At 40.5% G+C, this 71,222-nt stretch overlaps 4 protein-coding genes across 4 annotated transcripts in view; all 4 read right to left on the bottom strand.

Annotated features, from left to right (window-relative positions):
* The window catches only part of LOC123728766 (uncharacterized), a 13,320-nt gene extending 604 nt beyond the window's left edge, over positions 1-12,716 (bottom strand). The window contains exons 1-3 of the mRNA XM_045701628.2: positions 12,446-12,716; positions 4,851-5,288; positions 1-2,159 (exon numbers count right to left, since the gene is read on the bottom strand). The exon at positions 1-2,159 is cut by the window's left edge and continues 604 nt beyond it. Of these exons, the coding sequence (XP_045557584.2) occupies positions 373-2,159; positions 4,851-5,288; positions 12,446-12,611 (2,391 nt within the window). The 5' untranslated portion in view covers positions 12,612-12,716 and the 3' untranslated portion in view covers positions 1-372. The remainder of the gene's footprint in view (positions 2,160-4,850; positions 5,289-12,445) is intronic.
* A 3,923-nt stretch (positions 12,717-16,639) lies between these two features.
* LOC145850376 (uncharacterized) lies at positions 16,640-29,474 on the bottom strand. The gene is made up of 3 exons (XM_082964597.1): positions 29,227-29,474; positions 21,799-22,236; positions 16,640-19,113 (listed from the first exon to the last, which is right to left on the bottom strand). The coding sequence occupies exons 1-3, from the start codon at positions 29,390-29,392 to the stop codon at positions 17,588-17,590; spliced, it is 2,130 nt and encodes a 709-aa protein (XP_082820723.1). The 5' UTR covers positions 29,393-29,474; the 3' UTR covers positions 16,640-17,587.
* Positions 29,475-34,288: 4,814 nt separating this feature from the next.
* On the bottom strand, positions 34,289-44,584 carry LOC106560484 (uncharacterized). Its single transcript, XM_082965343.1, has 3 exons — positions 44,343-44,584; positions 37,646-38,083; positions 34,289-36,353 (listed from the first exon to the last, which is right to left on the bottom strand). The coding sequence occupies exons 1-3, from the start codon at positions 44,506-44,508 to the stop codon at positions 35,356-35,358; spliced, it is 1,602 nt and encodes a 533-aa protein (XP_082821469.1). The 5' UTR covers positions 44,509-44,584; the 3' UTR covers positions 34,289-35,355.
* A 5,142-nt stretch (positions 44,585-49,726) lies between these two features.
* LOC106560466 (uncharacterized) lies at positions 49,727-63,359 on the bottom strand. The gene is made up of 3 exons (XM_082965342.1): positions 63,104-63,359; positions 53,809-54,246; positions 49,727-52,472 (listed from the first exon to the last, which is right to left on the bottom strand). The coding sequence occupies exons 1-3, from the start codon at positions 63,267-63,269 to the stop codon at positions 50,704-50,706; spliced, it is 2,373 nt and encodes a 790-aa protein (XP_082821468.1). The 5' UTR covers positions 63,270-63,359; the 3' UTR covers positions 49,727-50,703.
* Between the last annotated feature and the right edge of the window lie 7,863 nt (positions 63,360-71,222).

Genomic DNA, 71,222 nt, shown 5'->3' with positions numbered 1-71,222 from the left:
GTGTCTGAGATATGTTGTATTGTAAATAAATGATTCTAATTCAAAAAATAAAAATACAAAAATGCTAAGATTGTTTTACTCCATGGTTTGTAAGCAATGTAATTACGAACACACTTTATGCTATAGCCTCAAAACATGGTAAAACTATCCCATTCTGACTGAAGCTTTTCCCACAGTCACCACAGCTAAAGGGTTTCTCTCCCATTTGAGTCAGTTGTGCGTGGTTAAGGTCTCCCCGCGATTGAAGCTCTTCCCACAGCAACCACAACTAAATGATTTCTCTCCTGTGTGAGTCATTATATGAATAGTTAGGTTATTTTGGAAGCAGGAAGTTTTTCCACTCTGTCCTTGTTTTCTTTCGTCTACCCGTTTTCATCCGTTCTTTCCTTTGTGGACGGAATCTACATGCCTCAGCAGATGAGTCTTACGAGTGAATCTTTTCTCACAGACTGAGCAGCCATGTTGTTTCTCTCCCGTGTGAGTCAGTTTATGAGCTGTTAGGTTGCGCTTGACAAGGAAGCTTTTCCCACAGTCACCACAGCTAAATGATTTCTCTCCCGTGTGAGTCAGTTGATGCCTGGTTAGGTAGCTCTTGACACTGAAGCTTTTCCCACAGTCACCACAGTTAAATGATTTCTCTCCCGTGTGAGTCAGTTTATGAGTGGTTAGGTTGTGCTTGACACGGAAACTTTTCCCACAGTCACCACAGCTAAATGGTTTCTCTTTGCTGTGAGTCAGTTTGTGCGTAGTTAAGGCCTCCTTGCGATTGAAACTTTTCCCACAGTCACCACACATAAATGGTTTCTCTCCTGTGTGAATCAGTTTATGCTTCTGTAGGTCCCCCTTCTGAGTGAAGCTTTTCCCACAGTCACCACAACTAAAAGATTTCTCTCCTGTGTGAATCAGTTTATGCTTCTGTAGGTCCCCCTTCTGAGTGAAGCTTTTCCCACAGTCACTACAACTAAATGGTTTCTCTCCTGTGTGAGTCAATATGTGGAAGGTTAGGTTCGCTCTGCGACTAAAGCTATTCCCACAGTCGCCACAGCTAAATGATTTCTCTCCTGTGTGAGTCAGTTTATGCCTGGTTAGGTGCTGCTTGACACTGAAGCTTTTCCCACAGTCACCACAGTTAAATGATTTCTCTCCTGTGTGAGTCAGTTTATGCCTGGCTAGGTTCTGCTTGACACTGAAGCTTTTCCCACAGTCACCACAGCTAAAAGGTTTCTCACCTGTGTGAATCAGTTTATGAACAGTAAGGGATCCCTTCTGACTGAAGCTTTTCCCACAGTCACCACAGCTAAATGGTTTCTCTCCTGTGTGAATCAGTAAATGTTCAGTTAGGCTCATCTTCTGATTGAAGCTTTTCCCACAGTCACCACAGCTAAAAGGTTTCTCTCCTTTGTGAATCCTCATGTGCCTGGGGAGACCACCTTTGTGTTTGAAGGTCTTGCTACAAACAGGGCAGGTATAGGGTTTCCCACCGTGACAGAGTCGGACATGGGCCTTCAGTTTACAGGTGGAATTGTAGCGTTGTTTGCAGAATCTACATTCACTGGGTCTCTTCTTGCTGAGAGTCACATGTCTCTGCAGATCAGCTTTCAGAGCAAACGTTTCTCCACAGTCACGGCAGTGATGAGTTTTTCTAGCTGTGGTGCTGGGTTTGGAACAGTGTTTCTCCAATGGTGGGCTTGGATCCAATGGTGGGCTTGGATCCAATGGTGGGCTGCTGTCAAGTCCTACTGTGTCGCTGCTTACAGCTGAGCTGTGGCTGGAGGCATTGTTTTGATTATCTGGAGGGTCACAGGGAATGTTGAGACCCTTAATGTGGGTCACAGTGACAAAAGGTTTCAGATCCACTGGTTTAGAGTCACTCTCTCCGTTCTCCACAGTCCGGGTTTGGGGAAGAGTCAAGGACCAAAGTGGGTCCTCCAGATCACATTCACTTTTCACACAGGAAGGAGTGAATATGGAGTCTTTGGTATCAAAGAGCCCTTGAAGCTGCTCTTCCTCCTGACTGGTCCTGACTTCCTCCTGTTCCTCTTTAATCTGTGTGGGCTCTGGGTCCTCCTGCCCCAGACTGGGGCTCCACTCCAGCTCACAGTGCTGCTGCTCAGGGGGAACTTCCTCTTCAGAGAGAGAAAGAGAGAACTGCAGGGAGTCTGGAGGGAAGGAGAGGAGGAACAGATGTTATTTATATACTACAGAATTAAATAGAACACTTGAATCACAAATGTGAATTATATATATTTTTTAATTGAAAACGTCTTTATTGGCATTGATCCAACATAATAACAGGAGCTAAAATAATGTGCAAAACAGATAAAACATTTTTTACTGCTCCCAAACTTGATATTTTAATAAAGCTTGTACACGTCCTAATAATTTGAGATATTTCTCAGAAAACTAGATGTTTTGATCACCGTATGCTTACTTCTATTATGACCTCACGGCGTTTAAGATGAGCAGAGTCAGGGGTCTACAGGACTGAAGCCGTACTCTGCCTACTGCCATCATCAATATAATATTGAATTACTAGTGTGAACGTAAACGTACTCACAGTCTCTAATGAAATGCATTGGAGTCAGAAAGGCTGTGCTATATAAGCTATTTTAAATAATCTTTTCCTGACAAATAACTTTTTAATTATGCCCGGTGAATCTTAGCTATATTATAAACTGTTCTTTAAAAATGGATGCAATGGAGATCCCTGTTACCGGTGTCATGACGTTGGCCTGTGGGTAAGTTTTATGACACCCCCCCCCCCCCAATAAATACATTTCTCCCTTCCCCTCTCTGAATCTACTGAAGGACTTGAATAGCCTGTGTTAAATATAGAGAGTCTGGGAACATCAAACACATGGGGAAAGGAACCATATTTTGTTAATAAAACCAGTTGGAAATATGCTTGATAACGTAATGAGTATGGATTTCATATCAGTTGTCATCTGAGACATTATGATTGATGACAGGACGACATAAACTGTACCTGAGAAAGTATACGCCCTCTAGTTATCAGAGTCACATGGAATTGTTATGCAATTGAAATGTTTGATATTGAAAATGTTTGTTAGGAGATGAAATGTAATTTTAGCTTCCAAATGAGAGAATTGGGTTTTCATAAGGAAAGTGCCCTGCTTGATCAGTGGCCCACCCCTGTGAAGAGTCAGGGGTTATAAACGATGAAACACCTCCCTCCCCCTCTCCACTATATAAGCCTTTGATGAAAAGATAACCACGTTGTTCCAGTACAGGAGGTCTGCAGCCTCTACGTTAGAAGGACACACATGTCAAGGACAGAACTAAGCCAACCTCGGCGTGAGCTATGGTATGAACTGGTATGAACTTTGAGCTTATTCACTACAGAAGTGCTACTTCCTAGCCGCTGTAACGTGGGCTAGGAAAGGACGGACGACGGATCCAGTCTAACAGACGGACGAAGATACCACCACGTATCCAATTTACCACCAGAGACATTCTTGCGAGGACAGGAAGGTCTGTTGGCCAACCCGGCCAGCATCTACGACCAATCTACCGAAGCGCAGCTCAGAGTAAATATTTATTGCATTTTCCTTTTCCAAATGGGCGGTAATTTAGAATGCATAAGATAATGTATTTACGATAGCATAGCTGCTGTTTCTGTGTTCCTAAATCTTCCCGCTCTTTCATTCAAGCCCATCCCCCTTTCCTTTGTGTAACCAGCTTTCATACAGGTTCCGTCCACCAGGACGTTTTCTGTATGACATCATTGTATTCTGTGTATTTGTAATTCTGTGTGATTAGTTAGGTATTTAGTAAATAAATAATTAAACCCAATTTTGTATTGCTGATTCAACTTGTTAGCCAGGGTTCGTGAAGATAACCAAGAATTTACAACTTTCATTATGAGACTGAAAATAAAACAAGGGTTAATATTGACTGCTATCGATGTAAAATATTACAAAGTATTTTAAGAGTTTATTCGGAAGATAACGGCTCTGTAAACGTTCTTCCGTGGTGCCCCGACTTTCTAGTTAATTACATTTACATGATTAGCTTAATCAGGTAATATTAATTACAGAGAAATCATTTTATAAGTTAGCATGTCATATCACTTAATCCGGCATAGCCAAAGACACGACACCGGAAACAATTTATTAACTAAGTAGAACCGTAGCTAGCTAGGTATTACCGTAAATTTTGGACTATAAGCCGCAACTTTTTTCCCACGCTTTGAACCTCGCGGCTTAAACAATGACGCGGCTAATATATGGATTTTTCCCGCTTTCAAAAAAAATTTTCTACAAAAAACGCACATTCTGTGACGTGCTCAGTTTTTTGGCGGCATGAAGCTTTCATTAGACCAATGAAATTGCCGAACGGGTTAAGGTCAAACAACTTTTTTTGTTTACTGTTTAGATTAAATTGAGCGCTCTCAAATTTCCCATCATTCTGATTACGGTAGTCATTTTGTCACCCTCATCATGTCAAAGACACAGAGAAATGCATATGATGCAGCTTTCAAGTTGAAGGCGATTGATCTGGCTGTTGGAAAAGGAAATAGAGCTGCTGCACGGGAGCTTGGTCTTAATGAGTCGATGATAAGACGTTGGAAACAGCAGCGTGAGGAATTGACTCAGTGCAAAAAGACAACTAAAGCTTACTGCTAATTTTTTATTTTTTGTTACAAGCCGTGTTTCGTTAAAGCCTGTGTAAAGTTAATTTGTTTCAATGTACTGGTAGGCACCTGCGGCTTATAGACATGTGCGGCTTATTTATATTCCAAATAATATATATTTTTTAAATTCAGTGGGTGCGGCTTATATTCAGGTGGGCTTAATAGTCCGGAAATTACGGTAGATCTACGTACAAACCTATTCTATATAGTTTTATCTCTGGTGTCCTCCCCAGCAGTCTCCGTAGCAGATCATTCTCTTCCTGGTACTCTGCTACAGTTTCCTCAACCGCACCAAGAATCTCCACAGCAGCAGATTCCGTTAAACATTCATTTAACAACACACGAAACAACTGTAGTTTAGACGTTTTCAGTGGACTGAGAGTTGGGTGTTCAGCTAGTATGGCTTCTTGATGTGGGTCCATCTGATCACATTCACTTTTCACACAGGAAGGAGTGAATGTGGAGTCTTTGGTATCAAAGAACCCTTGAAGCTGCTCTTCCTGCTGACTGGTCCTGACTTCCTCTTGTTCCTCTTTCATCTTTCTGGTCTCTGGGTCCTTCTGTCCCAGACTGGGGCTCCACTCCTGCTGCTCAGGGGGAACCTCCTCTTCAGAGACAGAGAGCTGCAGGGAGTCTGGAGGGAAGGAGAGGAATAGCAGAGGTTTACACTCCCCTATGTATTTATTTAGACAGTGAAACTAACATTTACAAATGTGGCTCTATACTCCAGAATTTGGGATTTGAGATCAAATGTTTTATATGTGGTGACAATACAGAATGTCACCTTTTATTTGAGGGAATTTTCATAAGATCTGTTTTAACCATTTAGAAATCAAAGCACTTTATGCATCTAGTCCCCCAACGTGAAGAAGTCAAAAGCGTTTGGATAAATTAACTTAGTGTATTACAGTAGTCAGAAGTGTAGTATTTGATCCCATATTCCTTACACACATTAAGCTTGTGAAACCACATACTTGTTGAATACATTAGCAGGGGTGGGTATAACTTGGGGAACGTTCCAACAGGAATCTGTTCTCAAAACTACGTAAATAACAAGGATGTCAACAAACAATGCATACAACGTAGCCTGATCAACTCACCACCTAGCTAACTAGCTGCCGAATAGGCATCAACTCACCACCTAGCTAGCTGCCGAATAGGCATCAACTCACCACCTAGCTAACTAGCTGCCGAATAGGCATCTGCTCACCACCTAGCTAACTAGCTGCCGAATAGGCATCTGCTCACCACCTAGCTAACTAGCTGCCGAATAGGCATCTGCTCACCACCTAGCTAACTAGCTGCCGAATAGGCATCTACTCACCACCTAGCTAACTAGCTGCCGAATAGGCATCTACTCACCACCTAGCTAACTAGCTGCCGAATAGGCATCTACTCACCACCTAGCTAACTAGCTGCCGAATAGGCATCTACTCACCACCTATCTAACTAGCTGCCGAAAAGGCATCAACTCACCACCCAGCTAACTAGCTGCCGAATAGGCTTCAACCCACCACCCAGCTAACTAGCTGCCGAGTAGGCATCAACTCACCACCTAGCTAACTAGCTGCCGAGTAGGCATCAACTCACCACCTAGCTAACTAGCTGACGAATAGGCATCAACTCACCACCCAGCTAACTAGCTGCCGAATAGGCATCAACTCACCACCCAGCTAACTAGCTGCCGAATAGGCATCAACTCACCACCCAGCTAACTAGCTGCCGAATAGGCATCAGCTAACTAGCTGCCGGATAGGCATCAACTCACCACCTAGCTAACTAGCTGCCGGATAGGCATCAACTCACCACCTAGCTAACTAGCTGCCGAATAGACATCAACTCACCACCCAGCTAACTAGCTGCCGAATAGGCATCAACTCACCACCTAGCTAACTAGCTGCCGAAAAGGCATCAACTCACCACCTAGCTAACTAGCTGCCGAATAGGCTTCAACCCACCACCCAGCTAACTAGCTGCCGAATAGGCATCAACCCACCACCCAGCTAACTAGCTGCCGAATAGGCATCAACTCACCACCTAGCTAACTAGCTGCCGAGTAGGCATCAACTCACCACCTAGCTAACTAGCTGCCGAATAGGCATCAACTCACCACCTAGCTAACTAGCTGCCGAATAGGCATCAACTCACCACCTAGCTAACTAGCTGCCGAATAGGCATCAACTCACCACCTAGCTAACTAGCTGCCGGATAGGCATCAACTCACCACCTAGCTAACTAGCTGCCGAATAGGCATCAACTCACCACCTAGCTAACTAGCTGCCGAATAGACATCAACTCACCACCCAGCTAACTAGCTGCCGAATAGGCATCAACTCACCACCCAGCTAACTAGCTGCCGAATAGGCATCAACTCACCACGTTGCTTATTCTTTTTATTCTTTTTTCCTCTTAGAGTTTAACCATTTATGTTCTTTAATACAAGGCCGACATACAAGTTCCTTACTTTTTTCCCCTTCTACTTGCCTCTTCCATTTTTGTGGTAATGCTGCAATTAATTGGTTGTAATTTTGGGTAGAGCAGACATTTCAATATGTCTGTGTTAGCTGCATGTGTGACATAACTCCACCGGTCCTATTTATAATATCATTCACTAAAATTATACCTGTTCTAAACATTTATTTGAAAAATACATTTTTTTTAATCAGTTAGTATATTTGAATTTAACCACAATATTTGTTGTATTATTTGTTCTGTCTTTTCAGGTGGATTAAACTGAAATTGAAACCAACCTTCTAAGGCTTGTTTAAAAAATAAAGATATTTTGGAGATTATTTCTTTTTCAAACAACCGAAAGTGGGCAGGTGTAATCTGAATAAAGGGGAAAAAGACCATTCTTGAACATAGGATGAGACATTGCAACCAATTTACTAGAGAACCAGTTTGGATTTAAGTATAACTTTTGTATGACTGATGCCTTTAGTGAGAGGTCTAATGCTTCAATATTTAATAATTTCTGCCGTCCGAATTCATATATTCATTATATAAATAGGCCCTTTTAATTTTGTCTGGCTTGCCGTTCCAAATGAAAATGAATATTTTTTGTTCATATAATTTAAAAACAGGTCACTAGGTGTAGGCAAAACCATAAGCAAATAGGTAAACTGTGATATGACTAAAGAGTTAATCAGGGTGATTTTTCCACATATAGACAGGTATTTTCCTTTCCATCGTAGCAAGATCTTATCTATTTTTGCTAACTTTCTATAAAAATGTATTGGAGTGAGATCATTTCTTTCTTTTGGGATTTGTATACAGAGTATGTCCACATCTCCGTCAGACCATTTAATTGGTAAACTACATGATAATGTATAATTAGCATTTTTTTGTGATCCAATATAATATAGTACACTTATCATAATTTGGTTTTAATCCAGAGAGGACAGTAAAAGTATCTAGATCCTTTATGAGGCTGTGGATGGATTCTAATTGTGATTTTAAAAGAAAACATAAATCATCAGCGTACAATGACAGCTTAGTTTTTAAGCCACAGATTTCTAATCCCTTAATGGTATTGTTTGATCTAATCTTAACAGCTAACATTTCGATGGCAATAATAAATAAATATGCCGACAGTGGACAACCTTGTTTTACTCCTCTAGATAGTTTAAAACTTTCTGAGATGTAGCCATTATTTACTATTTTACACCTAGGGTTACTATACATAACTTTAACCCATTTTATAAGAGATTCCCCAAAATTGAAATATTCTAGGCATTTATATATAAACTCCAGTCGTACTTCATCAAAAGCCTTTTCAAAATCAGCTATGAAAACCAGGCCTGGTGTCCCCGATATTTCATAGTGTTCTATTGCTTCCATTAACTGTTGTATATTATCTCCAATGTATCGCCCATGTAAAAAACCTGTCTGATTAGGATGAATAATATCTGACAATACTTTTTTAATTCCATGCGCCAAGCATTTTGCTAGGATTTTTGCATCACAACACTGAAGTGTAAGAGGTCTCCAATTTTTTTAATGGACTGGATCTTTATATATACCACTTGGATCCTGTTTCAGTAATAATGAAATCAGAACTTCTTGTTGCGTGTCTGATAATCTACCGTTTATATAGGAGTGGTAAAACATGCTAATAATGGTCCTCTGATTATATCAAAAAAAGTTTTGTATACTTCCACTGGTATGCCATCCAGCCCTGGAGATTTCCCAGCCTTAAAGGCCCCAATTGCATCAAGAAGTTCCTCCTCTGTAATTTGGCCTTCACATGAGTCTTTCTGTACAGATGTTAATTTTACATTATTATTAGGAAAAAAATCCATAAAATTTGTTTCAGTTAGTGGAGATGTAGGAGACTAAAACTAAAACATATTCTTAAAAAGTACTTTACTTCCTCTTTCAAAATATAATTTGGTGAATCATGCGTGACTCCATTTGTAACAAGTTTTAATACATTTTTTTGGAAGCATTTCTATATTGAAGATTGAAAAATAATTTGGTGCATTTTTTCCCAGATTCCATCCAGTTCGCTTTAATTTTCTAATATATAACACTGGATCTTTCTTGAATAAGTTCCTTCATTTATTTTTATTTTCCTCTAACTTATTCTGTGCCTCTATGGAACCGTTTTTATTGCTATCTAACTGTACATTTAGTCCTTCAATTTCCTTTGTTAATATGGACTCTTATGATCTAAATTGCTTTTGTTTTATAGATGAGTACTGAATTGCATGGCCTCTAAAGGCACATTTAAAAGTGTCCCATACAATAAGGGGATCTGCTGTACCTATGTTATGTCTGAAAAAGTCAGTTATAAATTCTTCTGTCCTAGTTCTAAACAATTTATCATCTAGTAAGCTTTGATTAAATTTCCAATACCCTCGACCACGTGGAAATTCTGTAAGAGTAATATATATGCCAATTATGTGATGATCCGACCGCATTCTGTATTTTCACGGCTGGATAAAAAAACGTACCCGATTTAATCTGCTTACTACTCCTGCCCAGTAACTAGAATATGCATATAATTATTGGCTTTGGATAGAAAACACTCCAAAGTTTCTAAAACTGTTTGAATGGTGTCTGTGAGTATAACAGAACTCAAATGGCAGGTCAAAACCTGAGAGATTCCTTTACAGGAAGTGGTCTGTCTGACCATTTCTTGAACTTCTTTGCCATCTCTATCTTTTACAAAGGATCTCTGCTCTAACGTGACACTTCCTACGTCTTCCATGGGCGCTCAGAGCCCGGAAAAAACCTGAATGTCGTCATCCCAGCCCCAGGCTGAAACACATTATCGCCTTTCTCAAGTGGCCGATCAAGGGACTGCGGGCTTAGGCGTGTGCCCTGGCTGCCCCCGTCTTTGTGATTTTTCCTCTGTTTGCCGAAAAGGAGATTCCCGGTCGGAATATTATCGCTTTTTTACAAGATAAATTGCATAAAAATTGATTTTAAACAGCGGTTGACATGCTTCGAAGTACGGTAATGGAATATTTAGATTTTTTTTGTCACGAATTGCGCCATGCGCACGACCCTGATTTACCATTTCGGATAGTGTCTGGGACGCACGAACAAAACGCCGCTATTCGGATATAACGATGGATTATTTTGGACCAAACCAACATTTGTTATTGAAGTAGCAGTCCTGGGAGTGCATTCTGACGAAGACAACAAAAGGTAATCAAACTTTTATAATAGTAAATCTGATTTTGGTGAAGGCTAAACTTGCCGGGTGTCTAAATAGCTAGCCCGTGATGGCTGGGCTATGTACTTAGAATATTGCAAAATGTGCTTTCACCAAAAAGCTATTTTAAAATCGGACATATCGAGTGCATAGAGGAGTTCTGTATCTATAATTCTTAAAATAATTGTTATGCTTTTTGTGAACGTTTATCGTGAGTAATTTAGTAAATTGTTAGCAAATTCCCGGAAGTTTGCGGGGGGTATGCTAGTTCTGAACGTCACATGCTAATGTAAAAAGCTGTTTTTTTAATATAAATATGAACTTGATTGAACAAAACATGCATGTATTGTATAACATAATGTCCTAGGTGTGTCATCTGATGAAGATCATCAAAGGTTAGTGCTGCATTTAGCTGTCTTCTGGGTTTTTGTGACATTATATGCTAGCTTGAAAAATGGGTGTCTGATTATTTCTGGCTTGGTACTCTGCTGACATAATCTAATGTTTTGCTTTCGCTGTAAAGCCTTTTTGAAATCGGACAGTGTGGTTAGATAAAGGAGAGTCTTGTCTTTAAAATGCTGTGAAATAGTCATATGTTTGAAAAATTGAAGTTTTTGTATTTTTGAGGAATTTGTAATTCGCGCCACGCCTATCATTGGATATTGGAGCAGGTGTTCCGCTAGCGGAACGTCTAGATGTAAGAGGTTAAATGCATGCTCTTCAACCGATCGCTGCCAGCACCTGCCCGCCCGTCCTGCATCACTACTCTGGACGGTTCTGACTTAGAATATGTGGACAATTACAAATACCTAGGTGTCTGGTTTGACTGTAAACTCTCCTTCCAGACTCACATTAAGCATCTCCAATCCAAAATGAAATCTAGAATCGGCTTCCTATATCGCAACAAAGCATGCTTCACTCATACTGCCAAACATTCCCTCGTAAAACTGACTATCCTGCCGATCCTTGACTTCGGTGATGTCATTTACAAAATAGCATCCAACACTCTACTCAACAAACTGGATGCAGTCTATCACAGTGCCATCCATTTTGTCACCAAAGCCCAATATACTACCCACCACTGCGTCCTGTACGTTCTCATTGGCTGGCCCTCGCTTCATATTCGTCGCCAAGCCCACTGGCTCCAGGTCATCTATAAGTCTTTGTTAGGTAAAGCCCCGCCTTATCTCAGCTCACTGGTCACCATAGCAGCACCCACCCATAGCACGCGCTCCAGTAGGTACATTTCACTGGTCATCCCCAAAGCCAATTCCTAATTTGGCCGCCTTTCCTTCCAGTTCTCTGCTGCCAATGACTGGAACGAATTGCAAAACATTTTTTTATGAATGTTTTTTTTATATAAAAAATTTATAAAATTTGCTGGAGACTGATAATTCCCTCACTAACTTTAAGCATCAGCTGTCATAGCAGCTCACAGATCACTGCACCTGTACATAGCCCATCTGTAAATAGCCCATCCTACTACCTCATCCCCATATTGTTATTTTTTTTCTCCTTTGCACCCCAGTATCTCTACTAGCACATTCATCTTCTGCACATCTATCACTCCAGTGTTTATTGCTAAATTGTAATTGTAATCTTACTGCATATAGATTTATTTTTCTATTGTGTTATTGACTGTAAGTTTGTTCATTCCATGTGTAACTCTGTGTTGTTGCTTGTGTCCCACTGCTTTGCACTATCTTGGCCAGGTCAAAGTTGTAAATGAGAACGTATTCTCAACTGGCCTACCTGGTTAAATAAAGGTGAAATAAAAAATAAATAAACATCCATCCCAAAATGCTGACCTCCCCTGTTATTGGGGAGGGGGTGTATGATCTTCATTATTCACGATTTATTCGTGATTATCCGTAATCATAGTAGCAGCCACATGAATGTAGTAGTGTTCAGAAACATTATATTCTTATTTACAATAAAAAACAATGACTGCAAAAGTACAATACGTTACACTTGAAATGTGTGTCATTTAGCAGACGCTCTTATCTGCAGCAATTACAGGATACATCAGGGTTAAGTGCTTTGCTCAAGTGCACATGGACAGATTTTTAACCTAATGTGGAAATAGTGAAGGGGTCTGAATACTTTCCGAATGCACTGTACATACGTACCTGTTCTACATAGCTGAACCTCTGATGTGATCTCCAGCAGTCTCCGTAGCCGATCATTCTCCTCCTGGTATTTCACTACCGTTTTCTCAACTTCCCCGAAAATCTCCACAGCAGCCGAAGTTAAGCGCTCATTTAAAAACACACGAAACGACTGTTGTTTCGACATTTTAAGTTGACTGGTAGCTAGTTAGCTATTCAGCTGCTAGCTTCTTCCACGAGGAAAGAACGATGTTCACAAGAAAGAAAAGTCCACTCGCAAGCTCACTTCCGCCTGTATCAGCGGGTGGCAAGACAATACCACAGCGCATCTATGTGGATGGAGAGTTAACTACAAGGTACAGACCATTTTTTAAATGAAACCTTTATTTGACTAGGCAAGTCAATTAAGAACTAATTATTATTTACAACGACGGCATCCTGGGGAACAGTGGGTTAATTGGCTTGTTCAGAATGACAGATTTTTATCTTGTCAGCTCTGGGATTTGATCCAGCAACCTTTTGATTACTGGCCCAACATTCTAACCACAAGGCTACTTGACACCCAAGACTAGCAGTGATAATAGAAATAGATAACTACATGTGGGGAAAACGTTATAATATGTTATATAACTTATTGTATGAACTGAATTGAAAGACAACTCATTGTAACACAGGCAACTCCTGAAAGCTGCAACGGCTTGGGACTTCATTCTATAGCTGGAGGACTCCTGATATCTCCAGGAGTGAGAAGTATCATTTTTTGTTGTCTTTACTGTTGTGGTATAGTACTGTCTTTTTGCTAACTAGGGCCTGTCTTCCCAGCAGCCTACTTGGTGTGTGAGAGCTGCTGACTGCTCAGTATTTGCAGATAGTTGTTGACACATCATCCAGGATCAAGGGGCAGGGAAATTTGTGACTAGTTTTGGTAATGAGTGGCTGTATTGGAGAGGAAGTGGTTTCACCTCTCCAAGGCAATCAGTAATTAGTACAGGAAGGTGTGCTCTCCACCTCTGTGAGGCAATTATCAATTAGTGTTAGTACTTCAGTCTCCCCTGGTTTCTCAGCAGCAGCTGTAAGCAGCAGCGGTCGTGTCAGTGGTGGTGTCAGTGGTGGTTTTGTGGCAAAACTAAGACCGTCACCGAAACAACGACGGTTCTGCCGAGTTATTTGAGGAACTCTCCACACCACTCAATCACTTGATTATCTTACCTAGTTATTTACAGATTCCCATTTTGCTCTTTTGTAGCTTTGTCAAATGTGTTTAAAAAAAATATTTCTTTCTCCTCAATTCCTGATATCCAATTACGATCTTGTCTCATCGCTGCCACACCCCAAAGGGCTCGGAAGGTGCGAAGGTTGAGTCATGCGTCCTCTGAAACAAGACCCGCCAAACCGTGCTTCTTAACACCCACCTGATTAACCCAGAAGCCAGCTGCACCAATGTGTCCGAGGAAACACTGTTCAACTGAAGTCAGCCTGCAGGCGCCCGGCCCGCCTCAAGGAGTCGCTAGAGCGTGATGAGCCAATTAAAGCCCCCCGGCCAAACCCTTTATATTTGAAGGAGCAGGCTGGTGATTGTGACCCTGTTACTTTCTGAGGAAAGTTGGTGCCTGCAGCTGATGTCCCTGGTGGTGCCTCCTGTTCTCAAGAAACTGCCACTATACATCTTGACCAGTCCAGTGTATTTCAGTCCAGTATAGTTCAGTCCAGTATAGTCCAGTTCCGTCCAGTAGAGTTAAGTATAGTCCAGTATAGTCCAGTACAGAATAGTCCAGTCCAGTATAGTCCAGTCCAGTATAGTTCAGTGTAGTTCAGTGTAGTCCAGTATAGTTCAGTCCAGTATAGTTCAGTCCAGTATAGTCCAGTCCAGTATAGTCCAGCATAGTTCAGTCCAGCATAGTTCAGTCCAGTATAGTCCAGTATAGTTCAGTGTAGTTCAGTATAGTCCAGTCCAGTATAGTCCAGTCCAGCATAGTTCCGTCCGGTATAGTCCAGTATAGTTCAGTCTAGTATAGTCCTGTCCAGTAGAGTTCAGTTTATTCCAGTATAGTCTAGTATAGTCCAGTCCAGTTTCGTTCAATCCAGTATAGTCCAGTATAGTTCAGCCTAGTATAGTCCTGTCCAGTAGAGTTCAGTTTATTCCAGTATAGTCTAGTATAGTCCAGTCCAGTATAGTTCAGTCCAGTATAGTTCAGTATAGTCCAGTATAGTTCAGTCCAGTCCGGTCCAGAATAGTTCAGTATAGTCCAGTCCAGTATAGTCCAGTATAGTCCAGTCCAATATAGTTCAGTCCAGTATAGTTCAGTATAGTTCAGTCCAGTATAGTTCAGTCCAGTCCAGTATAGTTTAGTTCAGTCCAGTACAGTTTAGTCCAGTATAGTCCATTCCAGTATAGTCCACTATAGTCCAGTCCAGTCTAGTATAGTTTATTTTAGTCCAGTATAGTCCAGTATAGTTTAGTCCAGTATAGTCCAGTTTAGTCCAGTATAGTTTAGTCCAGTATAGTTTAATCCAGTCCAGTATAGTTTAATCCAGTCCAGTATAGTTCAGACCAGTATAGTTCAGTTCAGTATAGTTTAGTTCAGTCTAGTATAGTTTAGTTTTGTCCAGTATAGTCCAGTATAGTCCAGTCCAGTATAGTCCAGTATAGTTTAGTTTAGTCCAGTATAGTCCAGGCCAGTATAGTTCAGTATAGTCCAGTCCAGAAAAGTTTAGTTCAGTATAGTCCACTATAGTCCAGTCTAGTATAGTTTATTTTAGTCCAGTATAGTTTAGTCCAGTATAGTTAAGTATAGTCCAGTATAGTCCAGTATAGTTTATTTTAGTCCAGTATAGTTCAGTCCAGTATAGTTCAGTTCAGTGTAGTTCAGTCCAGTATAGTCCAGTATAGTCCAGTATAGTTTATTTTAGTCCAGTCCAGTATAGTTTAGTTCAGTCTAGTATAGTTCAGTATAGTCCAGTATAGTTCAGTATAGTCCAGAAAAGTTTAGTTCAGTAGAGTTTAGTCCAGTCCAGTATAGTCCAGTCCAGTATAGTTTAGTTCAGTCCAGTATAGTTTAGTTTAGTCCAGTATAGTCCAGTCCAGTATAGTCCAGTCCAGTATAGTTTAGTCCAGTCCAGTATAGCTTAGTCCAGTATAGTCCAGTCCAGTATAGTTTAGTCCAGTATAGTCCAGTCCAGTATAGTCCAGTTCAGTTCAGTCCAGTATAGTTTAGTCCAGTATAGATGCTCGACGTGCGCGAGCAGTGTGGGTGCAACGATTGAATAACTTGTTGATGTGATGTAGCTAATTCGTTAGCTAAGCTAGCCACTGTAGCTAGTCAGTAACTCCTCCAGTATGTGATGATGTGATGTAGCTAGTTTGTTAGCTAAGCTAGCCACTGTAGCTAGTCAGTATCTCCTCCAGTATGTGTTGATGTGATGTAGCTAGTTCGTTAGCTAAGCTAGCCACTGTAGCTAGTCAGTATCTCCTCCAGTATGTGTTGATGTGATGTAGCTAGTTCGTTAGCTAAGCTAGCCACTGTAGCTAGTCAGTAACTCCTCCAGTATGTGTTGATGTGATGTAGCTAGTTCGTTAGCTAAGCTAGCCACTGTAGCTAGTCAGTAACTCCTCCAGTATGTGTTGATGTGATGTAGCTAGTTTGTTAGCTAAGCTAGCCACTGTAGCTAGTCAGTAACTCCTCCAGTATGTGTTGATGTGATGTAGCTAGTTCGTTAGCTAGGCTAGCCACTGTAGCTAGTCAGTAACTCCTCCAGTATGTGTTGATGTGATGTAGCTAGTTCGTTAGCTAAGCTAGCCACTGTAGCTAGTCAGTAACTCCTCCAGTATGTGTTGACATCATTTCACAGGATTTATTTTTAAACAAAAGCTGTAGAGATCAGTAATAAATACCACTTCTGTAGCCAAATATCATATTCATCTCTTTGGGGGGGGGGGGGTTAAGCATTACATGACCTGGTATAATGGTGCGTTGATCAGTTATACAGTTAATACGTTATTTTTGTGTTTTGATGAGATGTTGGCTTGTAATGCAGAGTTGACTTGTAAAGCTCCTCTGTGGCTGCAGAAGCCTAGTTGTGGGTAGACTGTTACTATACTACACAGTACAGTACACTGCACTTCCTTATGTAGTGGTCCTACACCCCCATCTAGTGGTCGCTTGGTGCTATTACTGCACTGGTACTGTAAGTTGAGCAATAGTTCAGAACGAGGAAGCAGGTCAACACAAGTTTAATTAGGGAAATGTTAAATATTTACATTTTAGTCATTTAGCAGACACTCTTATCCAGCGCGACTTACAGTAGTGAATGCATGCATTTGTTTTTGTACTGGCCCCCGTGGGAATCGAACCCACAACCCTGGCGTTGCACACACCATGCTGGCGTTGCAAACACCATGCTCTACCAACTGAGCCACAGGGAAGGCCGTTATGCATTTGCCACATCCATTTAAAAAAAAAAACTTTATAATGAATTATACACGGAGTGGACAAAACATTAAGAACACCTTCCTAATATTGAGTTGAATCCCTTTATGCCCTCAGAACAGCCTCAATTCGTCTGGACATGGACTCTACAAGGTGCTGAAAGCTTTCCACAGGGATGCTGGCCCATGTTGACTCTAATGCTTCCCACAGTTGTGGCAAGTTGGCTGGATGTCCTTTGGTATACTCAGTGTAGACTACACACAAATACAGCCTTCACCTTGTAGAGTCCATTCTTACATAAAAAAAAATAGTATTTATCCCTTAAACTATTTTCACCAGGATGAGCGACAAACAATGTTGTAATGTGTCTGAGATATGTTGTATTGTAAATAAATGATTCTAATTCAAAAAATAAAAATACGAAAATGCTAAGATTGCTTACAAACCATGGAGTAAAACAATGTAATTACGAACACACTTTATGATATAGCCTCAAAACATGGTAAAACTATCCCATTCTGACTGAAGCTTTTCCCACAGTCACCATAGCGAAAGGGTTTCTCTCCCATTTGAGTCAGTTGTGCGTGGTTAAGGTCTCCCCGCGATTGAAGCTCTTCCCACAGCAACCATAACTAAATGATTTCTCTCCTGTGTGAGTCATTATATGAATAGTTAGGTTATTTTGGAAGCAGGAAGCTTTTCCACTCTGTCCTTGTTTTCTTTCTTCTACCCGTTTTCATCCTTCCTTTCCTTTGTGGACTGAATCTACATGCCTCAGCAGATGAGTCTTACGAGTGAATCTTTTCTCACAGACTGAGCAGCCATGTTGTTTCTCTCCCGTGTGAGTCAGTTTATGAGCTGTTAGGTTGGGTTTGGCACGGAAGCTTTTCCCACAGTCACCACAGCTAAATGATTTCTCTACCATGTGAGTCAGTTTATGCCTGGTTAGGTAGCTCTTGACACTGAAGCTTTTCCCACAGTCACCACAGTTAAATGATTTCTCTCCTGTGTGAGTCAGTTTATGCCTGGTTAGGTGCTGCTTGACACGGAAGCTTTTCCCACAGTCACTACAACTAAATGGTTTCTCTCCTGTGTGAGTCAATATGTGAAAGGTTAGGTAAGCTTTGCGACTAAAGCTATTCCCACAGTCGCCACAGATAAATGATTTCTCTCCTGTGTGAGTCAGTTTATGCCTGGTTAGGTGCTGCTTGACACGGAAGCTTTTCCCACAGTCACCACAGTTAAATGATTTCTCTCCTGTGTGAGTCAGTTTATGCCTGGCTAGGTTCTGCTTGACACTGAAGCTTTTCCCACAGTCACCAAAGCTAAAAGATTTCTCACCTGTGTGAATCAGTTTATGAACAGTAAGGGATCCCTTCTGACTGAAGCTTTTCCCACAGTCACCACAGCTATATAGTTTCTCTCCTGTGTGAATCAGTAAATGTTCAGTTAGGCTCATCTTCAGATTGAAGCTTTTCCCACAGTCACCACAGCTAAAAGGTTTCTCTCCTTTGTGAATCCTCATGTGCCTGGGGAGACCACCTTTGTGTTTGAAGGTCTTGCTACAAACAGGGCAGATATAGGGTTTCCCACCGTGACAGAGTCGGACATGGGCCTTCAGTTTACAGGTGGAATTGTAGCGTTTCTTGCAGAATCTACATTCACTGGGTCTCTTCTTGCTGAGAGTCACATGTCTCTGCAGATCAGCTTTCAGAGCAAACGTTTCTCCACAGTCACGGCAGTGATGAGTTTTTCTAGCTGTGGTGCTGGGTTTGGAACAGTGTTTCTCCAATGGTGGCGGCCTGGTGGGCGGATCCAATGGTGGGCTGCTGTCAAGTCCTACTGTGTCGCTGCTTACAGCTGAGCTGTGGCTGGAGGCATTGTTTTGATTATCTGGAGGGTCACAGGGAATGTTGAGACCCTTAATGTGGGTCACAGTGACAAAAGGTTTCAGATCCATTGGTTTAGAGTCACTCTCTCCGTTCTCCACAGTCCGGGTTTGGGGAAGAGTCAAGGACCAAAGTGGGTCCTCCAGATCACATTCACTTTTCACACAGGAAGGAGTGAATATGGAGTCTTTGGTATCAAAGAGCCCTTGAAGCTGCTCTTCCTCCTGACTGGTCCTGACTTCCTCCTGTTCCTCTTTAATCTGTGTGGGCTCTGGGTCCTCCTGCCCCAGACTGGGGCTCCACTCCTGCTCACAGTGCTGCTGCTCAGGGGGAACTTCCTCTTCAGAGAGAGAAAGAGAGAACTGCAGGGAGTCTGGAGGGAAGGAGAGGAGGAACAGATGTTATTTATATACTACAGAATTAAATAGAACACTTGAATCACAAATGTGAATTATATATTTTTTTTAATTGAAAACGTCTTTATTGGCATTGATCCAACATAATAACAGGAGCTAAAATAATGTGCAAAACATATAAAACATTTTTTACTGCTTCCAAACTTGATATTTTAATAAAGCTTGTACACGTCCTAATAATTTGAGATATCTCAGAAAACTAGATGTTTTGATCACCGTATGCTTACTTGTATTATGACCTCACGGCGTTTAAGATGAGCAGAGTCAGGGGTCTACAGGACTGAAGCCGTACTCTGCCTACTGCCATCATCAATATAATATTGAATTACTAGTGTGAACGTAAACGTACTCACAGTCTCTAATGAAATGCATTGGAGTCAGAAAGGCTGTGCTATATAAGCTATTTTAAATAATCTTTTCCTGACAAATAACTTTTTAATTATGCCCGGTGAATCTTAGCTATATTATAAACTGTTCTTTAAAAATGGATGCAATGGAGATCCCTGTTACCGGTGTCATGACGTTGGCCTGTGGGTAAGTTTTATGACACCCCCCCCCAATAAATACATTTCTCCCTTCCCCTCTCTGAATCTACTGAAGGACTTGAATAGCCTGTGTTAAATATAGAGAGTCTGGGAACATCAAACACATGGGGAAAGGAACCATATTTTGTTAATAAAACCAGTTGGAAATATGCTTGATAACGTAATGAGTATGGATTTCATATCAGTTGTCATCTGAGACATTATGATTGATGACAGGACGACATAAACTGTACCTGAGAAAGTATACGCCCTCTAGTTATCAGAGTCACATGGAATTGTTATGCAATTGAAATGTTTGATATTGAAAATGTTTGTTAGGAGATGAAATGTAATTTTAGCTTCCAAATGAGAGAATTGGGTTTTCATAAGGAAAGTGCCCTGCTTGATCAGTGGCCCACCCCTGTGAAGAGACAGGGGTTATAAACGATGAAACACCTCCCTCCCCCTCTCCACTATATAAGCCTTTGATGAAAAGATAACCACGTTGTTCCAGTACAGGAGGTCTGCAGCCTCTACGTTAGAAGGACACACATGTCAAGGACAGAACTAAGCCAACCTCGGCGTGAGCTATGGTATGAACTGGTATGAACTTTGAGCTTATTCACTACAGAAGTGCTACTTCCTAGCCGCTGTAACGTGGGCTAGGAAAGGACGGACGACGGATCCAGTCTAACAGACGGACGAAGATACCACCACGTATCCAATTTACCACCAGAGACATTCTTGCGAGGACAGGAAGGTCTGTTGGCCAACCCGGCCAGCATCTACGACCAATCTACCGAAGCGCAGCTCAGAGTAAATATTTATTGCATTTTCCTTTTCCAAATGGGCGGTAATTTAGAATGCATAAGATAATGTATTTACGATAGCATAGCTGCTGTTTCTGTGTTCCTAAATCTTCCCGCTCTTTCATTCAAGCCCATCCCCCTTTCCTTTGTGTAACCAGCTTTCATACAGGTTCCGTCCACCAGGACGTTTTCTGTATGACATCATTGTATTCTGTGTATTTGTAATTCTGTGTGATTAGTTAGGTATTTAGTAAATAAATAATTAAACCCAATTTTGTATTGCTGATTCAACTTGTTAGCCAGGGTTCGTGAAGATAACCAAGAATTTACAACTTTCATTATGAGACTGAAAATAAAACAAGGGTTAATATTGACTGCTATCGATGTAAAATATTACAAAGTATTTTAAGAGTTTATTCGGAAGATAACGGCTCTGTAAACGTTCTTCCGTGGTGCCCCGACTTTCTAGTTAATTACATTTACATGATTAGCTTAATCAGGTAATATTAATTACAGAGAAATCATTTTATAAGTTAGCATGTCATATCACTTAATCCGGCATAGCCAAAGACACGACACCGGAAACAATTTATTAACTAAGTAGAACCGTAGCTAGCTAGGTATTACCGTAAATTTTGGACTATAAGCCGCAACTTTTTTCCCACGCTTTGAACCTCGCGGCTTAAACAATGACGCGGCTAATATATGGATTTTTCCCGCTTTCAAAAAAAAAATTCTAAAAAAAACGCACATTCTGTGACGTGCTCAGTTTTTTGGCTGCATGAAGCTTTCATTAGACCAATGAAATTGCCGAACGGGTTAAGGTCAAAGAACTTTTTTTGTTTACTGTTTAGATTAAATTGAGCGCTCTCAAATTTCCCATCATTCTGATTACGGTAGTCATTTTGTCACCCTCATCATGTCAAAGACACAGAGAAATGCATATGATGCAGCTTTCAAGTTGAAGGCGATTGATCTGGCTGTTGGAAAAGGAAATAGAGCTGCTGCACGGGAGCTTGGTCTTAATGAGTCGATGATAAGACGTTGGAAACAGCAGCATGAGGAATTGACTCAGTGCAAAAAGACAACTAAAGCTTACTGCTAATTTTGTATTTTTTGTTACAAGCCGTGTTTCGTTAAAGCCTGTGTAAAGTTAATTTGTTTCAATGTACTGGTAGGCACCTGCGGCTTATAGACATGTGCGGCTTATTTATATTCCAAATAATATATATTTTTTAAATTCAGTGGGTGCGGCTTATATTCAGGTGGGCTTAATAGTCCGGAAATTACGGTAGATCTACGTACAAACCTATTCTATATAGTTTTATCTCTGGTGTCCTCCCCAGCAGTCTCCGTAGCAGATCATTCTCTTCCTGGTACTCTGCTACAGTTTCCTCAACCGCACCAAGAATCTCCACAGCAGCAGATTCCGTTAAACATTCATTTAACAACACACGAAACAACTGTAGTTTAGACGTTTTCAGTGGACTGAGAGTTGGGTGTTCAGCTAGTATGGCTTCTTGATGTGGGTCCATCTGATCACATTCACTTTTCACACAGGAAGGAGTGAATGTGGAGTCTTTGGTATCAAAGAACCCTTGAAGCTGCTCTTCCTGCTGACTGGTCCTGACTTCCTCTTGTTCCTCTTTCATCTTTCTGGTCTCTGGGTCCTTCTGTCCCAGACTGGGGCTCCACTCCTGCTGCTCAGGGGGAACCTCCTCTTCAGAGACAGAGAGCTGCAGGGAGTCTGGAGGGAAGGAGAGGAATAGCAGAGGTTTACACTCCCCTATGTATTTATTTAGACAGTGAAACTAACATTTACAAATGTGGCTCTATACTCCAGAATTTGGGATTTGAGATCAAATGTTTTATATGTGGTGACAATACAGAATGTCACCTTTTATTTGAGGGAATTTTCATAAGATCTGTTTTAACCATTTAGAAATCAAAGCACTTTATGCATCTAGTCCCCCAACGTGAAGAAGTCAAAAGCGTTTGGATAAATTAACTTAGTGTATTACAGAAGTCAGAAGTGTAGTATTTGATCCCATATTCCTTACACACATTAAGCTTGTGAAACCACATACTTGTTGAATACATTAGCAGGGGTGGGTATAACTTGGGGAACGTTCCAACAGGAATCTGTTCTCAAAACTACGTAAATAACAAGGATGTCAACAAACAATGCATACAACGTAGCCTGATCAACTCACCACCTAGCTAACTAGCTGCCGAATAGGCATCAACTCACCACCTAGCTAGCTGCCGAATAGGCATCAACTCACCATCAACTCACCACCTAGCTAACTAGCTGCCGAATAGGCATCTGCTCACCACCTAGCTAACTAGCTGCCGAAAAGGCATCAACTCACCACCCAGCTAACTAGCTGCCGAATAGGCTTCAACCCACCACCCAGCTAACTAGCTGCCGAGTAGGCATCAACTCACCACCTAGCTAACTAGCTGCCGAGTAGGCATCAACTCACCACCTAGCTAACTAGCTGACGAATAGGCATCAACTCACCACCCAGCTAACTAGCTGCCGAATAGGCATCAACTCACCACCCAGCTAACTAGCTGCCGAATAGGCATCAACTCACCACCCAGCTAACTAGCTGCCGAATAGGCATCAACTCACCACCCAGCTAACTAGCTGCCGGATAGGCATCAACTCACCACCTAGCTAACTAGCTGCCGGATAGGCATCAACTCACCACCTAGCTAACTAGCTGCCGAATAGACATCAACTCACCACCCAGCTAACTAGCTGCCGAATAGGCATCAACTCACCACCTAGCTAACTAGCTGCCGAAAAGGCATCAACTCACCACCTAGCTAACTAGCTGCCGAATAGGCTTCAACCCACCACCCAGCTAACTAGCTGCCGAATAGGCATCAACCCACCACCCAGCTAACTAGCTGCCGAATAGGCATCAACTCACCACCTAGCTAACTAGCTGCCGAGTAGGCATCAACTCACCACCTAGCTAACTAGCTGCCGAGTAGGCATCAACTCACCACCTAGCTAACTAGCTGCCGAATAGGCATCAACTCACCACCTAGCTAACTAGCTGCCGAATAGGCATCAACTCACCACCTAGCTAACTAGCTGCCGAATAGGCATCAACTCACCACCTAGCTAACTAGCTGCCGGATAGGCATCAACTCACCACCTAGCTAACTAGCTGCCGAATAGGCATCAACTCACCACCCAGCTAACTAGCTGCCGAATAGACATCAACTCACCACCCAGCTAACTAGCTGCCGAATAGGCATCAACTCACCACCCAGCTAACTAGCTGCCGAATAGGCATCAACTCACCACGTTGCTTATTCTTTTTATTCTTTTTTCCTCTTAGAGTTTAACCATTTATGTTCTTTAATACAAGGCCGACATACAAGTTCCTTACTTTTTTCCCCTTCTACTTGCCTCTTCCATTTTTGTGGTAATGCTGCAATTAATTGGTTGTAATTTTGGGTAGAGCAGACATTTCAATATGTCTGTGTTAGCTGCATGTGTGACATAACTCCACCGGTCCTATTTATAATATCATTCACTAAAATTATACCTGTTCTAAACATTTATTTGAAAAATACATTTTTTTTAATCAGTTAGTATATTTGAATTTAACCACAATATTTGTTGTATTATTTGTTCTGTCTTTTCAGGTGGATTAAACTGAAATTGAAACCAACCTTCTAAGGCTTGTTTAAAAAATAAAGATATTTTGGAGATTATTTCTTTTTCAAACAACCGAAAGTGGGCAGGTGTAATCTGAATAAAGGGGAAAAAGACCATTCTTGAACATAGGATGAGACATTGCAACCAATTTACTAGAGAACCAGTTTGGATTTAAGTATAACTTTTGTATGACTGATGCCTTTAGTGAGAGGTCTAATGCTTCAATATTTAATAATTTCTGCCGTCCGAATTCATATATTCATTATATAAATAGGCCCTTTTAATTTTGTCTGGCTTGCCGTTCCAAATGAAAATGAATATTTTTTGTTCATATAATTTAAAAACAGGTCACTAGGTGTAGGCAAAACCATAAGCAAATAGGTAAACTGTGATATGACTAAAGAGTTAATCAGGGTGATTTTTCCACATATAGACAGGTATTTTCCTTTCCATCGTAGCAAGATCTTATCTATTTTTGCTAACTTTCTATAAAAATGTATTGGAGTGAGATCATTTCTTTCTTTTGGGATTTGTATACAGAGTATGTCCACATCTCCGTCAGACCATTTAATTGGTAAACTACATGATAATGTATAATTAGCATTTTTTTGTGATCCAATATAATATAGTACACTTATCATAATTTGGTTTTAATCCAGAGAGGATAGTAAAAGTATCTAGATCCTTTATGAGGCTGTGGATGGATTCTAATTGTGATTTTAAAAGAAAACATAAATCATCAGCGTACAATGACAGCTTAGTTTTTAAGCCACAGATTTCTAATCCCTTAATGGTATTGTTTGATCTAATCTTAACAGCTAACATTTCGATGGCAATAATAAATAAATATGCCGACAGTGGACAACCTTGTTTTACTCCTCTAGATAGTTTAAAACTTTCTGAGATGTAGCCATTATTTACTATTTTACACCTAGGGTTACTATACATAACTTTAACCCATTTTATAAGAGATTCCCCAAAATTGAAATATTCTAGGCATTTATATATAAACTCCAGTCGTACTTCATCAAAAGCCTTTTCAAAATCAGTTATGAAAACCAGGCCTGGTGTCCCCGATATTTCATAGTGTTCTATTGCTTCCATTAACTGTTGTATATTATCTCCAATGTATCGCCCATGTAAAAAACCTGTCTGATTAGGATGAATAATATCTGACAATACTTTTTTAATTCCATGCGCCAAGCATTTTGCTAGGATTTTTGCATCACAACACTGAAGTGTAAGAGGTCTCCAATTTTTTTAATGGACTGGATCTTTATATATACCACTTGGATCCTGTTTCAGTAATAATGAAATCAGAACTTCTTGTTGCGTGTCTGATAATCTACCGTTTATATAGGAGTGGTAAAACATGCTAATAATGGTCCTCTGATTATATCAACAAAAGTTTTGTATACTTCCACTGGTATGCCATCCAGCCCTGGAGATTTCCCAGCCTTAAAGGCCCCAATTGCATCAAGAAGTTCCTCCTCTGTAATTTGGCCTTCACATGAGTCTTTCTGTACAGATGTTAATTTTACATTATTATTAGGAAAAAAATCCATAAAATTTGTTTCAGTTAGTGGAGATGTAGGAGACTAAAACTAAAACATATTCTTAAAAAGTACTTTACTTCCTCTTTCAAAATATAATTTGGTGAATCATGCGTGACTCCATTTGTAACAAGTTTTAATACATTTTTTTGGAAGCATTTCTATATTGAAGATTGAAAAATAATTTGGTGCATTTTTTCCCAGATTCCATCCAGTTCGCTTTATTTTTCTAATATATAACACTGGATCTTTCTTGAATAAGTTCCTTCATTTATTTTTATTTTCCTCTAACTTATTCTGTGCCTCTATGGAACCGTTTTTATTGCTATCTAACTGTACATTTAGTCCTTCAATTTCCTTTGTTAATATGGACTCTTATGATCTAAATTGCTTTTGTTTTATAGATGAGTACTGAATTGCATGGCCTCTAAAGGCACATTTAAAAGTGTCCCATACAATAAGGGGATCTGCTGTACCTATGTTATGTCTGAAAAAGTCAGTTATAAATTCTTCTGTCCTAGTTCTAAACAATTTATCATCTAGTAAGCTTTGATTAAATTTCCAATACCCTCGACCACGTGGAAATTCTGTAAGAGTAATATATATGCCAATTATGTGATGATCCGACCGCATTCTGTATTTTCACGGCTGGATAAAAAAACGTACCCGATTTAATCTGCTTACTACTCCTACACAGTAACTAGAATATGCATATAATTATTGGCTTTGGATAGAAAACACTCCAAAGTTTCTAAAACTGTTTGAATGGTGTCTGTGAGTATAACAGAACTCAAATGGCAGGTCAAAACCTGAGAGATTCCTTTACAGGAAGTGGTCTGTCTGACCATTTCTTGAACTTCTTTGCCATCTCTATCTTTTACAAAGGATCTCTGCTCTAACGTGACACTTCCTACGTCTTCCATGGGCGCTCAGAGCCCGGAAAAAACCTGAATGTCGTCATCCCAGCCCCAGGCTGAAACACATTATCGCCTTTCTCAAGTGGCCGATCAAGGGACTGCGGGCTTAGGCGCGTGCCCTGGCTGCCCCCGTCTTTGTGATTTTTCCTCTGTTTGCCGAAAAGGAGATTCCCGGTCGGAATATTATCGCTTTTTTACAAGATAAATTGCATAAAAATTGATTTTAAACAGCGGTTGACATGCTTCGAAGTACGGTAATGGAATATTTAGATTTTTTTTGTCACGAATTGCGCCATGCGCACGACCCTGATTTACCATTTCGGATAGTGTCTGGGACGCACGAACAAAACGCCGCTATTCGGATATAACGATGGATTATTTTGGACCAAACCAACATTTGTTATTGAAGTAGCAGTCCTGGGAGTGCATTCTGACGAAGACAACAAAAGGTAATCAAACTTTTATAATAGTAAATCTGATTTTGGTGAAGGCTAAACTTGCCGGGTGTCTAAATAGCTAGCCCGTGATGGCTGGGCTATGTACTTAGAATATTGCAAAATGTGCTTTCACCAAAAAGCTATTTTAAAATCGGACATATCGAGTGCATAGAGGAGTTCTGTATCTATAATTCTTAAAATAATTGTTATGCTTTTTGTGAACGTTTATCGTGAGTAATTTAGTAAATTGTTAGCAAATTCCCGGAAGTTTGCGGGGGGTATGCTAGTTCTGAACGTCACATGCTAATGTAAAAAGCTGTTTTTTTAATATAAATATGAACTTGATTGAACAAAACATGCATGTATTGCATAACATAATGTCCTAGGTGTGTCATCTGATGAAGATCATCAAAGGTTAGTGCTGCATTTAGCTGTCTTCTGGGTTTTTGTGACATTATATGCTAGCTTGAAAAATGGGTGTCTGATTATTTCTGGCTTGGTACTCTGCTGACATAATCTAATGTTTTGCTTTCGCTGTAAAGCCTTTTTGAAATCGGACAGTGTGGTTAGATAAAGGAGAGTCTTGTCTTTAAAATGCTGTGAAATAGTCATATGTTTGAAAAATTGAAGTTTTTGTATTTTTGAGGAATTTGTAATTCGCGCCACGCCTATCATTGGATATTGGAGCAGGTGTTCCGCTAGCGGAACGTCTAGATGTAAGAGGTTAAATGCATGCTCTTCAACCGATCGCTGCCAGCACCTGCCCGCCCGTCCTGCATCACTACTCTGGACGGTTCTGACTTAGAATATGTGGACAATTACAAATACCTAGGTGTCTGGTTTGACTGTAAACTCTCCTTCCAGACTCACATTAAGCATCTCCAATCCAAAATTAAATCTAGAATCGGCTTCCTATATCGCAACAAAGCATGCTTCACTCATACTGCCAAACATTCCCTCGTAAAACTGACTATCCTGCCGATCCTTGACTTCGGTGATGTCATTTACAAAATAGCATCCAACACTCTACTCAACAAACTGGATGCAGTCTATCACAGTGCCATCCATTTTGTCACCAAAGCCCAATATACTACCCACCACTGCGTCCTGTACGTTCTCATTGGCTGGCCCTCGCTTCATATTCGTCGCCAAGCCCACTGGCTCCAGGTCATCTATAAGTCTTTGTTAGGTAAAGCCCCGCCTTATCTCAGCTCACTGGTCACCATAGCAGCACCCACCCATAGCACGCGCTCCAGTAGGTACATTTCACTGGTCATCCCCAAAGCCAATTCCTAATTTGGCCGCCTTTCCTTCCAGTTCTCTGCTGCCAATGACTGGAACGAATTGCAAAACATTTTTTTATGAATGTTTTTTTTATATAAAAAATTTATACAATTTGCTGGAGACTGATAATTCCCTCACTAACTTTAAGCATCAGCTGTCATAGCAGCTCACAGATCACTGCACCTGTACATAGCCCATCTGTAAATAGCCCATCCTACTACCTCATCCCCATATTGTTATTTTTTTTCTCCTTTGCACCCCAGTATCTCTACTAGCACATTCATCTTCTGCACATCTATCACTCCAGTGTTTATTGCTAAATTGTAATTGTAATCTTACTGCATATAGATGTATTTTTCTATTGTGTTATTGACTGTAAGTTTGTTCATTCCATGTGTAACTCTGTGTTGTTGCTTGTGTCCCACTGCTTTGCACTATCTTGGCCAGGTCAAAGTTGTAAATGAGAACGTATTCTCAACTGGCCTACCTGGTTAAATAAAGGTGAAATAAAAAATAAATAAACATCCATCCCAAAATGCTGACCTCCCCTGTTATTGGGGAGGGGGTGTATGATCTTCATTATTCACGATTTATTCGTGATTATCCGTAATCATAGTAGCAGCCACATGAATGTAGTAGTGTTCAGAAACATTATATTCTTATTTACAATAAAAAACAATGACTGCAAAAGTACAATACGTTACACTTGAAATGTGTGTCATTTAGCAGACGCTCTTATCTGCAGCAATTACAGGATACATCAGGGTTAAGTGCTTTGCTCAAGTGCACATGGACAGATTTTTAACCTAATGTGGAAATAGTGAAGGGGTCTGAATACTTTCCGAATGCACTGTACATACGTACCTGTTCTACATAGTTGAACCTCTGATGTGATCTCCAGCAGTCTCCGTAGCCGATCATTCTCCTCCTGGTATTTCACTACCGTTTTCTCAACTTCCCCGAAAATCTCCACAGCAGCCGAAGTTAAGCGCTCATTTAAAAACACACGAAACGACTGTTGTTTCGACATTTTAAGTTGACTGGTAGCTAGTTAGCTATTCAGCTGCTAGCTTCTTCCACGAGGAAACAACGATGTTCACAAGAAAGAAAAGTCCACTGGCAAGCTCACTTCCGCCTGTATCAGCGGGTGGCAAGACAATACCACAGCGCCTCTATGTGGATGGAGAGTTAACTACAAGATACAGACCATTTTTTTAAATGAAACCTTTATTTAACTTGGCAAGTCAATTAAGAACAAATTATTATTTACAATGACGGCATCCTGGGGAACAATGGGTTAATTGGCTTGTTCAGAATGACAGATTTTTATCTTGTCAGCTCTGGGATTTGATCCAGCAACCTTTTGATTACTGGCCCAACATTCTAACCACGAGGCTACTTGCCACCCAAGACTAGCAGTGATAATAGAAATAGATAACTACATGTGGGGAAAACGTTATAATATGTTATATAACTTATTGTATGAACTGAATTGAAAGACAACTCATTGTAACACAGGCAACTCCTGAAAGCTGCAACGGCTTGGGACTTCATTCTATAGCTAGAGGACTCCTGATATCTCCAGGAGTGAGAAGTATCATTTTTTGTTGTCTTTACTGTTGTGGTATAGTACTCTCTTTTTGCTAACTAGGGCCTGTCTTCCCAGCAGCCTACTTGGTGTGTGAGAGCTGCTGACTGCTCAGTATTTGCAGATAGTTGTTGACACATCATCCAGGATCAAGGGGCAGGGAAATTTGTGACTAGTTTTGGTAATCAGTGGCTGTATTGGAGAGGAAGTGGTTTCACCTCTCCAAGGCAATCAGTAATTAGTACAGGAAGGTGTGCTCTCCACCTCTGTGAGGCAATTATCAATTAGTGTTAGTACTTCAGTCTCCCCTGGTTTCTCAGCAGCAGCTGTAAGCAGCAGCGGTCGTGTCAGTGGTGGTGTCAGTGGTGGTTTTGTGGCAAAACTAAGACCGTCACCGAAACAACGACGGTTCTGCCGAGTTATTTGAGGAACTCTCCACACCACTCAATCACTTGATTATCTTATCTAGTTATTTACAGATTCCCATTTTGCTCTTTTGTATTTTTTTCAAATGTGTTTAAAAAAAATATTTCTTTCTCCTCAATTCCTGATATCCAATTACGATCTTGTCTCATCGCTGCCACTCCCCAAAGGGCTCGGAAGGTGCGAAGGTTGAGTCATGCGTCCTCTGAAACAAGACCCGCCAAACCGCGCTTCTTAACACCCACCTGATTAACCCAGAAGCCAGCTGCACCAATGTGTCGGAGGAAACACTGTTCAACTGAAGTCAGCCTGCAGGCCCCCGGCCCGCCTCAAGGAGTCGCTAGAGCGTGATGAGCCAATTAAAGCCCCCCGGCCAAACCCTTTATATTTGAAGGAGCAGGCTGGTGATTGTGACCCTGTTACTTTCTGAGGAAAGTTGGTGCCTGCAGGTGATGTCCCTGGTGGTGCCTCCTGTTCTCAAGAAACTGCCACTATACATCTTGACCAGTCCAGTGTATTTCAGTCCAGTATAGTTCAGTCCAGTGTAGTTCAGTGTAGTCCAGTCCAGTTCAGTCCAGTATAGTTCAGTCCAGTATAGTCCAGTTCCGTCCAGTAGAGTTAAGTATAGTCCAGTATAGTCCAGTACAGAATAGTCCAGTCCAGTATAGTCCAGTCCAGTATAGTTCAGTGTAGTCCAGTCCAGTTCAGTCCAGTATAGTTCAGTCCAGTATAGTACAGTCCAGTATAGTCCAGTCCAGTATAGTTCAGTGTAGTCCAGCATAGTTCAGTTCAGTATAGTTCAGTCCAGTATAGTCCAGTATAGTTCAGTGTAGTTCAGTATAGTCCAGTCCAGTATAGTCCAGTCCAGCATAGTTCCGTCCGGTATAGTCCAGTCCAGTATAGTCCAGTATAGTCCAGTATAGTTCAGTGTAGTCCAGTCCAGTATAGTCCAGTATAGTTCAGTCCAGTATTGTTTAGTCCAGTATAGTTTAGTCCAGTCTGGTCCAGGAGAGTTCAGTCCAGTATAGTCCAGTCCAGTATAGTTTAGTTCAGTCCAGTATAGTCCAGTATAGTCCAGTCCAGTTTAGTTCAGTCAAGAATAGTTCAGTTCAGTATAGTCCAGTCCAGTTTAGTTCAGTCCAGTATAGTCCAGTATAGTTCAGTCCAGTATAGTTCAGTCCAGTATAGTCCAGTCCAGTATAGTTTAGTCCAGTCCGGTCCAGTATAGTTCAGTCCAGTACAGTTCGGTCCAGTATAGATTAGTTCAATCCAGTATTGTCCAGTCCAGTCCAGTATAGTCCATTCCAGTATAGTTCAGTCCAATTCAGTCAAGTATAGTTTAGTTCAGTAAAGTATAGTTTAGTTCAGTATAGTTCAGTATAGTTCAGTCCAGTATAGTTCAGCATAGTCCAGTCCAGTATAGTTCAGTCCAGTCCGGTCCAGTATAGTCCGGTCCAGTATAGTTCAGTATAGTTTAGTCCAGTATAGTTTAGTTCCGTCCAGTATAGTCCATTCCAGTATAGTTTAGTCCAGTATAGTCCAGTCCAGTATAGTCCAGTCCAGTATAGTCCAGTCCAGTATAGTTCAGTTTAGTCCAGTCCAGTATAGTTCAGTTCAGTTTAGTTCAGTATAGTCCAGTATAGTTCAGTCCAGTATAGTTCAGTGTAGTCCAGTCCAGTATAGTTCAGTCCAGTATAGTTCAGTGTAGTTCAGTCCAGTATAGTTCAGTCCAGTATACTTCAGTGTAGTCCAGTCCAGTATAGTCCAGTCCAGTATAGTTCAGTTCAGTTTAGTTCAGTATAGTCCAGTATAGTTCAGTCCAGTATAGTCCAGTCCAGTATAGTTCAGTTCAGTATAGTTCAGTTCAGTATAGTTCAGTATAGTTCAGTATAGTTCAGTTCAGTATAGTTCAGTCCAGTACAGTTTAGTTCAGTATAGTCCAGTCCAGTATAGTTCAGTCCAGTATAGTTCAGTATAGTTCAGTATAGTCCAGTCCAGTATAGTCCAGTCCAGATGTGTCCAGTATAGTTCAGTCCAGTATAGTTCAGTCCAGTATAGTCCAGTCCAGTATAGTTTAGTCCAGTCTGGTCCAGTAGAGTTTAGTCCAGTATAGTTCAGTCCAGTATAGTCCAGTATAGTTCAGTCTAGTATAGTCCTGTCCAGTAGAGTTCAGTTTATTCCAGTATAGTCCAGTCCAGTTTCGTTCAATCCAGTATAGTCCAGTATAGTTCTGTCTAGTATAGTCCTGTCCAGTAGAGTTCAGTTTATTCCAGTATAGTCTAGTATAGTCCAGTCCAGTATAGTTCAGTCCAGTATAGTTCAGTATAGTCCAGTATAGTTCAGTCATGTCCGGTCCAGTATAGTTCAGTATAGTCCAGTATAGTCCAGTATAGTCCAGTCCAATATAGTTCAGTCCAGTATAGTTCAGTATAGTCCAGTCCAGTATAGTTCAGTATAGTTCAGTCCAGTACAGTTTAGTCCAGTATAGTCCAGTCCAGTATAGTCCACTATAGTCCAGTCCAGTCTAGTATAGTTTATTTTAGTATAGTTTAGTCCAGTATAGTCCAGTTTAGTCCAGTATAGTTTAGTCCAGTATAGGTTAATCCAGTCCAGTATAGTTCAGTTCAGTATAGTTTAGTTCAGTCTAGTATAGTTTAGTTTTGTCCAGTATAGTCCAGTCCAGTATAGTCCAGTATAGTTTAGTTTAGTCCAGTATAGTCCAAGCCAGTATAGTTCAGTATAGTCCAGTCCAGAAAAGTTTAGTTCAGTATAGTCCACTATAGTCCAGTCTAGTATAGTTTATTTTAGTCCAGTATAGTCCAGTATAGTTTAGTCCAGTATAGTTCAGTATAGTCCAGTATAGTCCAGTATAGTTTATTTTAGTCCAGTATAGTTCAGTCCAGTATAGTTCAGTTCAGTGTAGTTCAGTCCAGTATAGTCCAGTATAGTTTATTTTAGTCCAGTCCAGTATAGTTTAGTTCAGTCTAGTATAGTTTAGTTTTGTCCAGTATAGTTCAGTATAGTCCAGTATAGTCCAGTATAGTTCAGTATAGTCCAGAAAAGTTTAGTTCAGTAGAGTTTAATTCAGTCCAGTATAGTCCAGTCCAGTATAGTCCAGTCCAGTATAGTCCAGTCCAGTTTAGTTCAGTCCAGTATAGTTTAGTCCAGTCCAGTATAGCTTAGTCCAGTATAGTCCAGTATAGTCCAGTCCAGTATAGTCCAGTCAGTATAGTCCAGTCCAGTATAGTTTAGTCCAGTATAGTCCAGTCCAGTATAGTCCAGTTCAGTCCAGTATAGTTTAGTCCAGTATAGATGCTCGACGTGCGCGAGCAGTGTGGGTGCAACGATTGAATAACTTGTTGATGTGATGTAGCTAATTCGTTAGCTAAGCTAGCCACTGTAGCTAGTCAGTAACTCCTCCAGTATGTGTTGATGTGATGTAGCTAGTTTGTTAGCTAAGCTAGCCACTGTAGCTAGTCAGTAACTCCTCCAGTATGTGTTGATGTGATGTAGCTAGTTCGTTAGCTAAGCTAGCCACTGTAGCTAGTCAGTATCTCCTCCAGTATGTGTTGATGTGATGTAGCTAGTTCGTTAGCTAAGCTAGCCACTGTAGCTAGTCAGTAACTCCTCCAGTATGTGTTGATGTGATGTAGCTAGTTCGTTAGCTAAGCTAGCCACTGTAGCTAGTCAGTAACTCCACCAGTATGTGTTGATGTGATGTAGCTAGTTTGTTAGCTAAGCTAGCCACTGTAGCTAGTCAGTAACTCCTCCAGTATGTGTTGATGTGATGTAGCTAGTTCGTTAGCTAGGCTAGCCACTGTAGCTAGTCAGTAACTCCTCCAGTATGTGTTGATGTGATGTAGCTAGTTCGTTAGCTAAGCTAGCCACTGTAGCTAGTCAGTAACTCCTCCAGTATGTGTTGACATCATTTCACAGGATTTATTTTTAAACAAAAGCTGTAGAGATCAGTAATAAATACCACTTCTGTAGCCAAATATCATATTCATCTCTTTGGGGGGGGGTTAAGCATTACATGACCTGGTATAATGGTGCGTTGATCAGTTATACAGTTAATAAGTTATTTTTGTGTTTTGATGAGATGTTGGCTTGTAATGCAGAGTTGACTTGTAAAGCTCCTCTGTGGCTGCAGAAGCCTAGTTGTGGGTAGACTGTTACTATACTACACAGTACAGTACACTGCACATCCTTATGTAGTGGTCCTACACCCCCATCTAGTGGTCGCTTGGTGCTATTACTGCACTGGTACTGTAAGTTGAGCAATAGTTCAGAACGAGGAAGCAGGTCAACACAAGGTTAATTAGGGAAATGTTAAATATTTACATTTTAGTCATTTAGCAGACACTCTTATCCAGAGCGACTTACAGTAGTGAATGCATACATTTCATTTCATGCATTTGTTTTTGTACTGGCCCCCGTGGGAATCGAACCCACAACCCTGGCGTTGCACACACCATGCTCTACCAACTGAGCCACAGGGAAGGCCGTTATGCATTTGCCACATCCATTTAAAAAAAAAAACTTTATAATGAATTATACACGGAGTGGACAAAACATTAAGAACACCTTCCTAATATTGAGTTGAATCCCTTTATGCCCTCAGAACAGCCTCAATTCGTCTGGACATGGACTCTACAAGGTGCTGAAAGCTTTCCACAGGGATGCTGGCCCATGTTGACTCTAATGCTTCCCACAGTTGTGGCAAGTTGGCTGGATGTCCTTTGGTATACTCAGTGTAGACTACACACAAATACAGCCTTCACCTTGTAGAGTCCATTCTTACATAAAAAAAATAGTATTTATCCCTTAAACTATTTTCACCAGGATGAGCGACAAACAATGTTGTAATGTGTCTGAGATATGTTGTATTGTAAATAAATGATTCTAATTCAAAAAATAAAAATACGAAAATGCTAAGATTGTTTTACTCCATGGTTTGTAAGCAATGTAATTAAGAACACACTTTATGCTATAGCCTCAAAACATGGTAAAACTATCCCATTCTGACTGAAGCTTTTCCCACAGTCACCAAAGCTAAAAGGTTTCTCACCTGTGTGAATCAGTTTATGAACAGTAAGGGATCCCTTCTGACTGAAGCTTTTCCCACAGTCACCACAGCTATATAGTTTCTCTCCTGTGTGAATCAGTAAATGTTCAGTTAGGCTCATCTTCAGATTGAAGCTTTTCCCACAGTCACCACAGCTAAAAGGTTTCTCTCCTTTGTGAATCCTCATGTGCCTGGGGAGACCACCTTTGTGTTTGAAGGTCTTGCTACAAACAGGGCAGATATAGGGTTTCCCACCGTGACAGAGTCGGACATGGGCCTTCAGTTTACAGGTGGAATTGTAGCGTTTCTTGCAGAATCTACATTCACTGGGTCTCTTCTTGGTGAGAGTCACATGTCTCTGCAGATCAGCTTTCAGAGCAAATGTTTCACCACAGTCACGGCAGTGGTGAGTTTTTCTAGATGTGGTGCTGGGTTTGGAACAGTGTTTCTCCAATGGTGGGCTGGGATCCAATGGTGGACTGCTGTCAAGTCCTACTGTGTCACTGCTTACAGCTGAGCTGTGGCTGGAGGCATTGTTTTGATTATCTGGAGGGTCACAGGGAATGTAGAGACCCTTAATGTGGGTCACAGTGGCAAAAGGTTTCAGATCCACTGGTTTAGAGTCACTCTCTCTGTTCTCCACAGTCCGGGTTTGGGGAAGAGTCAAGGACCAAAGTGGGTCCTCCTGATCACATTCACTTTTCACACAGGAAGGAGTGAATATGGAGTCTTTCGTATCAAAGAGCCCTTGAAGCTGCTCTTCCTCCTGACTGGTCCTGACTTCCTCCTGTTCCTCTTTAATCTGTGTGGGCTCTGGGTCCTCCTGCCCCAGACTGGGGCTCCACTCCTGCTCACAATGCTGCTGCTCAGGGGGAACTTCCTCTTCAGAGAGAGAAAGAGAGAACTGCAGGGAGTCTGGAGGGAAGGAGAGGAAGAACAGATGTTATTTATATACTACAGAATTAAATAGAACACTTGAATCACAAATGTGAATTATAGATCTCAATGATTTTTTAATTGAAAACGTCTTTATTGGCATTGATCCAAAATAACAACAGGAGCTAAAATAATGTGCAATACAGATAAAAAATAGTTTCACTGCTCCCAAACTTGATATTTTAATAAAGCTTGTACACGTCCTAATAATTTGAGAGATTTCTCAGAAAATTAGATGTTTTGATCACCGTCTGCTTACTTCTATTATGACCTCACGGCGTTTAAGATGAGCAGAGTCAGGGGTCTACAGGACTGAAGCCGTACTCTGCCTACTGCCATCATCAATATAATATTGAATTACTAGTGTGAACGTAAACGTACTCACAGTCTCTAATGAAATGCATTGGAGTCAGAAAGGCTGTGCTATATAAGCTATTTCAATCATCTTTTCCTGACAGATAACTTTTTAATTATGCCCGGTGAATCTTAGCTATATTATAAACTGTTCTTTAAAAATGGATGCAATGGAGATCCCTGTTTCCGGAAACAGTTTATTAACTAAGTAGAACCGTAGCTAGCTAGGTATTACCGTAAATTTCGGACTATAAGCCGCAACTTTTTTCCCACGCTTTGAACCTCGCGGCTTAAACAATGACGCGGCTAATATATGGATTTTTCCCGCTTTCAAAAAAAATTCTCAAAAAAACCCCCACATTCTGTGACGTGCTCAGTTTTTTGGCGGCATGAAGCTTTCATTAGACCAATGAAATTGCCGAACGGGTTAAGGTCAAAGAACTTTTTTTGTTTACTGTTTAGATTAAATTGAGCGCTCTCAAATTTCCCATCATTCTGATTACGGTAGTCATTTTGTCACCCTCATCATGTCAAAGACACAGAGAAATGCATATGATGCAGCTTTCAAGTTGAAGGCGATTGATCTGGCTGTTGGAAAAGGAAATAGAGCTGCTGCACGGGAGCTTGGTCTTAATGAGTCGATGATAAGACGTTGGAAACAGCAGCGTGAGGAATTGACTCAGTGCAAAAAGACAACTAAAGCTTACTGCTAATTTTTTATTTTTTGTTACAAGCCGTGTTTCGTTAAAGCCTGTGTAAAGTTAATTTGTTTCAATGTACTGGTAGGCACCTGCGGCTTATAGACATGTGCGGCTTATTTATATTCCAAATAATATATATTTTTTAAATTCAGTGGGTGCGGCTTATATTCAGGTGGGCTTAATAGTCCGGAAATTACGGTAGATCTACGTACAAACCTATTCTATATAGTTTTATCTCTGGTGTCCTCCCCAGCAGTCTCCGTAGCAGATCATTCTCTTCCTGGTACTCTGCTACAGTTTCCTCAACCGCACCAAGAATCTCCACAGCAGCAGATTCCGTTAAACATTCATTTAACAACACACGAAACAACTGTAGTTTAGACGTTTTCAGTGGACTGAGAGTTGGGTGTTCAGCTAGTATGGCTTCTTGATGTGGGTCCATCTGATCACATTCACTTTTCACACAGGAAGGAGTGAATGTGGAGTCTTTGGTATCAAAGAACCCTTGAAGCTGCTCTTCCTGCTGACTGGTCCTGACTTCCTCTTGTTCCTCTTTCATCTTTCTGGTCTCTGGGTCCTTCTGTCCCAGAATGGGGCTCCACTCCTGCTGCTCAGGGGGAACCTCCTCTTCAGAGACAGAGAGCTGCAGGGAGTCTGGAGGGAAGGAGAGGAATAGCAGAGGTTTACACTCCCCTATGTATTTATTTAGACAGTGAAACTAACATTTACAAATGTGGCTCTATACTCCAGAATTTGGGATTTGAGATCAAATGTTTTATATGTAGTGATAATACAGAATGTCACCTTTTATTTGAGGGAATTTTCATAAGATCTGTTTTACCATTTAGAAATCAAAGCACTTTATGTATCTAGTCCCCCAACGTGAAGAAGTCAAAAGCGTTTGGATAAATTAACTTAGTGTATTACAGTAGTCAGAAGTGTAGTATTTGATCCCATATTCCTTACACACATTAAGCTTGTGAAACCACATACTTGTTGAATACATTAGCAGGGGTGGGTATAACTTGGGGAACGTTCCAACAGGAATCTGTTCCCAAAACTACGTAAATAACAAGGATGTCAACAAACAATGCATACAACGTAGCCTGATCAATTCACCACCTAGCTAACTAGCTGCCCAATAGGCATCAACTCACCACCCAGCTAACTAGCTGCCCAATAGGCATCAACTCACCACCTAGCTAACTAGCTGCCGAATAGGCATCAACTCACCACCTAGCTAACTAGCTGCCCAATAGACATCAACTCACCACGTTGCTTATTCTTTTTATTCTTTTTTCCTCTTAGAGTTTAACCATTTATGTTCTTTAATACAAGGCCGACATACAAGTTCCTTACTTTTTTCCCCTTCTACTTGCCTCTTCCATTTTTGTGGTAATGCTGCAATTAATTGGTTGTAATTTTGGGTAGAGCAGACATTTCAATATGTCTGTGTTAGCTGCATGTGTGACATAACTCCACCAGTCCTATTTATAATATCATTCACTAAAATTATACCTGTTCTAAACATTTCTTTGAAAAATACATTTTTTTTAATCAGTTAGTATATTTGAATTTAACCACAATATTTGTTGTATTATTTGTTCTGTCTTTTCAGGTGGATTAAACTGAAATTGAAACCAACTTTCTAAGGCTTGTTTAAAAAATAAAGATATTTTGGAGATTATTTTCTTTTCAAACAACCGAAAGTGGGCAGGTGTAATCTGAATAAAGGGGAAAAAGACCATTCTTGAACATAGGATGAGACATTGCAACCAATTTACTAGAGAACCTGTTTGGATTTAAGTATAACTTTTGTATGACTGATGCCTTTAGTGAGAGGTCTAATGCTTCAATATTTAATCATTTCTGCCCTCCGAATTCATATATTCATTATACAAATAGGCCCTTTTAATTTTGTCTGGCTTGCCGTTCCAAATGAATATTTTTTGTTCTTATAATTTAAAAACATGTCACTAGGTGTAGGCAAAACCATAAGCAAATAGGTAAACTGTGATATGACTAAAGAGTTAATCAGGGTGATTTTTCCACATATAGACAGGTATTTTCCTTTCCATCGTAGCAAGATCTTATCTATTTTTGCTAACTTTCTATAAAAATGTATTGGAGTGAGATCATTTCTTTTTTTTGGGATTTGTATACCAAGTATGTCCACATCTCCGTCAGACCATTTAATTGGTAATGTAACATGGTAATGTATAATTAGCATTTTTTAGTGATCCAATATAATATAGTACACTTATCATAATTTGGTTTTAATCTAGAGAGGATAGCAAAAGTATCTAGATCCTTTATGAGGCTGTGGATGGATTCTAATTGTGGTTTTAAAAGAAAACATGAATCATCAGCGTACAATGACAGCTTAGTTTTTAAGCCACAGGTTTCTAATCCCTTAATAGTATTGTTTGATCTAATCTTAACAGCTAACATTTCGATGGCAATAATAAATAAATATGCCGACAGAGGACAACCTTGTTTTACTCCTCTAGATAGTTTAAAACTTTTTGAGATGTAGCCATTATTTACTATTTTACACCTAGGGTTACTATACATAACCTTAACCCATGTTATAAGATTCCCCAAAATTGAAATATTCTAGGCATTTATATATTAACTCCAGTCGTACTTTATCAAAAGCCTTTTCAAAATCAGATATGAAAACCAGGCCTGGTGTCCCCGATATTTCATAGTGTTCTATTGCTTCCATTACTTGTTGTATATTATCTCCAATGTATCGCCCATGTAAAAAACCTGTCTGATTAGGATGAATAATATCTGACAATACTTTTTTAATTCCATGCGCCAAGCATTTTGCTAGGATTTTTGCATCACAACACTGAAGTGTAAGAGGTCTCCAATTTTTTTAATGGACTGGATCTTTATATATACCACTTGGATCCTGTTTCAGTAATAATGAAATCAGACCTTCTTGTTGTGTGTCTGATAATCTACCGTTTATATAGGAGTGGTTAAAACATGCTAATAATGGTCCTCTGATTATATCAAAAAAAGTTTCGTATACTTCCACTGGTATGCCATCCAGCCCTGGAGTTTTCCCAGCCTTAAAGGCCCCAATTGCATCAAGTAGTTCCTCCTCTGTAATTTGGCCTTCAAATGAGTCTTTCTGTACAGATGTTAATTTTACATTATTATTAGGAAAAAAATCCATACAATTTGTTTCAGTTTAGTGGAGATGGAGACTAAAACGAAAACATATTCTTAAAAAGTACTTTACTTCCTCTTTCAAAATATAATTTGGTGAATCATGCGCGACTCCATTTGTAACAAGTTTTAATACATTTTTTTTGGAAGCATTTCTATATTGAAGATTGAAAAATAATTTGGTGCATTTTTCCCCATATTCCATCCAGTTCGCTTTATTTTTATAATATATAACACTGGATCTTTCTTGAATAAGTTCCTTCATTTATTTTTATTTTTCCTCTAACTTATTCTGTGCCTCTATGGAACCGTTTTTATTGCTATCTAACTGTACCGTTAGTCCTTCAATTTCCTTTGTTAATATGGGCTCTTATGATCTAAATTGCTTTTGTTTTATAGATGAGTACTGAATTGCATGGCCTCTAAAGGCACATTTAAAAGTGTCCCATCCAATAAGTGGATCTGCTGTACCTATGTTATGTCTGAAAAAGTCAGTTATAAATTCTTCTGTCCTAGTTCTAAACAATTTATCATCTAGTAAGCTTTGATTAACTTTCCAATACCCTCGCCCACATGGAAATTCTGTAAGAGTAATATATATGCCAATTATGTGATGATCCGACCGCATTCTGTCCCCTAGCAACACTTTTTAAACTTTTTGTGCCAGAGAGAATGGCATAATAATTAGGCAAAGACTCAGCATCTGCAAAAGGTTCGTACGGTTTGTTCAGAGAACGTTCTGCCCAACATTAACAAAGAAGTTCATTTTATCCTCTCTCTCCGTTTACGCACACACCTCCACACATACAGTAGGTGAATAGTATCTCTCCCCTGACTTCCCACCACTGTTAATCACTATCCAGCGCTGCCTGTTCCTTTCCCCCGAGATTAGGAGAACCTTGAAGGCTACTCCCGGTCTCTTCACCCACACACATGTCCACAGTTCCCTTAGGCCCACTAATCACACACGCACACATTTCTCTCCCTTCCGGGTCTCTACTAGACCTTATGGGACTAACGTTCAGTACTTTAATTATTCATTATCCATGCTACATAACTACTAATTAATAATGGATTATTGATTCATTTAACCTTTATGAGATAATTCTCTTATCAACGTGGTGAGTGAAAAATGCAACAAAATTGCTCACTCCCTACCTGGTATCTTACTCTGCCACTATACAATGTTGTATGTGTTGTTTTCGGAACAGATTCCTGTTGGAACGTTCCACAAATTATACCCACCCCATTTGCAGTTTGTTTTGGCTGTGTTGTGGGTTTTGCCCAATAGGAACTGAATGGTGAATAATGTATTGTGTAAGTTTGGAGTCCCTTTTATTGTAAATACAATGGAATCTGTTTCTGGATAATTATGAATGAATCTTCAATGACGACAAGTGAGAAAGTTAAACGAATGATCATCACATGAACAAGGCTGGCTATGCTTTCCACCCCGGTCAACAGCATTGCACCCCCCACAGCAACTTGCTCAAGCCTCCCCCATTTCTCCTTCACCCAAATAGCTGATGTTCTGAAAGAGTTGCAAAATCTGGACCCCTACAAATCAGCTGGGCTAGACAATCTGGACCCTCTCTTTCTAAAATTATCCGCCACAATTGTTGCAACCCCTATTACCAGTCTGTTCAACCTCTCTTTCGTATCGCCGGAGATTCCTAAAGATTGGAAAGCTGCTGCGTTCATCTAGACCCAAACTGTTACAGACCTATATCTATCCTACCCTGCCTTTCTAAGGTCTTCGAAAGCCAAGTTAACAAACAGATCACCGACCATTTCCAATCCCACCGTACCTTCTCCGCCATGCAATCTGGTTTCAGAGCTGGTCATGGGTGCACCTCAGCCATGCTCAAGGTCCTAAACGATATCATAACCGCCATCGATAAGAGACAATACTGTGCAGCTTTATTCATAGACCTGGCCAAGGCTTTCGACTCTGTCAATCACCGTATTCTTATCGGCAGACTCAACAGCCTTGGTTTCTCAAACGACTGCCTGGCCTGGTTCATCAACTACTTCTCTGACAGAGTTCAGTGTGTCAAATCGGAGGGCCTGTTGTCTGGACCTCTGGCAGTCTCTATGGGGGTGCCACAGGGTTCAATTCTTGGGCCGACTCTTTTCTATGTATACATCAATGATGTCGCTCTTGATGCTGGTGATTCCCTGATCCACCTCTACGCAGACGACACCATTCTGTATACTTCTGGCCCTTCTTTGGACACTGTGTTAACTAACCTCCAGACGAGCTTCAATGCCATCAACTGCTCTAAACGCAAGTAAAACTAAATGCATGCTCTTCAACCGATCGCTGCCAGCACCTGCCCGCCCATCCAGCATAACTACTCTGGATGGTTCTGACTTAGAATCTGTGAACAATTACAAATACCTCGGTGTCTGGGTAGACTGTAAACTCTCCTTCCAGACTCACATTAAGCATCTCCAATCCAAAATTAAATCTAGAATCGGCTTCCTATATCGCAACAAAGCTTCCTTCACTCATGCTGCCAAACATATCCTCATAAAACTGACTATCCTGCCGATCCTTGACTTCGGCGATGTAATTTACAAAATAGCATCCAACACTCTACTCAGCAAACTGGATGCAGTCTATCACAGTGCAATCCGTTTTGTCACCAAAGCCCCATATACTACCCACCACTGCGACTTGTACGCCCTCGTTGGCTGGCCTTCGCTTCATATTCGTCGCCAAACCCACTGGCTCCAGGTCATCTATAAGTCTTTGTTAGGTAAAGCCCCGCCTTATCTCAGCTCACTGGTCACCATAGCAGCACCCACCCATAGCACGCGCTCCAGTAGGTACATTTCACTGGTCATCCCCAAAGCCAATTCCTAATTTGGCCGCCTTTCCTTCCAGTTCTCTGCTGCCAATGACTGGAACGAATTGCAAAACATTTTTTTATGAATGTTTTTTTTATATAAAAAATTTATAAAATTTGCTGGAGACTGATATTTCCCTCACTAACTTTAAGCATCAGCTGTCAGAGCAGCTCACAGATCACTGTACATAGCCCATCTGTAAATAGCCCATCCTACTACCTCATCCCCATATTGTTATTTTTTTTCTCCTTTGCACCCCAGTATCTCTACTAGCACATTCATCTTCTGCACATCTATCACTCCAGTGTTTATTGCTAAATTGTAATTGTAATCTTACTGCATTTGCACACACTGTATATAGATGTATTTTTCTATTGTGTTATTGACTGTAAGTTTGTTCATTCCATGTGTAACTCTGTGTTGTTGCTTGTGTCCCACTGCTTTGCACTATCTTGGCCAGGTCAAAGTTGTAAATGAGAACGTATTCTCAACTGGCCTACCTGGTTAAATAAAGGTGAAATAAAAAATAAATAAACATCCATCCCAAAATGCTGACCTCCCCTGTTATTGGGGAGGGGGTGTATGATCTTCATTAGTCATGATTTATTCCTGATTATCCGTAATCATAGTAGCAGCCACATTAATGTAGTAGTGTTCAGAAACATTATATTCTTATTTACAATAAAAAACAATGACTCCAAAAGCACAATACGTTACACTTGAAATGTGTGTCATTTAGCAGACGCTCTTATCTGCAGCAATTACAGGATACATCAGGGTTAAGTGCTTTGCTCAAGTGCACATGGACAGATTTTTAACCTAATGTGGAAATAGTGAAGGGGTCTGAATACTTTCCGAATGCACTGTACATACGTACCTGTTCTACATAGTTGAACCTCTGATGTGATCTCCAGCAGTCTCCGTAGCCGATCATTCTCCTCCTGGTATTTCACTACCGTTTTCTCAACTTCCCCGAAAATCTCCACAGCAGCCGAAGTTAAGCGCTCATTTAAAAACACATGAAACGACTGTTGTTTCGACATTTTAAGTTGACTGGTAACTAGTTAGCTATTCAGCTGCTAGCTTCTTCCACGAGGAAACAACGATGTTCACAAGAAAGAAAAGTCCACTCGCAAGCTCACTTCCGCCTGTATCAGCGGGTGGCAAGACAATACCACAGCGCCTCGATGTGGATGGAGAGTTAACTACAAGGTACAGACCATTTTTTTTAAATGAAACCTTTATTTGACTTGGCAAGTCAATTAAGAACAAATTGTTATTTACAATGACGGCATCCTGGGGAACAATGGGTTAATTGGCTTGTTGAGAATGACAGATTTTAACCTTGTCAGCTCTGGGATTTGATCCAGCAACCTTTTGATTACTGGCCCAACATTCTAACCACGAGGCTACTTGCCACCCAAGACTAGCAGTGATAATAGAAATAGATAACTACATGTGGGGAAAACGTTATAATATGTTATATAACTTATTGTATGAACTGAATTGAAAGACAACTCATTGTAACACAGGCAACTCCTGAAAGCTGCAACGGCTTGGGACTTCATTCTATAGCTGGAGGACTCCTGATATCTCCAGGAGTGAGAAGTATCATTTTTTTGTTGTCTTTACTGTTGTGGTATAGTACTGTCTTTTTGCTAACTAGGGCCATCTACTTTAGGTGCTTCCTGTCTTCCCAGCAGCCTACTTGGTGTGTGAGAGCTGCTGACTGCTCATTATTTGCAGATAGTTGCTGACACATCATCCAGGATCAAGGGGCAGGGAAATTTGTGACTAGTTTTGGTAATCAGTGGCTGTATTGGAGAGGGAGTGGTTTCACCTCTCCAAGGCAATCAGCAATTAGTACAGGGAGGTGTGCTCTCCACCTCTGTGAGGCAATTATCAATTAGTGTTAGTACTTCAGTCTCCCCTGGTTTCTCAGCAGCAGCTGTAAGCAGCAGCGGTCGTGTCAGTGGTGGTTTTGTGGCAAAACTAAGACCGTCACCGAAACAACGACGGTTCTGCCGAGTTATTGTAGGAACTCTCCACACCACTCAATCACTTCATTATCTTACCTAGTTATTTACACATTCCCATTTTGCTCTTTTGTATTTTTTTCAAATGTGTTTAAAAAAAATATTCCTTTCTCCTCAATTCCTGATATCCAATTACGATCTTGTCTCATCGCTGCCGCTCCCCAAAGGGCTCGGGAGATGCGAAGGTGCGAAGGTTGAGTCATGCGTCCTCTGAAACATGACCCGCCAAACCGCGCTTCTTAACACCCACCTGATTAACCCAGAAGCCAGCTGCACCAATGTGTCGGAGGAAACACTGTTCAACTGAAGTCAGCCTGCAGGCGCCCGGCCCGCCTCAAGGAGTCGCTAGAGCGTGATGAGCCAATTAAAGCCCCCCGGCCAAACCCTTTATATTTGAAGGAGCAGGCTGGTGATTGTGACCCTGTTACTTTCTGAGGAAAGTTGGTGCCTGCAGGTTATGTCCCTGGTGGTGCCTCCTGTTCTCAAGAAACTGCCACTATACATCTTGACCAGTCCAGTGTATTTCAGTCCAGTATAGTTCAGTCCAGTATAGTCCAGTTCCGTCCAGTAGAGTTAAGTATAGTCCAGTATAGTCCAGTACAGAATAGTCCAGTCCAGTATAGTTCAGTCCAGTATAGTTGAGTGTAGTTCAGTGTAGTCCAGTCCAGTACAGTCCAGTATAGTTCAGTCCAGTCCAGTATAGTCCAGTCCAGTATAGTCCAGTCCAGTATAGTTCAGTGTAGTCCAGCATAGTTCAGTTCAGTATAGTTCAGTCCAGTAAAGTCCAGTATAGTTCAGTATAGTCCAGTCCAGTCCAGTATAGTTCAGTCCGGTATAGTCCAGTCCAGTATAGTCCAGTATAGTCCAGTCCAGTATAGTTAAGTGTAGTCCAGTATAGTTCAGTTCAGTATAGTTCAGTCCAGTATAGTCCAGTATAGTTCAGTCCAGTATTGTTTAGTCCAGTATAGTTTAGTCCAGTCTGGTCCAGGAGAGTTCAGTCCAGTATAGTCCAGTCCAGTATCGTTTAGTTCAGTCCAGTATAGTTCAGTATAGTCCAGTCCAGAATAGTCCAGTCCAGTATAGTTTAGTTAAGTATAGTCCAGTCCAGTTTAGTTCAGTCCAGTATAGTTCAGTATAGTCCAGTCCAGTATAGTTCAGTCCAGTCCGGTCCAGTATAGTTCAGTCCAGTACAGTTCAGTCCAGTATAGTTTAGTTCAGTCCAGTATTGTCCAGTCCAGTATAGTTCAGTTTAGTCCAGTATAGTCCATTCCAGTATAGTTCAGTCCAGTTCAGTCAAGTATAGTTTAGTTCAGTATAGTTCAGTATAGTTCAGTCCAGTATAGTTCAGCATAGTCCAGTCCAGTATGGTTCAGTCCGGTCCAGTATAGTCCGGTCCAGTATAGTTCAGTATAGTTTAGTCCAGTATAGTTTAGTTCCGTCCAGTATAGTCCAGTCCAGTATAGTTCAGTTCAGTTTAGTTCAGTATAGTCCAGTATAGTCCAGTCCAGTATAGTTCAGTCCAGTATAGTTCAGTATAGTTCAGTGTAGTCCAGTCCAGTATAGTTCAGTCCAGTATAGTTCAGTGTAGTCCAGTCCAGTATAGTTCAGTCCAGTATACTTCAGTGTAGTCCAGTCCAGTATAGTTCAGTCCAGTATAGTTCAGTAAAGTCCAGTATAGTTCAGTCCAGTTCAGTCCAGTATAGTCCAGTCCAGTATAGTTCAGTTCAGTATAGTCGAGTATAGTTCAGTTCAGTATAGTCCAGTATAGTTCAGTCCAGTACAGTTTAGTTCAGTATAGTCCAGTCCAGTATAGTTTAGTCCAGTATAGTTCAGTATAGTTCAGTATAGTCCAGTCCAGTATAGTCCAGTTCAGTATAGTCCAGTCCAGTATAGTTCAGTATAGCCCAGTCCAGTATAGTCCAGTCCAGTTGTGTCCAGTATAGTTCAGTCCAGTATAGTTCAGTCCAGTATAGTTCAGTCCAGTATAGTCCAGTATAGTCCAGTCCAGTTTAGTTCAATCCAGTATAGTCCAGTATAGTTTAGTCCAGTCCTGTCCAGTAGAGTTCAGTTTATTCCAGTATAGTCTAGTATAGTCCAGTCCAGTATAGTTCAGTCCAGTATAGTTCAGTATAGTCCAGTATAGTTCAGTCCAGTCCGGTCCAGTATAGTTCAGTATAGTCCAGTCCAGTATAGTTCAGTATAGTCCAGTCCAGTATAGTTCAGTATAGTCCAGTGCAGTATAGTTCAGTATAGTTCAGTCCAGTATAGTCCAGTCCAGTATAGTTCAGTCCAGTCCAGTATAGTTTAGTTCAGTCCAGTACAGTTTAGTCCAGTATAGTCCAGTCCAGTATAGTCCACTATAATCCAGTCTAGTATAGTTTATTTTAGTCCAGTATAGTCCAGTATAGTTTAGTCCAGTATAGTCCAGTATAGTCCAGTTTAGTCCAGTATAGTTTAGTCCAGTATAGTTTAGTCCAGTCCAGTATAGTTCAGTCCAGTATAGTTTAGTTCAGTCTAGTATAGTTTAGTTTTGTCCAGTATAGTCCAGTCCAGTATAGTCCAGTCCAGTATGGTCCAGTCCAGTATAGTTTAGTTTAGTCCAGTATAGTCCAGGCCAGTATAGTTCAGTATAGTCCAGTTCAGTCCAGAAAAGTTAATTCAGTATAGTCCACTATAGTCCAGTCTAGTATAGTTTATTTTAGTCCAGTATAGTCCAGTATAGTTTAGTCCAGTATAGTTCAGCATAGTCCAGTATAGTTTATTTTAGTCCAGTATAGTTCAGTCCAGCATAGTTCAGTTCAGTGTAGTTCAGTCCAGTATAGTCCAGTATAGTCCAGTATAGTTTAATCCAGTATAGTTCAGCATAGTCCAGTATAGTTTATTTTAGTCCAGTATAGTCCAGTCCAGTATAGTTTAGTTCAGTCTAGTATAGTTTATTTTAGTCCAGTATAGTCCAGTATAGTTCAGTCCAGTATAGTTCAGTATAGTCCAGTCCAGTATAGTTCAGTATAGTCCAGTCCAGTATAGTTCAGTCCAGAAAAGTTTAGTTCAGTAGAGTTTAATTCAGTCCAGTATAGTCCAGTCCAGTATAGTTTAGTTCAGTCCAGTATAGTTTAGTTTTGTCCAGTATAGTCCAGTCAGTATAGTTTAGTTTAGTCCAGTATAGTCCAGTATAGTTTAGTCCAGTATAGCTTAGTCCAGTATAGTCCAGTCTAGTTTAGTCCAGTATAGCTTAGTCCAGTATAGTCCAGTCCAGTCCAGTATAGTTCAGTCAGTATAGTCCAGTCCAGTATAGTTTAGTCCAGTATAGATGCTTGACGTGCGCGAGCAGTGTGGGTGCAACGATTGAATAACTTGTTGATGTGATGTAGCTAGTTCGTTAGCTAAGCTAGCCACTGTAGCTAGTCAGTAACTCCTCCAGTATGTGTTGATGTGATGTAGCTAGTTTGTTAGCTAAGCTAGCCACTGTAGCTAGTCAGTATCTCCTCCAGTATGTGTTGATGTGATGTAGCTAGTTCGTTAGCTACGCTAGCCACTGTAGCTAGTCAGTAACTCCTCCAGTATGTGTTGATGTGATGTAGCTAGTTTGTTAGCCAAGCTAGCCACTGTAGCTAGTCAGTAACTCCTCCAGTATGTGTTGATGTGATGTAGCTAGTTCGTTAGCTAAGCTAGCCACTGTAGCTAGTCAGTAACTCCTCCAGTATGTGTTGATGTGATGTAGCTAGTTCGTTAGCTAGGCTAGCCACTGTAGCTAGTCAGTAACTCCTCCAGTATGTGTTGATGTGATGTAGCTAGTTCGTTAGCTAAGCTAGCCACTGTAGCTAGTCAGTAACTCCTCCAGTATGTGTTGACATCATTTCACAGGATTTATTTTTAAACAAAAGCTGTAGAGATCAGTAATAAATACCACTTCTGTAGCCAAATATCATATTCATCTCTTTGGGGGGGGTTAAGCATTACATGACCTGGTATAATGGTGCGTTGATCAGTTATACAGTTAATAAGTTATTTTTGTGTTTTGATGAGATGTTGGCTTGTAATGCAGAGTTGACTTGTAAAGCTCCTCTGTGGCTGCAGAAGCCTAGTTGTGGGTAGACTGTTACTATACTACACAGTACAGTACACTGCACTTCCTTATGTAGTGGTCCTACACCCCCATCTAGTGGTCGCTTGGTGCTATTACTGCACTGGTACTGTAAGTTGAGCAATAGTTCAGAACGAGGAAGCAGGTCAACACAAGTTTAATTAGGGAAATGTTAAATATTTACATTTTAGTCATTTAGCAGACACTCTTATCCAGAGCGACTTACAGTAGTGAATGCATACATTTCATTTCATGCATTTGTTTTTGTACTGGCCCCCGTGGGAATCGAACCCACAACCCTGGCGTTGCACACCATGCTGGCGTTGCAAACACCATGCTCTACCAACTGAGCCACAGGGAAGGCCGTTATGCATTTGCCACATCCATAAAAAAAAAAAAAAATGATAATGAATTATACACGGAGTGGACAAAACATTAAGAACACCTTCCTAATATTGAGTTGAATCCCTTTATGCCCTCAGAACAGCCTCAATTCATCTGGACATGGACTCTACAAGGTGCTGAAAGCTTTCCACAGGGATGCTGGCCCATGTTGACTCTAATGCTTCCCACAGTTGTGGCAAGTTGGCTGGATGTCCTTTGGTATACTCAGTGTAGACTACACACAAATGCAGCATTCACCTTGATGGGAACTAACATTCTTACATATAAAAACAACAAAAAAAACAATTGTATTCATCCCTTAATCTATTTTCACCAGGATGAGCGACAAACAATGTTGTAATGTGTCTGAGATATGTTGTATTGTAAATAAATGATTCTAATTCAAAAAATAAAAATACAAAAATGCTAAGATTGTTTTACTCCATGGTTTGTAAGCAATGTAATTACGAACACACTTTATGCTATAGCCTCAAAACATGGTAAAACTATCCCATTCTGACTGAAGCTTTTCCCACAGTCACCACAGCTAAAGGGTTTCTCTCCTATTTGAGTCAGTTGTGTGTGGTTAAGGTCTCCCCGCGATTGAAGCTCTTCCCACAGCAACCACAACTAAATGATTTCTCTCCTGTGTGAGTCATTATATGAATAGTTAGGTTATTTTGGAAGCAGGAAGTTTTTCCACTCTGTCCTTGTTTTCTTTCTTCTACCCGTTTTCATCCTTTCTTTCCTTTGTGGACGGAATCTACATGCCTCAGCAGATGAGTCTTACGAGTGAATCTTTTCTCACAGACTGAGCAGCCATGTTGTTTCTCTCCCGTGTGAATCAGTTTATGAGCTGTTAGGTTGGGTTTGGCACGGAAGCTTTTCCCACAGTCACCACAGCTAAATGATTTCTCTACCATGTGAGTCAGTTTATGCCTGGTTAGGTAGCTCTTGACACTGAAGCTTTTCCCACAGTCACCACAGTTAAATGATTTCTCTCCCGTGTGAGTCAGTTTATGAGTGGTTAGGTTGTGCTTGACACGGAAGCTTTTCCCACAGTCACCACAGCTAAAAGGTTTCTCACCTCTGTGAATCAGTTTATGAACAGTAAGAGATCCCTTCTGACTGAAGCTTTTCCCACAGTCACCACAGCTATATGGTTTCTCTCCTGTGTGAATCAGTTTATGCTTCTGTAGGTCCCCCTTCTGAGTAAAGCTTTTCCTGCAGTCACCACAGCTAAAAGGTTTCTCTCCTGTGTGAATCAGTTTATGCTTCGGTAGCTCCCACTTCTGAGCGAAGCTTTTCCCACAGTCACTACAACTAAATCGTTTCTCTCCTGTGTGAGTCAATATGTGGAAGGTTAGGTAAGCTTTGCGACTAAAGCTATTCCCACAGTCGCCACAGATAAATGATTTCTCTCCTGTGTGAGTCAGTTTATGCCTGGCTAGGTGCTCCTTGACACGGAAGCTTTTCCCACAGTCACCACAGTTAAATGATTTCTCTCCTGTGTGAGTCAGTTTATGCCTGGCTAGGTTCTGCTTGACACTGAAGCTTTTCCCACAGTCACCACAGCTAAAAGGTTTCTCACCTGTGTGAATCAGTTTATGAACAGTAAGGGATCCCTTCTGACTGAAGCTTTTCCCACAGTCACCACAGCTAAATGGTTTCTCTCCTGTGTGAATCAGTAAATGTTCAGTTAGGCTCATCTTCTGATTGAAGCTTTTCCCACAGTCACCACAGCTAAAAGGTTTCTCTCCTTTGTGAATCCTCATGTGCCTGGGGAGACCACCTTTGTGTTTGAAGGTCTTGCTACAAACAGGGCAGGTATAGGGTCTCCCACCGTGACAGAGTCGGACATGGGCCTTCAGTTTACAGGTGGAATTGTAGCGTTGTTTGCAGAAGCAGCATTCACTGGGTCTCTTCTTGGTGAGAGTCACATGTCTCTGCAGGTCAGCTTTCAGAGCAAACGTTTCACCACAGTCACGGCAGTGGTGAGTTTTTCTAGATGTGGTGCTGGGTTTGGAACAGTGTTTCTCCAATGGTGGGCTGGGATCCAATGGTGGACTGCTGTCAAGTCCTACTGTGTCACTGCTTACAGCTGAGCTGTGGCTGGAGGCATTGTTTTGATTATCTGGAGGGTCACAGGGAATGTAGAGACCCTTAATGTGGGTCACAGTGGCAAAAGGTTTCAGATCCACTGGTTTAGAGTCACTCTCTCTGTTCTCCACAGTCCGGGTTTGGGGAAGAGTCAAGGACCAAAGTGGGTCCTCCAGATCACATTCACTTTTCACACAGGAAGGAGTGAATATGGAGTCTTTGGTATCAAAGAGCCCTTGAAGCTGCTCTTCCTCCTGACTGGTCCTGACTTCCTCCTGTTCCTCTTTAATCTGTGTGGGCTCTGGGTCCTCCTGCCCCAGACTGGGGCTCCACTCCTGCTCACAGTGCTGCTGCTCAGGGGGAACTTCCTCTTCAGAGAGAGAAAGAGAGAACTGCAGGGAGTCTGGAGGGAAGGAGAGGAGGAACAGATGTTATTTATATACTACAGAATTAAATAGAACACTTGAATCACAAATGTGAATTATATATATTTTTTAATTGAAAACGTCTTTATTGGCATTGATCCAACATAATAACAGGAGCTAAAATAATGTGCAATACAGATAAAACATATTTTCACTGCTCCCAAACTTGATATTTTAATAAAGCTTGTACACGTCCTAATAATTTGAGATATTTCTCAGAAAACTAGATGTTTTGATCACCGTCTGCTTACTTCTATTATGACCTCACGGCGTTTAAGATGAGCAGAGTCAGGGGTCTACAGGACTGAAGCCGTACTCTGCCTACTGCCATCATCAATATAATATTGAATTACTAGTGTGAACGTAAACGTACTCACAGTCTCTAATGAAATGCATTGGAGTCAGAAAGGCTGTGCTATATAAGCTATTTCAATCATCTTTTCCTGACAGATAACTTTTTAATTATGCCCGGTGAATCTTAGCTATATTATAAACTGTTCTTTAAAAATGGATGCAATGGAGATCCCTGTTACCGGAAACAGTTTATTAACTAAGTAGAACCGTAGCTAGCTAGGTATTCCCGTAAATTTCGGACTATAAGCCGCAACTTTTTTCCCACGCTTTGAACCTCGCGGCTTAAACAATGACGCGGCTAATATATGGATTTTTCCCGCTTTCAATTTTTTTTTTCTCTAATGAAATTGCCGAACGGGTTAAGGTCAAACAACTTTTTTGTTTACTGTTTAGATTAAATTGAGCGCTCTCAAATTTCCCATCATTCTGATTACGGTAGTCATTTTGTCACCCTCATCATGGCAAAGACACGGAGAAATGCATATGATGCAGCTTTCAAGTTGAAGGCGATTGATCTGGCTGTTGGAAAAGGAAATAGAGCTGCTGCACGGGAGCTTGGTCTTAATGAGTCGATGATAAGACGTTGGAAACAGCAGCGTGAGGAATTGACTCGGTGCAAAAAGACAACTAAAGCTTACTGCAAATGTTTTATTTTTTTGTTACAAGCCGTGTTTCATTAAAGCCTATTTATTTTTGTTACAAGCCGTGTTTCGTTAAAGCGTATTTATTTTTTGTTACAAGCCGTGTTTCGTTAAAGCCTATTTATTTTTGTTACAAGCCGTGTTTCGTTAAAGCCTGTGTAAAGTTCATTTGTTTCAATGTACTGGTAGGCACCTGCGGCTTATAGACATGTGCGGCTTATTTATATTCAAAATAATATATATTTTTTAATTCAGTGGGTGCGGCTTATATTCAGGTGTGCTTAATAGTCCGGAAATTACGGTAGATCTACGTACAAACCTATTCTACATAGTTTTATCTCTGGTGTCCTCCGCAGCAGTCTCCGTAGCAGATCATTCTCTTCCTGGTACTCTGCTACAGTTTCCTCAACCGCACCAAGAATCTCCACAGCAGCAGATGCCGTTAAACATCCATTTAACAACACACGAAACAACTGTAGTTTAGACGTTTTCAGTGGACTGAGAGTTGGGTGTTCAGCTAGTATGGCTTCTTGATGTGGGTCCATCTGATCACATTCACTTTTCACACAGGAAGGAGTGAATGTGGAGTCTTTGGTATCAAAGAACCCTTGAAGCTGCTCTTCCTGCTGACTGGTCCTGACTTCCTCTTGTTCCTCTTTCATCTTTCTGGTCTCTCGGTCCTTCTGCCCCAGACTGGGGCTCCACTCCTGCTGCTCAGGGGGAACCTCCTCTTCAGAGACAGTGAACTGCAGGGAGTCTGGAGGGAAGGAGAGGAATAGCAGAGGTTTACACTCCCCTATGTATTTATTTAGACAGTGAAACTAACATTTACAAATGTGGCTCTGTATTCCAGAATTTGGGATTTGAGATCAAATGTTTATATGAGGTGACAGTACAGAATGTCACCTTTTATTTTAGGGAATTTTCATAAGATCTGTTTTACCATTTAGAAATCAAAGCACTTTATGTATCTAGTCCCCCAATGTGAAGAAGTCAAAAGCGTTTGGATAAATTGAATTAGTGTATTACAGTAGTCAGAAGTGTAGTATTTGATCCCATATTCCTTACACACATTAAGCTTGCATACAACGTAGCCTGATCAATTCACCACCTAGCTAACTAGCTGCCGAATAGGCATCAACTCACCATCAAGCTAACTAGCTGCCGAATAGGCATCTACTCACCACCTAGCTAACTAGCTGCCGAATAGGCATCAACTCACCACCTAGCTAACTAGCTGCCGAATAGGCATCAACTCACCACCTAGCTAACTAGCTGCCGAATAGGCATCAACTCACCACCTAGCTAACTAGCTGCCGAATAGGCATCAACTCACCACCTAGCTAACTAGCTGCCGAATAGGCATCTACTCACCACCTAGCTAACTAGCTGCCGAATAGGCATCAACTCACCACCTAGCTAACTAGCTGCCGAATAGGCATCAACTCACCACCTAGCTAACTAGCTGCCGAATAGGCATCAACTCTCACCACGTTGCTTATTCTTTTTATTATTTTTTCCTCTTAGGGTTTAACCATTTATGTTCTTTAATACAGGGCCGACATACAAGTTCCTTACTTTTTACCCCCTTCTACGTGCCTCTTCCATTTTTGTGGTAATGCTGCAATTAATTGGTTGTAATTTTGGGTAGAGCAGACCTTTCAATATGTCTGTGTTAGCTGCATGTGTGACATAACTCCACCAGTCCTATTTATAATATCATTCACTAAAATTATACCTTTTCTAAACATTTCTTTGAAAAACACAGTTTTTTTTTATCAGTTAGTATATTTGAATTTAACCACAATATTTGTTGTATTATTTGTTCTGTCTTTTCAGGTGGATTAAACTGAAATTGAAACCAACCTTCTAAGGCTTGTTTAAAAAATAAATATATTTTGGAGATTAATTTCTTTTCAAACAACCGAAAGTGGGCAGGTGTAATCTGAATAAAGGGGAAAAAGACCATTGTTGAACATAGGATGAGACATTCCTACCAATTTACTAGAGAACCAGTTTGGATTAAAGTATAATTTTTGTATGACTGATGCCTTTAGTGAGAGGTTTAATGCATTTAATATTTAATCATTTCTGCCCTCCGAATTCATATATTCGTTATATAAATAGGCCCTTTTAATTTTGTCTGGCTTGCCGTTCCAAATGAAAATGAATATTTTTTGTTCATATAATTTAATAACAGGTCACTAGGTGTAGGCAAAACCATAAGCAAATAGGTAAACTGTGATATGACTAAAGAGTTAATCAGGGTGATTTTTCCACATATAGACAGGTATTTTCCTTTCCATCGTAGCAAGATCTTATCTATTTTTGCTAACTTTCTATAAAAATGTATTGGTGTGAGATCATTTCTTTCTTTTGGGATTTGTATACAGAGTATGTCCACATCTCCGTCAGACCATTTAATTGGTAAACTACATGGTAATGTATAATTAGGATTTTTTTAGTGATCCAATATAATATAGTACACTTATCATAATTTGGTTTTAATCCAGAGAGGATAGTAAAAGTATCTAGATCCTTTATGAGGCTGTGGATGGATTCTAATTGTGATTTTAAAAGAAAACATGAATCATCAGCGTACAATGACAGCTTAGTTTTTAAGCCACAGATTTCTAATCCCTTTATAGTATTGTTTGATCTAATCTTAACAGCTAACATTTCGATGGCAATAATAAATAAATAGGCCGACAGTGGACAACCTTGTTTTACTCCTCTAGATAGTTTAAAACTTTCTGAGATGTAGCCATTATTTACTATTTTACACCTAGGGTTACTATACATAACTTTAACCTATTTTATAAGAGATTCCCCAAAATCGAAATATTCTAGGCATTTATATATTAACTCCAGTCGTACTTTATCAAAAGCCTTTTCAAAATCAGCTATGAACCAGGCCTGGTGTCTCCGATATTTCATAGTGTTCTATTGCTTCCATTACTTGTTGTATATTATCTCCAATGTATAGGCATCAACTCACCACCCAGCTAACTAGCTGCCGAATAGGTATCAACTCACCACCCAGCTAACTAGCTGCCGAATAGGCATCAACTCACCACCTAGCTAACTAGCTGCCGAGTAGGCATCAACTCACCACCTAGCTAACTAGCTGCCGAATAGGCATCAACTCACCACCTAGCTAACTAGCTGCCGAATAGGCATCAACTCACCACCTAGCTAACTAGCTGCCGAATAGGCATCAACTCACCACCTAGCTAACTAGCTGCCGAATAGGCATCAACTCACCACCTAGCTAACTAGCTGCCGAATAGGCATCAACTCACCACCCAGCTAACTAGCTGCCGAATAGGCATCAACTCACCACCTAGCTAACTAGCTGCCGAATAGGCATCAACTCACCACCTAGCTAACTAGCTGCCGAATAGACATCAACTCACCACGTTGCTTATTCTTTTTTCCTCTTAGGGTTTAACCATTTATGTTCTTTAATACAAGGCCGACATAAAGTTTCTTACTTTTTTCCCCTTCTACTTGCCTCTTCCATTTTTGTGGTAATGCTGCAATTAATTGGTTGTAATTTTGGGTAGAGCAGACATTTCAATATGTCTGTGTTAGCTGCATGTGTGACATAACTCCACCAGTCCTATTTATAATATCATTCACTAAAATTATACCTGTTCTAAACATTTCTTTGAAAAATACATTTTTTTTTTATCAGTTAGTATATTTGAATTTAACCACAATATTTGTTGTATTATTTGTTCTGTCTTTTCAGGTGGATTAAACTGAAATTGAAACCAACCTTCTAAGGCTTGTTTAAAAAATAAAGATATTTTGGAGATTAATTTCTTTTCAAACAACCGAAAGTGGGCAGGAGTAATCTGAATAAAGGGGAAAAAGACCATTCTTGAACATAGGATGAGACATTGCAACCAATTTACTAGAGAACCAGTTTGGATTTAAGTATAACTTTTGTATGACTGATGCCTTTAGTGAGAGGTCTAATGCTTCAATATTTAATCATTTCTGCCCTCCGAATTCATATATTCATTATATAAATAGGCCCTTTAAATTTTGTCTGGCTTGCCGTTCCAAATGAAAATGAATATTTTTTGTTCTTATAATTTAAAAACAGGTCACTAGGTGTAGGCAAAACCATAAGCAAATAGGTAAACTGTGATATGACTAAAGAGTTAATCAGGGTGATTTTTCCACATATAGACAGGTATTTTCCTTTCCATCGTAGCAAGATCTTATCTATTTTTGCTAACTTTCTATAAAAATGTATTGGAGTGAGATAATTTCTTTCTTTTGGGATTTGTATACAGAGTATGTCCACATCTCCGTCAGACCATTTAATTGGTAAACTACATGATAATGTATAATTAGCATTTTTTAGTGATCCAATATAATATAGTACACTTATCATAATTTGGTTTTAATCCAGAGAGGATAGTAAAAGTATCTAGATCCTTTATGAGGCTGTGGATGGATTCTAATTGTGATTTTAAAAGAAAACATGAATCATCAGCGTACAATGACAGCTTAGTTTTTAAGCCACAGATTTCTAATCCCTTAATAGTATTGTTTGATCTAATCTTAACAGCTAACATTTCGATGGCAATAATAAATAAATATGCCGACAGTGGACAACCTTGTTTTACTCCTCTAGATAGTTTGAAACTTTCTGAGATGTAGCCATTATTTACTATTTTACACCTAGGGTTACTATACATAACTTTAACCCATTTTATAAGAGATTCCCCAAAATTGAAAAATTCTAGGCATTTATATATAAACTCCAGTCGTACTTTATCAAAAGCCTTTTCAAAATCAGCTATGAAAACCAGGCCTGGTGTCCCCGATATTTCATAGTGTTCTATTGCTTCCATTACCTGTTGTATATTATCTCCAATGTATCGCCCATGTAAAAAACCTGTCTGATTAGGATGAATAATATCTGACAATACTTTTTTAATTCCATGCGCCAAGCATTTTGCTAGGATTTTCGCATCACAACACTGAAGTGTAAGAGGTCTCCAATTTTTTTAATGGACTGGATCTTTATATATACCACTTAGATCCTGTTTCAGTAATAATGAAATCAGACCTTCTTGTTGCGTGTCTGATAATCTACCGTTTATATAGGAGTGGTTAAAACATGCTAATAATGGTCCTCTGATTATATCAAAAAAAGTTTTGTATACTTCCACTGGTATGCCATCCAGCCCTGGAGATTTCCCAGCCTTAAAGGCCCCAATTGCATCAAGAAGTTCCTCCTCTGTAATTTGGCCTTCACATGAGTCTTTCTGTACAGAGGTTAATTTTACATTATTATTAGGAAAAAAATCCATACAATTTGTTTCAGTTAGTGGAGATGTAGGAGACTAAAACTAAAACATATTCTTAAAAAGTACTTTACTTCCTCTTTCAAAATATAATTTGGTGAATCATGCGTGACTCCATTTGTAACAAGTTGTAATAAAAAAATTTGGGAAGCATTTCTATATTGAGGAATGAAAAATAATTTGGTGCATTTTTTCCCCATATTCCATCCAGTTCGCTTTATTTTTATAATATATAACACTGGATCTTTCTTGAATAAGTTCCTCCATTTCTTTTTATTTTTCCTCTAACTTATTCTGTGCCTCTATGGAACCGTTTTTATTGCAATCTAACTGTACCGTTAGTCCTTCAATTTCCTTTGTTAATATGGACTCATGATCTAAATTGCTTTTGTTTTATAGATGAGTACTGAATTGCATGGCCTCTAAAGGCACATTTAAAAGTGTCCCATACAACAAGTGGATCTGCTGTACCTATGTTATGTCTGAAAAAGTCAGTTATAAATTCTTCTGTCCTAGTTCTAAACAATTTATCATCTAGTAAGCTTTGATTAAATTTCCAATACCCTCGCCCACGTGGAAATTCTGTAAGAGTAATATATATGCCAATTATGTGATGATCTGACCGCATTCTGTCCCCTAGCAACACTTTTAAAACTTTTTGTGCCAGAGAGAATGGCATAAGAAAGTAGTCAAGACGACTAGCTTGATTAAGCCTCCACCATGTATATCTCACTTGGTCAGGGTATTTAAGTCTCCATATATCCACTAATTCCAATATATCCATGACATTCATGATTTACTTAAGTGCCTGAGGGTGATAGTTTGTAGTGTGATTTCCTTTCCGGTCCATAGAGGTATTTAAGACCGTATTCAAATCTCCCACCATAATAATAGAGTGTAGTGTTGCTTGTAGAGTTGATAAATTCTTATATATATTTTCAAAGAAGCTTGGATCATCATTATTCGGACCGTATAGGATAATAAGCCATATCTGTTTATTGTCCAATAACATATTTTCAATAATCCATCTACCTTGATAATCTGTTCGGACAATTTGCACATTTGGATCAAAATTACTGTTAATTAAAACCATCAACCCTTTTGAATTTCTTTGCCCATGGGAGAAATATATTTTGCCCCCCCAGTTCTTTTCCCACAAAACTTCCTCTAAAATTGTTGAATGGGTTTCCTGTAAACAATAGATATTATATTCCTTCTCTTTTAACCAGGTACATTTTAGTCAGGTCAGATCTTCAAAGACTCAGCATCTGCAAAAGGTTCGTACGGTTTGTTCAGAGAACGTTCTGCCCAACATTAACAAAGAAGTTCATTTTATCCTCTCTCTCCATTTACGCACACACCTCCACACATACAGTAGGTGAATAGTATCTCTCCCCTGACTTCCCACCACTGTTAATCACTATCCAGCGCTGCCTGTTCCTTTCCCCCGAGATTAGGAGAACCTTGAAGGCTACTCCCGGTCTCTTCACCCACACACATGTCCACAGTTCCCTTAGGCCCACTAATCACACACACACACATTTCTCTCCCTTCCGGGTCTCTACTAGAGCTTATGGGACTAACGTTCAGTACTTTAATTATTCATTACCCATGCTACATAACTACTAATTAATAATGGATTATTGATTCATTTACCTTTATGAGATAATTCTCTTATCAACGTGGTGAGTGAAAAATTCAACAAAATTGCTCACTCCCTACCTGGTATCTTACTCTGCCACTATACAATTTTGTATGTGTTGTTTACGGAACAGATTCCTGTTGGAACGTTCCACAAATTATACCCACCCCATTTGCAGTTTGTTTTGGCTGTGTTGTGGGTTTTGCCCAATAGGAAGTGAATGGTGAATAATGTATTGTGTAACTTTGGAGTCCCTTTTATTGTAAATACAATAGAATCTGTTTCTGGATAATTATGAATGAATCTTCAATGACGACAAGTGAGAAAGTTAAAAGAATGATCATCACATGAACAAGGCTGGCTATGCTTTCCACCCTGGTCAACAGCACTGCACCTCCCACAGCAACTTGCCCAAGCCTCCCCCATTTCTCCTTCACCCAAATAGCTGATGTTCTGAAAGAGTTGAAAAATCTGGACCCCTACAAATCAGCTGGGCTAGACAATCTGGACCCTCTCTTTCTAAAATTATCCGCCACAATTGTTGCAACCCCTATTACCAGTCTGTTCAACCTCTCTTTCGTATCGCCGGAGATTCCTAAAGATTGGAAAGCTGCTGCGTTCATCTAGACCCAAACTGTTACAGACCTATATCTATCCTAACCTGCCTTTCTAAGGTCTTCGAAAGCCAAGTTAACAAACAGATCACCGACCATTTCGAATCCCACCGTACCTTCTCCGCCATGCAATCTGGTTTCAGAGCTGGTCATGGGAGCAAATCAGCCACGCTCAAGGTCCTAAACGATATCATAACCGCCATCGATAAGAGACAATACTGTGCAGCTGTATTCATAGACCTGGCCAAGGCTTTCGACTCTGTCAATCACCATATTCTTATTGGCAGACTCAACAGCCTTGGTTTCTCAAACGACTGCCTGGCCTGGTTCATCAACTACTTCTCTGACAGAGTTCAGTGTGTCAAATCGGAGGGCCTGTTGTCCGGATCTCTGGCAGTCTCTATGGGGTGCCACAGGGTTCAATTCTTGGGCAGACTCTCTTCTCTGTATACATCAATGATGTCGCTCTTGCTGCTGGTGATTCTCTGATCCACCTCTATGCAGACGACACCATTCTGTATACTTCTGGCCCCTCTTTGGACACTGTGTTAACTAACCTCCAGACGAGCTTCAATGCCATACAACTCTCCTTCCGTGGCCTCCAACTGCTCTTAAATGCATGCTCTTCAATCGATCGCCGCCCGTCCTGCATCACTACTCTGGACGGTTCTGACTTAGAATATGTGGACAATTACAAATACCTAGGTGTCTGGTTTGACTGTAAACTCTCCTTCCAGACTCACATTAAGCATCTCCAATCCAAAATTAAATCTAGAATCGGCTTCCTATATCGCAACAAAGCATGCTTCACTCATACTGCCAAACATACCCTCGTAAAACTGACTATCCTGCCGATCCTTGACTTCGGCGATGTCATTTACAAAATAGCATCCAACACTCTACTCAGCAAACTGGATGCAGTCTATCACAGTGCCATCCATTTTGTCATCAAAGCCCCATATACTACCCACCACTGCGTCCTGTACGTTCTCATTGGCTGGCCCTCGCTTCATATTCGTCGCCAAGCCCACTGGCTCCAGGTCATCTATAAGTCTTTGCTAGATAGCCCTGCCTTATCTCAGCTCACTGGTCACCATAGCAGCACCCACCCATAGCACGCGCTCCAGTAGGTACATTTCACTGGTCATCCCCAAAGCCAATTCCTCATTTGGCCGCCTTTCCTTCCAGTTCTCTGCTGCCAATGACTGGAACGAATTGCAAAACATTTTTAATTAATGTTTTTTTTAAATATATATATATTTTTTTGCTGGAGACTGATATTTCCCTCACTAACTTTAAGCATCAGCTGTCAGAGCAGCTCACAGATCACTGCACCTGTACATAGCCCATCTGTAAATAGCCCATCCTACTACCTCATCCCCATATTGTTATTATTTTTCTCCTTTGCACCCCAGTATCTCTACTAGCACATTCATCTTCTGCACATCTATCACTCCAGTGTTTATTGCTAAATTGTAATTGTAATCTTACTGCATTTGCACACACTGCATATAGATGTATTTTTCTATTGTGTTATTGACTGTAAGTTTGTTCATTCCATGTGTAACTCTGTGTTGTTGCTTGTGTCCCACTGCTTTGCACCATCTTGGCCAGGTCAAAGTTGTAAATGAGAACGTATTCTCAACTGGCCTACCTGGTTAAATAAAGGTGAAATAAAAAATAAATAAACATCCATCCCAAAATGCTGACCTCCCCTGTTATTGGGGAGGGGGTGTATGATCTTCATTAGTCATGATTTATTCCTGATTATCCGTAATCATAGTAGCAGCCACATTAATGTAGTAGTGTTCAGAAACATTATATTCTTATTTACAATAAAAAACAATGACTCCAAAAGTACAATACGTTACACTTGAAATGTGTGTCATTTAGCAGACGCTCTTATCTGCAGCAATTACAGGATACATCAGGGTTAAGTGCTTTGCTCAAGTGCACATGGACAGATTTTTAACCTCATGTGGAAATAGTAAAGGGGTCTGAATACTTTCCGAATGCACTGTACATACGTACCTGTTCTACATAGTTGAACCTCTGATGTGATCTCCAGCAGTCTCCGTAGCCGATCATTCTCCTCCTGGTATTTCACTACCGTTTTCTCAACTTCCCCGAAAATCTCCACAGCAGCCGAAGTTAAGCGCTCATTTAAAAACACATGAAACGACTGTTGTTTCGACATTTTAAGTTGACTGGTTGCTAGTTAGCTATTCAGCTGCTAGCTTCTTCCACGAGGAACAACCATGTTCACAAGAAAGAAAAGTCCACTCGCAAGCTCACTTCCGCCTGTATCAGCGGGTGGCAAGACAATACCACAGCGCCTCTATGTGGATGGAGAGTTAACTACAACTTACAGACCTTTTTTTTTAAAAGTTGAACCTTTATTTTGCTTGACAAGTCAGTTAAGAACTAATTCTTATTTACAGTGACGGCATCCTGGGGAACAATGGGTTAATTGGCTTGTTCAGAATGACAGATTTTTATCTCGTCAGCTCTGGGATTTGATCCAGCAACCTTTTGATTAATGTCCCTACATTCTAACCACGAGGCTACTTGCCACCCAAGACTAGCAGTGATAATAGAAATAGATAACTACATGTGGGGAAAACGTTATAATATGTTATATAACTTATTGTATGAACTGAATTGAAAGACAACTCATTGTAACACAGGCGACTCCTGAAAGCTGCAACGGATTGGAACTTCATTCTATAGCTGGAGGACTCCTGATATCTCCAGTGAGAAGTATCATTTTTTGTTGTCTTTACTGTTGTGGTGTAGTACTGTCTTTTTGCTAACTAGGGCCATCTACTTTAGGTGCTTCCTGTCTTCCCAGCAGCCTACTTGGTGTGTGAGAGCTGCTGACTGCTCATTATTTGCAGATAGTTGCTGACATCATCCAGGATCAAGGGGCAGGGAAATTTGTGACTAGTTTTGGTAATCAGTGGCTGTATTGGAGAGGAAGTGGTTTCACCTCTCCAAGGCAATCAGTAATTAGTACAGGAAGGTGTGCTCTCCACCTCTGTGAGGCAATTATCAATTAGTTTTAGTACTTCAGTCTCCCCTGGTTTCTCAGCAGCAGCTGTAAGCATCTTGACCATCTGGACCACTCCCTCTCTCTGTCTCTATATAAAATGTACATTAAATACATTAAATGACACCAAGAATTTGAAATCATTTCAACTTATATCGAATGTAAACATGTGCAACATTGCTGAAGAACAAAAGTGGTTGGATAATTGTCTATGCACAAAGTGAACTTTGAACCATTGGCCTTGAATTAACAAAACAAATTTTTTAATTAAATTAAATGTTTTCTGTTGACCAAAAATAAACATCTGAATTCACAGAATGTCACTGTGGGCAATGAAATATTCATGTATAGCTACTCTGGTTCCATCCAGTATAGTTCAGTATAGTTCAGTCCAGTTCAGCATAGTTCAGTCCAGTATTGTTCAGTTCAGTTCAGTCCAGTATAGTTCAGTCCAGTATAGTTCAGTATAGTCCAGTTCAGTCCAGTATAGTTCAGTCCAGTCCAGTTCAGTCCAGTATAGTTCAGTCCAGTATAGTTCAATATAGTTCAGTCCAGTGTAGTTCAGTCCAGTATAGTCCAGTATAGTTCAGTCCAGTATAGTCCAGTATAGTCCAGTTCAGTCCAGTATAGTACAGTCCAGTATAGTTCAGTCCAGTATACTTCAGTCCAGTATAGTCCAGTATAGTCCAGTCCAGTGTATTTCAGCCCAGTATAGTCCAGTATAGTCCAGTTTAGTTCAGTCCAGTTCAGTCCAGTACAGTTCAGTCCAATCCAGGAGAGTTCAGTCCAGTATAGTTTAGTCCAGTTCAGTCCAGTATAGTCCAGTATAGTCCAGTCCAGTAAATTTCAGTCAAGTATAGTCCAGTTCAGTCCAGTTCAGTCCAGTACAGTCCAGTTCAGTATAGTTCAGTCCAATATAGTCCAGTCCAGTATATTTCAGTCCAGTATAGTTCAGTATAGTCCAGTTCAGTCCAGTTTAGTTTAGTTCAGTCCAGTTCAGTCCAGTTCAGTCCAGTATAGTTCAGTCCAGTATAGTTTAGTCCAGTATAGTCCAGTATAGTTCAGTCCAGTCCAGTTCAGTCCAGTATAGTTCAGTCCAGTATATTCCAGTCCAGTATATTCCAGTCCAGTATAGTTCAGTCCAGTATATTCCAGTCCACTATATTCCAGTCCAGTATAGTTCAGTCCAGTATAGTTCAGTCAAGTCCAGTATAGTCCAGTCCAGTATAGTCCAGTCCAGTATAGTTCAGTATAGTCCAGTATAGTTCAGTCCAGTATAGTCCAGTATAGTTCAGTATAGTCCAGTATAGTCCAGTCCAGTATAGTCCAGTCCAGTATAGTTCAGTATAGTCCAGTATAGTTCAGTATAGTCCAGTATAGTTCAGTCCAGTATAGTCCAGTCCAGTATAGTTCAGTATAGTCAGTATAGTTCAGTATATTCCAGTCCAGTATAGTTCAGTCCAGTATAGTTCAGTCCAGTATAGTCCAGTATAGTCCAGTATAGTTCAGTCCAGTCTAGTTCAGTCCAGTATAGTCCAGTATAGTCCAGTATAGTTCAGTCCAGTATAGTTCAGTCCAGTCTAGTTCAGTCCAGTCTAGTTCAGTATAGTCCAGTATAGTCCAGTCCAGTATAGTTCAGTCCAGTTTAGTTCAGTCCAGTCTAGTTCAGTATAGTCCAGTATAGTCCAGTCCAGTATAGTTCAGTCCAGTATAGTCCAGTCCAGTATAGTCCAGTATAGTCCAGTGTAGTCCAGTCCAGTATAGTTCAGTCCAGTATAGTTCAGTCCAGTATAGTTCAGTACAGTCCAGTATAGTCCAGTCCAGTTCAGTATAGTTTAGTTCAGTCCAGTATAGTTCATTATAGTCCAGTGTAGTTCAGTATAGTCCAGTATATTTCAGTCCAGTTTAATTCAGTTGAGTATTGTTCAGTATAGTATAGTTCAGTCCAGTATAGTTCAGTATAGTTCAGTATAGTTCAGTCCAGTATAGTTCAGTATAGTCCAGTGTAGTTCAGTCCAGTATAGTCCAGTCCAGTCCAGTTCAGTCCAGTATAGTTCAGTCCAGTATAGTTCAGTCCAGTATAGTTCAGTATAGTTCAGTATAGTTCAGTATAGTTCAGTCCAGTATAGTTCAGTATAGTCCAGTATAGTCCAGTCCAGTATAGTTCAGTCCAGTATAGTATAGTCCAGTATAGTTCAGTCCAGTATAGTCCAGTATAGTTCAGTATAGTCCAGTATAGTCCAGTCCAGTATAGTCCAGTCCAGTATAGTTCAGTATAGTCCAGTATAGTTCAGTATAGTCCAGTATAGTTCAGTCCAGTATAGTCCAGTCCAGTATAGTTCAGTATAGTCAGTATAGTTCAGTATATTCCAGTCCAGTATAGTTCAGTCCAGTATAGTTCAGTCCAGTATAGTTCAGTCCAGTATAGTTCAGTCCAGTCTAGTTCAGTCCAGTATAGTCCAGTATAGTCCAGTATAGTCCAGTATAGTTCAGTCCAGTATAGTTCAGTCCAGTCTAGTTCAGTCCAGTCTAGTTCAGTATAGTCCAGTCCAGTATAGTTCAGTCCAGTTTAGTTCAGTCCAGTCTAGTTCAGTATAGTCCAGTCCAGTATAGTTCAGTCCAGTATAGTCCAGTCCAGTATAGTCCAGTATAGTCCAGTGTAGTCCAGTCCAGTATAGTTCAGTCCAGTATAGTTCAGTCCAGTATAGTTCAGTCCAGTATAGTTCAGTAGAGTCCAGTATAGTCCAGTCCAGTTCAGTATAGTTTAGTTCAGTCCAGTATAGTTCATTATAGTCCAGTGTAGTTCAGTATAGTCCAGTATATTTCAGTCCAGTTTAATTCAGTTGAGTATTGTTCAGTATAGTATAGTTCAGTCCAGTATAGTTCAGTATAGTTCAGTATAGTTCAGTATAGTTCAGTATAGTTCAGTATAGTTCAGTCCAGTATAGTTCAGTATAGTCCAGTATAGTCCAGTCCAGTATAGTTCAGTCCAGTATAGTTCAGTCCAGTATAGTCCAGTATAGTTCAGTATAGTTCAGTCCAGTATAGTTCAGTCCAGTATATTTTAGTCCGGTCCAGTAGAGTTCAGTTTAGTCCAGTATAGTTCAGTCAAGTATAGTTCAGTCAAGTATAGTTCAGTCCAGTATAGTCCAGTATAGTTTAGTCCAGTATAGTTCAGTCCAGTATAATCCAGTATAGTTCAGTCCAGTTTAATTCAGTATAGTTCAGTATAGTCCAGTATAGTTCAGTCCAGTTTAATTCAGTATAGTTCAGTATAGTCCAGTATAGTTCAGTCCAGTTTAATTCAGTATAGTTCAGTATAGTCCAGTGTAGTTCAGTATAGTTCATTATAGTCCAGTGTAGTTCAGTATAGTCCAGTATAGTTCAATCCAGTATAGTCCAGTCCAGTATAGTCCAGTCCAGTATAGTTCAGTCCAGTATAGTTCAGTTCAGTATAGTTCAGTCCAGTTTAATTCAGTATAGTTCAGTCCAGTTTAATTCAGTATAGTTCAGTATAGTCCAGTGTAGTTCAGTATAGTTCATTATAGTCCAGTGTAGTTCAGTATAGTTCATTATAGTCCAGTGTAGTTCAGTATAGTCCAGTATAGTTCAATCCAGTATAGTTTTGTCCAGTTCAGTCTAGTAGAGTTCAGTCTAGTCCTGTTTAATACAGTAGGTTTTTTCTTTGTATTATCTTTTTCCAGATCTAATGTGTTATATTCTCCTACATTAATTTCACATTTCCACAAACTTCAAAGTGGTTCCTTTCAAATAGTATCAAGAATCAGCATATCCTTTCTTCAGGTCCTGAGCTACAGGCAGTTAGATTTGGGTATTTTATTTTAGGTGGAAATTGAGATGGATCCTTATCTATGCAGGTATGGATCCATCCAGTCTAAATGGATATTTTAACACCAGTCTTTAATATGTCCTAAAAGTGGTAGTTCAACGTTCAATGTATAGTTTGGGTGTCATTTTAGGTGAAAATTGAAAATGAGGGGCGGTCCTTAAGAGGTTTAAGATAAATATGCTTTTTTTGTTTGTATGAAACATTTGTATGACATAATTTCAGTTCATGAAACATGGGACCAACACTTTACATGTTGCGTTTATATTTTTGTTCAGTGTACATTGTGTAATTTACTAAATGGTCCCTGACTATTCCCATATCGATGTCAAACCAAAAATGTAGCATGTCATTATGATGGGGTCGTGTGCAGCTGTGCTCTGAATGGATGATTACTGGTACTGCCAGCTGAGGGCAGGAAACAAATAAACCCAAATAAAACCGTTACAGTTTTTCATTCTGTGACATAAAATGTTTTCCTATCATCTCGCAAGCCTCCTTTTTGGACGAGACTGACTTTATGACCAAAATGATCCTATTTACACTTTGTAGTCCATTATGTCCACTATAATAAATGTTTCTGACTCATATCGATGCCACATAGGCCGTTTTCAAAATGAAAAAAAAAAGTAGCTTTTCAGGGGCAGTCGCTCTTTAGAGTGAAAAAGTGAGTCAGCGTCACTATGCTACTGTGGAATTGCCCTGGAACAGGGGTATTCAACTCTTACCCTACGACGCGCGTCAAACTCATTACACGGAGGTCCAAGTGTCAGCGGATTTTCGCTCCTCCCTTGTGCTTGACTGACTGGATTAAGGTCACTGATTAGTAAGGAACTCCCCTCACCTGGTTGTCTAGGGCTTAGTGTGGAACTCCCCTCACCTGGTTGTCTAGGTCTCAGTAAGGAACTCCTCTCACCTGGTTGTCTAGGTCTTAATAAGGAACTCCTCTCACCTGGTTGTCTAGGGCTTAGTGTGGAACTCCTCTCACCTGGTTGTCTAGGGCTTAGTGTGGAATTCCTCTCACCTGGTTGTCTAGGGCTTAGTAAGGAACTCCTCTCACCTGGTTGTCTAGGTCTCATTAAGGAACTCCCCTCACCTGGTTGTCTAGGGCTTAGTTTGGAACTCCTCTCACCTGGTTGTCTAGGTCTCAGTAAGGAACTCCCCTCACCTGGTTGTCTAGGTCTCAGTAAGGAACTCTCCTCACCTGGTTGTCTAGGGCTTAGTGTGGAACTCCTCTCACCTGGTTGTCTAGGGATTAGTAAGGAACTCCTCTCACCTGGTTGTCTAGGTCTCAGTAAGGAACTCCTCTCACCTGGTTGTCTAGGTCTCAGTAAGGAACTCCCCTCACCTGGTTGTCTAGGGCTTAGTGTGGAACTCCTCTCACCTGGTTGTCTAGGTCTCAGTAAGGAACTCCTCTCACCTGGTTGTCTAGGTCTCAGTAAGGAACTCTCCTCACCTGGTTGTCTAGGGCTTAGTGTGGAACTCCTCTCACCTGGTTGTCTAGGGCTTAGTAAGGAACTCCCCTCACCTGGTTGTCTAGGTCTCAGTAAGGAACTCCCCTCACCTGGTTGTCTAGGGCTTAGTGTGGAACTCCTCTCACCTGGTTGTCTAGGGCTTAGTAAGGAACTCTCCTCACCTGGTTGTCTAGGTCTCAGTAAGGAACTCCCCTCACCTGGTTGTCTAGGTCTCAGTAAGGAACTCCCCTCACCTGGTTGTCTAGGTCTCAGTAAGGAACTCTCCTCACCTGGTTGTCTAGGTCTCAGTAAGGAACTCCCCTCACCTGGTTGTCTAGGGCTTAGTAAGGAACTCCCCTCACCTGGTTGTCTAGGTCTCAGTAAGGAACTCCCCTCACCTGGTTGTCTAGGTCTCAGTAAGGAACTCCCCTCACCTGGTTGTCTAGGTCTCAGTAAGGAACTCCCCTCACCTGGTTGTCTAGGTCTCAGTAAGGAACTCTCCTCACCTGGTTGTCTAGGTCTCAGTAAGGAACTCCCCTCACCTGGTTGTCTAGGTCTCAGTAAGGAACTCTCCTCACCTGGTTGTCTAGGTCTCAGTAAGGAACTCCCCTCACCTGGTTGTCTAGGTCTCAGTAAGGAACTCTCCTCACCTGGTTGTCTAGGTCTCAGTAAGGAACTCCCCTCACCTGGTTGTCTAGGTCTCAGTAAGGAACTCTCCTCACCTGGTTGTCTAGGTCTCAGTAAGGAACTCCCCTCACCTGGTTGTCTAGGTCTCAGTAAGGAACTCCCCTCACCTGGTTGTCTAGGGCTTAGTAAGGAACTCTCCTCACCTGGTTGTCTAGGTCTCAGTAAGGAACTCCCCTCACCTGGTTGTCTAGGTCTCAGTAAGGACCTCTCCTCACCTGGTCCCTTTTTATTGATTTGATTTAATTAGAGGTTCTGTTCAATCTGTATTTTGAAAGTGATTTTGTATTTTTGTGTCAAACATAAATAAAGATACATAAAAGCTGTTTAAGCACAAGTGCACGTTTAAGCACCATTTATAACACACCACTTTAGCTTGGTCCAGGTCACAATTCTTTCATACGTGATTTAGATGGGGTCCCCCCCACATTCTAAAATTGCATTTTTGCCCCCCCCCCCCTCAGTTTTATCATTAGAATAGGATACAAATGAGGCGACGGTGGGCTTTAGGACCATGTGGACACCTCTGAGCGGTTGGGTAGGCTGTTTGGAGTATTTATCAAACTGGAAAAAAAAAAAAAAAAAACCTTTATTTAACCTTTATTTAACTAGGCAAGTCAGTTAAGAACAAATTCTTATTTACAATGACGGCCTAGTGGGTTAACCACCTTGTTCAGGAGCAGAACGACAGATTTTTACCTTGTCAGCTCTGCGATTCAATCTTGCAACCTTTCAGGTTACTGGCCCAATGCTCCAACCACTAGGCTACCCTGCCACCCTAAAATGTGGTACACACACACACACACACACACACACACACACACACACACACACACACACACACACACACACACACACACACACACACACACACACACACACACACACACACACACACACACACACACACACACACACACACACACACACAGAGAGAGAGTCTGTCCTTCCCCCACTTTCACTCTCCCTATAAGTCTATCATTAATATTACGTGTTAGCATTAAACTGAACCCCACATGTATGTGTCAGTCGGCGTTTAAATAAGGCTTGCTGTCTGGGGTTACTAGACTGTAAGATTCAGACATACTTATTGAATTATTCAGGCTTCATGTCTTG

The sequence above is a fragment of the Salmo salar genome, chromosome 18 (assembly GCF_965601325.2).
Source record: "Salmo salar chromosome 18, fSalSal1, whole genome shotgun sequence".
Taxonomy (NCBI): domain Eukaryota; kingdom Metazoa; phylum Chordata; class Actinopteri; order Salmoniformes; family Salmonidae; genus Salmo; species Salmo salar.
The sequence above is the reverse complement of the archived record's forward strand: the minus strand, read 5'-3'. Positions and strand labels throughout refer to the sequence as shown.

Bases quoted from the DNA above. Each gene is read 5' to 3' on its own strand.
- LOC106560466 (XM_082965342.1), bottom strand. From the start codon at position 63,269: ATGTCGAAACAACAGTCGTTTCATGTGTTTTTAAATGAGCGCTTAACT. The intron at 54,247-63,103 runs GTACGTATGTAC...CCTTCCCTCCAG, and splicing joins GGTTCAACTATGTAGAACAG to ACTCCCTGCAGTTCACTGTC. The intron at 52,473-53,808 runs GTTTGTACGTAG...CCTTCCCTCCAG, and splicing joins GATAAAACTATGTAGAATAG to ACTCCCTGCAGTTCTCTCTT.
- LOC145850376 (XM_082964597.1), bottom strand. From the start codon at position 29,392: ATGTCGAAACAACAGTCGTTTCGTGTGTTTTTAAATGAGCGCTTAACT. The intron at 22,237-29,226 runs GTACGTATGTAC...CCTTCCCTCCAG, and splicing joins GGTTCAACTATGTAGAACAG to ACTCCCTGCAGCTCTCTGTC. The intron at 19,114-21,798 runs GTTTGTACGTAG...CCTTCCCTCCAG, and splicing joins GATAAAACTATATAGAATAG to ACTCCCTGCAGTTCTCTCTT.
- LOC106560484 (XM_082965343.1), bottom strand. From the start codon at position 44,508: ATGTCGAAACAACAGTCGTTTCATGTGTTTTTAAATGAGCGCTTAACT. The intron at 38,084-44,342 runs GTACGTATGTAC...CCTTCCCTCCAG, and splicing joins GGTTCAACTATGTAGAACAG to ACTCCCTGCAGCTCTCTGTC. The intron at 36,354-37,645 runs GTTTGTACGTAG...CCTTCCCTCCAG, and splicing joins GATAAAACTATATAGAATAG to ACTCCCTGCAGTTCTCTCTT.